The sequence below is a fragment of the Notamacropus eugenii genome, chromosome 6 (assembly GCF_028372415.1).
Source record: "Notamacropus eugenii isolate mMacEug1 chromosome 6, mMacEug1.pri_v2, whole genome shotgun sequence".
Lineage (NCBI taxonomy): Eukaryota > Metazoa > Chordata > Mammalia > Diprotodontia > Macropodidae > Notamacropus > Notamacropus eugenii.
The window spans coordinates 167,215,987-167,288,075 of record NC_092877.1 but is presented as its reverse complement, the minus strand read 5'-3'; the positions used below and the strand labels follow the sequence as shown (position 1 = coordinate 167,288,075).

Sequence of the window (72,089 nt, the reverse complement as noted above, 5' to 3'; positions counted from 1 at the left end):
TGCCTAAGTGTCTGTTGCAGAATGTGGACTCATGAAGATGAGTCTTCCTAATTCTATGACCAGTGCTCGATCCACTGTGCCACCTAGCTGCAATTATCATATCGAAAGTGCTCATTCAATGCTTATTGATTGATTTAGTGAGCTATAAAAGTAAATCTTTTGCTGAAAGGTTCTACTCAGACTTTATTCCTTTAATAAAGAGAATCCTGACCAATTTTAATTTCAACAAGTAGATAATAGGATCATAGAGTTAGAGTTGGATCGTATCTTTTAAATCTTCCATTTCAATCTCCAGAGGGAGAAAAATGATGAAACTCTATCCTAGAAAGGTTTTGATCTTCCTTGAATGCACGGGTGACATGTTATAAGACTATTTCTCCTCTCAATCTAATATAAATGATATTTCTACTGAAACAAAAGTTTTCATCATTCTCTGGTGTCTTGCCATAATTTGCCTGAGCCTTTCTTTTGTTGTTATATCTTTTTTCTTTAATATTTATTTGAGAAATTTTCCATTTTTTAAATTCCTAGCACAAAGTCTACGGTCATGCAGATAGCTACTTCTTAATAACGTTCTGGAAAAAGCAATAAACTCAATAACTTATGAGCAAATATTTCAAGAGTAAATCAAGTTAAGGCAGAAAAACCAGTACTCTTCTCAATTTGAATTTATGCCGGCAGCATCTTGTTTTTAATCAAATCCTCAAATTTACTCATCCCTCCCCCACTTCATTCTTTCTTTCTTTTTTATTCTAGGATATTCCAGTGTGTGACTCCACTGATACTTGGAATAAATGTCTGGGGAAAACCATACTACAGTGACTGAATTCATCTAACTAGGGTTAACAGACTCAACTGAACTTCAAATTATGCTTTTTGTATTATTTTTTCATGCATGGATGGTTACATTAATCATGACAGATTCTCAACTGCACACATTTATGTATTTTTTCCTGACCTACTTGTCCTCGACTGATATTTTATATTCTTCAACTATCACTCCAAAGATGTTATTTGACTTACTACCTGAATGGAAAGTCATGTATTTTACTGGTTGCTTTTTACAGATATATGTCCTCATTGTACAGATAACCACTGAATGTATCCTCTTTGAATTGATGGCCTATGACCGTTATGTAGCAATATGTCATCCCCTCCTTTACACAGTTACCATATCAAGGACAGTGTGCCTGAGGATGACCACAGGGACCTTAACAGCAGGATTCCTTAACTCAGTTATTCATACGAGATATGCAAGTAGTTTATCTTACTGTGGCTCCAGTGTCATCCATCACTTTTTTCTGTGACAGTCCCTCAATCCTCAAACTCTCTTGTTCTGATACTCAAATTAATAAACTATCATTTTTCTTTGTGCAGGGATAAACACGTTAGGAACACTTCTTATCATCCTTACCTCTAATATCCATATCCTCTTCTCTATTCTATGCTTGCATTCAGTTGTAGGGAGGCGCAAAAAATTCTGGACCTGTGCTTTTCATCTTACAGCTGTTGCTATGTTTTATGGAAGTGAGATCGTTACTTATTTGTGTTCAAGTTCAAGCTTCTCCCCAACTCAAGGGAAAGTGTTATCTGTATTCTACACGGTGGTTATCCCAGTGTTGAAACCTGTAATCTACAGCCTGAGAAATGAAGAAGTGAACAGGGCTTCAAAGAATGCTATCACTAGAAGGATCACAACATTTTTATAATAAGTTTTTTGGTTAATAAAATAAATAAAGAAAACAATATATAGATAGCTTTCTATCTCTATTTCCTGATAGTAGCTAAGGTGGGCTAAATTGGCTTTTATTCATTTTTCTTTATTTCATAGTGGAAGGTCTAATTTTAGTGATTCTAGATAACATTGTGACATTGAAAGCCATAGCAGTGGCTTACTCCAAAAAATTAATACACAAAAAATAATTCAAATTTAAGTGAAAGCAAAAATTCAAAGGGATGATGGAATTTATGTTTATCACATCAGGTGAAATTCCAGGTAATATTCCTGAAAAGTGTGCAAGGTTATGGGGAGTTCCTATCATGATATATTTGTTATAGACAGAAACTCCAGACAAGAGGAGGATGCTTTAAATATGAATCAATATTCTCGTTGTTGTTCTTTGGGGGGTGAGAGAGAGAAGGGGAAGGGCTGTTGCAACAGGTTAGTAATTGGATCTTTCACAACATGTATCACCCAATGCTTTATAAGTTTCTAATACAGAACAAAATGATAAATTTTGGGATTTTAGTAGTTTGTTCTGTCAGCAGTTAAATCTGTCTTAAAATGATTCAACCATTTCTGATTTTTTTCTGTCCATATCTAGGGTTAGGTTTGATAGATCAATGTGAAAAAGGATGATTTGCAACCTGCTCTTCTCCATTTTTAGACATAATTGTTCTACAACTTTCGTATCAGTTACAGAGCCTTCTGAATATTCATTGAATAATTAACACTCATATTAAAATATTAATCACTAATCTGCAAATTATATGTGGTAAAAATTAGAGAACATTTGCCATAGTAGACAAGGTGTGATAAAGTTACATTTAGCGATACTCCATAGGTCACTTGAATAAAAAAATACTAAATAGTGTTTGCTGACACAAACTATGAATCTACAGAATTACAATTAGTACGAAAAATTCCTCCAATAATAGACAGATAAAGAAATGTTTAAATGTTTAAAATTATAATTATACTAGAGTATGCAAAAGCAGCAAAAGAAACATATCAATGAGACAGATATATTCAAAGATCTTTAAAAAAATATTTAGTGGGGTCATCTGCAGTCATTCTGATCTATATCTTGCCACTGGACCCAGATGACTCCAGAGGAGAAAGTAAGGCTTTGTACAGCTCTCCTTCACTTAAATGCAAATTCGCTTGAAAGTCGTGGCATCACCTTCCTGATGCTATAGTCCTCTTCCAGAATTAATTACAAACAACAACCTGTGAATAGCCCAGTGTGGCCCACTGGGAACTCAATTGGTCAGTTTCATTTGGGCAAAACAGTTCCTTCTTTCCTTCATTTTTGTTTTTTCGTTCTTTTGCTCATTCCTTTCCTTTCCAGTCCTTCCTTTGTCTCCTTCTATCCACATAGGTTATATTACTTTTACCTGCAGCTGCTCTGCCAAAAGAATGCAAATTTTAATGTCAGAACCCTAACCCTAACCCTATCTTGGGGAGGGAGGGATAGATTTTTTTTTATTAAGGACTGTGACATAAACACAATTCACTCTGGTTCTCATTGAATGGCCAACAATAGGTCACAACCCACAGCCCACTTAGTGATCATTGTTTGGGTCTTGATGACTCAGAGTTGAAGTAAAAACTAATGTCCAAGGAAAGGAACCATATCAAAAATTCCTTGTTGGATATTTCAAATCAGATGCCCCCAAGCATCTTGCATGAAACATATCCAAAACTGAACTCATTTACTTCCCCAAAGCTACCCCTCTTCCAAAATTTCCTTTTATTGTCAGTGACAGCTCCATCCTTCCTGTACACCAGGTTCATATCTTCACATTATCTTAAATCTCACTCATTCCACATAAACTATCAGTTTTTAGATCTTGCCATTTTTTACTTTTGCAAGATAATATCTACCATAGCCTTTCGTAATTTTCACCTTTATAACATCTCTCAGATTTGAACCATTCCCGCTTTATTCAAATAGTTACTACCCTAGTTCAAGCTCAAACCACATCCTGTATAAACTATTGGAAAAGATTTCCCAGTGATTTCCAGTATTGTCTCCTCCCAATCTAGTCCATTTTATGCATTTCCTCTAATTGTTATTTAATGCAGACCGGCCATTTCACTCCTCTACTTATCCAACTCCAGTGATGTTTCATTGACTCTAAGAGAAAACATAAAACTTTCCTATTTAACTTTTAAAACCTTTCACAACTTAAACTCTGTCTTTCTGGCCTAGCTGTATATTATTTGCTCTTCCAGGGTCAAGGCATTTCTTTTTCTATCACCTTGATTTTCACTGTTTATCCTCTAGGAATATAACGAACTCTCTCTTTGTAACAACTTCAGAGTTGCTCTTTCCCTGTAATTTACAGCTCTGGTCCCATGCATTACATGAAGGCTTTCTGGATCCCACGAGTGACTAGTACTGTGCCCACACTATTGCATATTTAACATTTTTCTCTGTATTAGTATTTGTCAGCTTCATGTATGTGGAATTTGTGCACGCATGTATGTATACATGCATACACACCACACATATGCACTCACTATATTTACACGTGTGTACATATACTAATATATGAAATACTTTATACACATATATATGTATATATCACTTGTCTTTGCCATTAGAATTTAAGTACATTCTGACCTTTAATAGACTTCGTGATAATTCTTTTTTACTTATATCCACAGTATCTATAAGAGAGCTTGGTACATCGAAGTATTTTATAAATAAAGGAGGATTTTTAAATTGAAAGTATAATTAGTAGACTGGTTATTCACTCGACCATTTAGTGCTTTTATGAGAAGAATTTTGGTTTTGGGAAACTGAATGGAACAGGAGCAGCATTTGGAAATGCAGATTGTATCCGGGATAGAAAGCAAGTCTCAAAAAACCCTGAGCCTGACAATATCACCTAACATTCATATACTATTTATACTGGGAAGCATTGGAACTTGTATAGCACTAAACATGATGATTAACTTTATGAAGTGCACTGACGACATTGGTTGGTGAGTTCTAAAGGATAGTTTGAGTTTTACCCTCTGCATTTGCCAAACTTGGTACTTCAAACTGTGTGGTGGCCAGGTGTCTGTTGATTGAATCAAATGGATTATTCATAATCTCTATTCATCCACTTCAGTTAAAATTGAATTTAAGAAGTTTAGAGAATCACCAATAAGTTGCAAACTTGGTAAAAGGTGAAGAACCAATGCCATATCATTGTTAATTGAAGCCAAATCCAACATAAACAAAATAAACAATATCCTATGATCAGGAAACTGAGGCTCAGCACATAGACACCCTGATGATGTTCACTAAATGCTTTTTACATGACAGGTACTGGGCAATGTCCTTTGTACCTCATGAAGGGCGGAATCATGAAAACTAACCCTGATCTCAAGGATTTCACATTGTCTCAGAGGAGTCAACATGTAAATAGATACTTCAAGTAAACAGGAATAAATAGATGATAGGTAAATGTATAATTCATAATTTCACAGGAGAAGTTGGAAGTAAGGGTCAGAGCAGGAGAAGTCTGCTGTAGAAAGTATGATTTTGCCTGAATCTCAATTCAAAGCAGGGAAACTAAGAGGAAAAAAATGAACACTCTAGGTATGTCGCATGGCCAGTCAAAGATATGGAGGTGGGAAATGGAGTGTAATTTCCGAGGAATGATAGGTAGTCAAGTGTAGTCAAATTGTAGAGGTGAAAGAGGGAAACAAGGTATAAGAAGAGTATCATACTACAGTGACAAAATTCATCTTGCTGGGGTTAACAGATTTACCCAAACTTCAAGTTATAATTTTTATATTCTTTTTGATGATTATAACTCTCACAATGATGGGAAATGCAGGAATGATTATATTAATCAAGATAGATTCTCAACTCCACACATCTATATATTTTTTATGACTAACTTGTCCTTGCTGATATTTTTTATTCTTCATCTATCACTCCAAAGATGTTAGCTGACTGCTTTGTGCAGATGTAGGTCTTTATTGCTTTAGCAACTACTGAGTGTATCCTCTTTGGATTGAAGGCATATAACCGTTATGTGGCCATTTATAATACCCTGCTTTACCCAGTTATCATGTCAAGGACAGTGTGCCTGAAGATGGTCACAGGGGTCTTCACAGCAGGATTACTTAACCCAATTATTCATACCAGTTACATAAGTAGCCTTTCATTCTGTGGCTTCAATGTCATCCATAACTTTTTCTGTGACAGTCCCTCAATCCTCAAACTCTCTTGCTCTGAAGCTCAAATGAATGAAACCATTATTTTTATTTGCACTGGGATAAACATGTTAGAAACCCTTCTTATCATCCTTACTTCTTATATCTATATGTTCTTCTCTGTTCCATGCTTCCATTCAGTTGAAGGGAGGCACAAAGCATTCTCAATCTGTACTTCTCATATTACAGTCATTGTTGTATTTTATAGAGCTGAGATTATTATTTATCTGTGTCCAAATTCAAACTACTCTCCAACTCAAAGCAAAGTGTTATCTGTATTCTACACAATGGTTATCCCAGCGTTGAACCCTTTAATCTACAGCCTAAGAAATGAAGAAGTGAAGAGGGCTTTAAAGAATACTGTCACTAGAAAACGAATCCTGACACTTATATGATTTTTAGAATAATAAAGATAATTAAGAACGCAGATGTACAGATAACCCTTTTAACTATTTACTGATATTTGCTGAGTTGTGCTAAGTGGTTTTTATTTTTCGCTTTTCTCTGCTTAACAGTTGAAAACTTAATTGTAGTAATTCTAGGGAACCTCATGGCAATTGAAGTCACAGTAGTGAAACCAATAAATACACAAATTTAGAAATGAAAGAAAAATATTTGAAATTGAATTAATAGAATTCATTGTGGGCATTGGAACTTATACTTTTAACATTAGATGAGATCCCAGATAATATATCTGAAAAGTGCGCAAGCTTTGAAGGGGGGAGGGGTTGTTTCCAACAACATGTGTCTCATATAGCTAGAAACTCTAGATAACAGGAGGATTTTTAAACATGGAGTCAATGATTTTGGGGAAGAGAAACAAGGGAAAGGACTGTTGTAAGAGTTTAGCAACTGGATCTTTCACAGAAGATATCACCCAATGCTATGTAACTCATTTAATGCAGAAGAAAATGACAAACATGGGCAATCTTGTAGCTGATTCAGAGGATGCTATATACCTTGGGCAGCTAGGTGGTGCAGTGGACAAAGCACCAGTGCAGGAGTCAGGAAGACCTGAGTTCAAATCTCACCTCAGACACTTGACACTCACCAGCTGTGTGATCTTGGGCAAGTCACTAAACCCCAATTGCCTCATCCTGCGTCACCTCCAGTCATCATGGTGAATATATGATCACTGGATTCTGATGATTCTGGAGGAGAAGTGAGGTTGGTGACCTTCACAGCCCTCCCTCACTCAAAAACAAAGTCAAGTGCAAGCTATATCATTATTTCTCTGACGGCATGGTCTTCTTCGGCAATGAAGGATGAACACACATATCTTAATATAATTGACATATTTCTGAAATCTATCTGTCCATATGTACAGTCTGGTTTGTTAGATCAATGCTAAATTAAAAAGGGTGATTTGTCAATTATTCATTTCCACTTTCAGTCATGAACTGATCTACAAACTTTTCCTATCAGTCACACTGTCATCTGAACATTCTTAGAATAATTAACACTGATATTCAAGATGTTAGCAATCATTAATCGGCAAATTATAAACTGGAAAAAAAATATAGAGATTATTTGCCATAGTACACAAGATCTGATAACAGTTGTAGTTAGAGAGACTCCATAGGGCTGTTGAATTAAACACACTCACACACACACACACACACACACGTGTGTGTGTGTGTATATATATATATGTATATATATATATACATACACACTAAATAGGTTTTTTGATACAAACTATGACTGCAGAATCATAATAAGGGAAAAAATCCTTCAAGTCATAAAGAAAATTTTAAAATTAAAATAGAATTAATCAATGCAAGAGCAACAAAAGAAGATTATCAAAGTCAGACAGACATATTCAAAGTTCTTAAAAAATATTTACAAGCCAAAAAAGTGATAAACAGAGAAAATATAAGTATTTTATTTCTAAGCTAAAAATATACTCTAAAGAAATTCATGATGTAAAAGATTTTATTAGTAAAAAAAACCCTAAGTACAAATTCAGTAGAAACAGCAGAGGAAGACTTTCAAAATGGCTAAATGCAAGTTATTCAAGAAAAAATAGTATATGCTTTTCTTTTTTTACTATTTCTAATTAATATCCAAATGAATTATCAATAGGGAAAGAAAATGAAAAAACTTTCAGTCTTATTAAGAAATGATCTTTAGCAGAGTAGACAAAGAATAACATTAAAGCAAATATGGAAATGAACCTAGCAACACCATTGGCAAACTTCCTTACCCGTCATTATCATATCCTTCATCATCAAAATTTGCAAAACTGATAATGCCTTTTAACCCAGTAAAGTCAATAAGGATTGCATACTTGAAAGTGATATCAAAAACAAAGTTATATCTGTTCAGTATTTTATGTAGGTACAAAAATAAAGTAAAAACAGTAGAAATAGCAGTTCATATAAAACGTATGAAAATAGAAGAATTAAAAAAGAAACTTGCACACTAATTATGTAATAATTACAAATGTTATTATAAATCAACTAAGACTAATAAGTCTAAGGGATCAAAAGGAATATGGTTTGTCCTTTAGAAACTGACAAAAACAAGAACACAAGAAGAATGGTGTATGTATTAATTACTACCATGAAACATAAAAAAAGTTAGAATATATGAATAAAGATCCTATTCCATTTTTAAAAAGTGAGTTAGTGGGGGGGCGGAGCCAAGATGGCAGAGTAGAAAGACGCACATACACATAGCTCCGAACCCACAACCCACAGAACGGCTAGAGGGGACCAACTCACGGTGAATTCTGCACCCAGAGGCCACGGAATATTGGAGCGAGGGAGATTTCTGTTCCGGGGAGACCTGCAAACCTCTCGTGGGGGGTCCTTCGCGCTGCGGACTGGGTGCCGGGACTGGGAGCAGAGGGCAGCCCTGCAGCGGCCGCGACACCAAGAGGAAAAGATCTGAGCGGGCTTCAGGGATGGGATCTCCAGCGGCCACGCGGGTCCCTCCACCCACAGAGGGACCTGCAAACCTCTCACAAGAGGTCCGTTGCGCTGCAGACGCGGAGCCCAGCCCAGACCTGCAGCGGCCTCGGCTCCGAGAGGTACAGATCCGAGCAGGCTTCAGGGACGGGATCTCCAGCGGCGGCACAAGCCCCTCCACCCACAGGTGACGGGGGTCAGTGAGAGAGTCTCTTTGGCAGGTCGAGAGGGGAGTGGGGTGCCTCCATGGCTCGGGCCCCCCCGGGAGATAGAAGCTGAGAGGCGGCTGCAGACAGGGGCTCCCCAAGCGGGCGGGAGCCTGGATCCATTGTGGAAGGTCTGTACATAAACCCCCTGAGGGAACTGAGCCTGAGAGGTGGCCCTGCCCCGACCTGACCACCTGAACTTAATTCTCACACTGAATAGCACCCTGCCCCCGCCAAAAGCCCTAAGGCGGGAAGCAGCATTTGAATCTCAGTACCCAAACGCTGGCTGGGAGGACCAGGAGGCGAGGTGGGTGTGAGGAGAATATTCAGAGGTCAAGTCACTGGCTGGGGAGAATGCCCAGAAAAGGGAAAAGAAATAAAACTATTGAAGGCTACTTTCTTGGAGAACAGACATTTCCTCCCTTCCTTTCTGATGAGGAAGAACAATGCTTACCATCAGGCAAAGACACAGAAATCAAGGAATCTGTGTCCCAGTCCACCCAATGGGCTCAGGCCATAGAAGAGCTCAAAAAGAATTTTGAAAATCAAGTTAGAGAGGTGGAGGAAAAATTGGGAAGAGAAATGAGAGGGATGAAAGAGAAGCATGAAAAGCAGATCAGCTCCCTGCTGAAGGAGAACCAAAAAAATGTTGAAGAAATTAACACCTTGAAAACTAGTCTAAGTCAATTGGCAAAAGAGGTTCAAAAAGCCAATGAGGAGAAGAATGCTTTCAAAAGCAGAATTAGCCAAATGGAAAAGGAGATTCAAAAGCTCACTGAAGAAAATAGTTCTTTCAAAACTAGAATGGCACAGATGGAGGCTAAGGACTTTGTGAGAAAGACAGATATCACAGAACATAGCGAGAAGATTGGAAAAATGGAAGATAATGTGAAATATCTTATTGGAAAAACAACTGACCTGGAAAATAGATTCGGGAGAGACAATGTAAAAATTTTGGGACTACCTGAAAACCATGATCAAAAGAAGAGCCTAGACATCATCTTCCATGAAATTATTAAGGAAAACTGCCCTGAGATTCTAGAACCAGAGGGCAAAATAAATATTCAAGGAATCCACAGAACACCGCATGAAAGAGATCCAAACAGAGAAACTCCTAGGAACATTGTGGCCAAATTCCAGAATTCCCAGGTGAAAGAGAAAATATTGCAAGCAGCTAGAAAGAAACAATTCAAGTATTGTGGAAATACAATCAGGATAACACAAGATCTAGCACCCTCTACATTAAGGGATCAAAGGGCATGGAATAGGATATTCCAGAAGTCAAAGGAACTAGGACTAAAACCAAGAATCACCTACCCAGCAAAACTGAGTATAATACTTCAGGAGAAAAAAATGGTCTCTCAATGAAATGGAGGATTTTCAAATTTTCTTGATGAAAAGACCAGAGCTGAAAAGAAAATTTGACTTTCAAACACAAGAATAAAGAGAACCATGAAAAGGTGAACAGCAAAGAGAAGTCATAAGGGACTTACTAAAGTTGAACTGTTTACATTCCTACATGGAAAGACAATATTTGTAACTCTTGAAACATTTCAGTATCTGGGTACTGGGTGGGAGTACACACACACACATGCACACACGCACACATACATAGAGACAGAGTGCACAGAGTGAATTGAAGAGGATGGGATCATATCTTAAAAAAAATGAAATCAAGCAGTGAGAGAGAAATATTGGGAGGAGAAAGGGAGAAATTGAATGGGGCAAATTATCTCTCATAAAAGAGGCAAGCAAAAGACTTATTAGTGAAGGGATAAAGAGGGGAGGCGAGAGAAAAACATGAAGTCTACTCTCATCACATTCCACTAAAGGAAAGAATAAAATGCACACTCATTTTGGTATGAAAACCTATCTTACAATACAGGAAAGTGGAGGTTAAGGGGATAAGCAGAGTGGGGGGGGGGATGATAGAAGGGAGGGCATGGGGAGGAGAGTGCAATTTGAGGTCAACACTCATGGGGAGGGATAGGATCAAAAGAGAATAGAAGTAATGGGGGACAGGATAGGATGGAGGGAAATATAGTTAGTCCTATACAACACAACTATTATGGAAGTCATTTGCAAAACTACACAGATTTGGCCTATATTGAATTGCTTACCTTCCAAAGGGAAGGGGTGGAGAGGGAGGGAGCTAAAGAAGTTGGAACTCAAAGTGTTAGGATCAACTGTAATGTTCTTACCACTAGGAAATAAGAAATACAGGTTAAGGGGTAAAGAAAGCTATCTGGCCCTACAGGACAAAAGAGAAGATGGAGACAACGGCAGAGAGGGAGGATAGAAGAGAGAGCAGATTGGTCACAGGGGCAATTAGAATGCTTGGGTTTGGGGGGGGGGGATAAAAGGGGAGAAAATTTGTAACCCAAAATTTTGTGAAAATAAATGTTAAAAGTTAAATAAAAAAAAAAAGTGAGTTAGTGATATGATGTGTGGTCATGCTTGTCTCTGTGTAATGAAGCAAATAAATTTAAATATACTAAATCACTAAGAAAGTTTATTTGTTTACATGAAATTTCAAGGTCTCTACTAAATATTTTTTGAAAAATATTTATTTCAAGGTGTGGAGCCAAGATGGTGGAGTACAAAGACGCATATACCCAAGCTCTTCCCCCACAGCCCATAAAATACCAGTAAAGAAAGGCTCACAACAAATTTTAGAGCAGCAGAAGCCACATAACGATGGAGTGGAGGAGATATCCAGGACAGAGTGATCTGGAAGGACTGCAGGAAAGTTCTGTTGCATCAGACATGGAGTGGAGCACAGCCCAGCCTTGGCCGCATGGTGACAGGAGGAACAGGGACAGAGCAGGCTTCGCAGGTGGAATCCCCAGCAGCAGTGGAGGTTTGCAGATCCTTTAACCCACAGGCATCAAAGGCAGCTTCAAATGTCGGTGAGAGGGTTTTCCAACTTGGCTAGAAGGGAGCAGGGTCCTCCTCTAGCCACAGCCCTAGGCTGTGGCAGCAGCAGCAGCAGCACTGGCAGCTGTGGTGGTGGTGGCCACAGGCAGTAGCCTGCCTCTTTTGTTCGAGTGCTCAACTTAAAGCACCTGGAGGAACTGTGCAGCTGATCTGAATCTCAGCCAAACTGGGTAAACTCCTCCCTTGATTGTGCGACCTTGGAGGAACTCGGAACTTACAGTTCCTCAGAGTATACCCTCCTATTGAGAAAAGGGGCAAAAGTCAAGTAACTAGTTGGGGAAATGCCCAACAAAGGGTTGCTTTTTGGTGAACAGGTATTCTCACCCATTCTTTCAGATGAGGAAGAACAATATTTACCATCAGAGAAAGACATAAAAGTCAAGATTTCTGCATCCAAAATCTCCAAAATAAATATCCAGTGATCCCAGTATATGGAAGAGCTCAGAAAGGATTTTGAAAATCAAGTAAGAGAAGAGGAGTAAAAATTGGCAAGAGAAATGAGAGCAATGCAAGAAAATCTTTAAAAGAGAGTCAACAGTTTGCCAAAGGAGAACGAAAAATAGGCTAAATAAATTGCCGAAAGAGGTCCAAGAATCAATGAAGAGAAGAATGCTTTAAAAAGGAGAATTAGTCAACTGGAAAAGGAGGTTCAAAAGCTCACTGAAGAAAATAGATCTTTAAAAATTCAAATGGAACAGATGGAAGCTGTTGACTTTATGACAAACCAAGAAATTACAAAACAAACCAAAACAATGAAAAAACGTAAGATAATGTGAAATATCTCATTGGAAAAACAACTGACCTTGAACATAAATCTAGGAGAGACAATTTTAAAAATTATGAGACCATCTATAATAGATGATCATAAAAAGAGTCTAGACATCATCTTTCTTTAAATTATCATGGAAAACTTCCTGATATTCTAGAATCAGGAGGCAAAAATAAATATTAAAAGAATCCACCAATCATTTCCTGAAAGAGACCCGAAAAGAGAATCTCCTAGAAATATTGTAGCCAAATTCCAGAGTTCCCAAGTCACAGAGAAAATATTGCAAGCAGCTAGAAAAAAACAATTTGAGTAATGTGGAAATACAACCAGGATAACCCAAGATCTAGCAGCTTCTACATGATGGGATGGAAGAGCTAGGAATATGATATTCCAGAAGTCAAGGATTAAAAACCAATAACCACCTATCAAGCAAAACTGAGTATAATACTACATGGGAAAAAATCGTCTTCAATGAAACAGAGGACTTTCCAGCATCCTTGATGAAAAGACAAGAGCTGAAAAGAAAATTTGACTTTCAAAAGCAAGAAAGAAGAGAAGCATGAAAAGGTAAACAGGAAACAGAAATCACAAGGGACTTACTAAAGGTGAAGCGTTTATATTCCTACATGAAAAGATAATATTTGTAACTCTTGAAACTTTTCTCAGTATCTGGGTAGGTGGAGGGATTATACATGCACACTCACATATGTGTACATATATACATAGAGAGAGAGAGAGAAACAGACACAGACAGAGAGAGAGACAGAGGTACAGAGAGCACAGCGTGACTTGAACAGGAAGGGATCATATCAAAAAAATAAAATTAAGGGGTGAGAGAGGAATATATTGGGAGGAGAAAAGGAGAGATGGAATGGGGCAAATTATCTCTCATAGAAGAGGCAAGAAAAAGGTTTTCCAAAGGAGGGGAAAAAGGGGTAGATGAGACAGAAAAAGTGAAGCTTACTCTCATCACGTTTAGCTCAAGGAACAAATAACATGCACACTCAATTTGGTATGAAAATCTTTCTTACACTACAGGAAAGGAGGCGAGAAGGGGAGAAGCAGGGGGGGGGTTCATGGAAGGGAGGGCCAATGGGAGGAGGGAAAAATTAGAAGTAAACACTGTTGGGGAGGGACAAAGTATAAAGAGAGACTAGAAGAAATGAGGGACAGGATAGAATGGAGGGGAATAGAGTTAGTCTTAAACAACATGACTATTATGGAAAACATTTGCAAAGTTACAATTATGTAACCTATATTGAATGGCCTGCCTTCTCAGTGGGAATGCATGGAGAGGGAGGAAGGAAAAGAAGTTGAAACTAAAAGTTCTAGGAACAAAAGTTGAGAATTGTTTTTGCATGCAACTTAGTAGTTAGAAATACACATGGTGGGGTATAGAAATTTATCGTGGCCTACAGGACAAGAGAGAAGATGGGGATAAAGGAAGGGAGCGATGTTAGAAGTGAGGGCACATTAGTGGAAGAGGCAATCAGAATGCAAGGTGTTTTGGGGTGGGGGTAGGGGAGAGATGAGGAGAAAATTTGGAACTCAAAATTTTGTGGAAATGAATGTTGAAAACTATAAATAAATAAATGAATAAATAAATAAACAAATAAAATATTTATTACATATCCCAGGAGAAAAATATTTTGAAGCCACAATTTACCTCCATTTCTCATTTAAGTGTTATGAAAGAAGTTAATTAATTTTTATATTACTCCTAATATTTTAAATTTATTACTATTAATGTGAAATGCACCATCAATCATTAAGATTTCGATATACAAAGAACAGCAATATTAACCACCACACAAAACCCTCCCATAAAACTAAAATCTCTTCTACATAGACAGAGCTTGCTTTTGATTTGTATACAATAAATTTTAAATTTGACGTGGTATTTTAAATTCTGCCATGTTAATGTCCCTTTCTGCACTTTCTCCTTCTCTGTTTAAGTTTATTAATCACTTGATACTTGTACTTCTAAACGAAATAATCCTTTGTCCTGTTCTTATCCCTACCCCTATCTTATGTGCCACTCATTTCTCTTCATTATCACTGCCCAAAAAGTGCCCTCAAAAAAATAAGATTATGAATGTAGTAAATGTATGTTTTCACTTTGCCTGAAAATTAATTTATGAATTTTAACTCCTCACCATCAGTTCATCACTTTGACTTGTTATTTTTTTAGTTTCTTTTTCATTATTTTATTTGTTTTCAAGTGTTCCACAATCATTTCCATATAATCTAGATTTTTTTTACCCTCCCTCCCCTCCTTCAGACGGCATAAAATTTTACATAGTTTCTACACATACATTCCTATTAAATACATTTGTACCTTATTATGTCGCACAGAAGAAATAAAATGAATGGGAGATATCATAAAAGAAACCAAAACATAATAAAAAAGAAAATTATCTGCTAGGTTCTATGATCGAATTCCATAGTTCTCTCTCTGGATGTGGAAGGCATTTTGCTTTAAGAAACCATTGGAAATTTTGCAAGTCTTTACACTGCAATGAAGTACTAAGTCTACCAGAAAAATTTCTTACACCCTCTGATTGTTGCTGTGCACAAAGTTCTCCTGGTTCTGGTCCTTTCGCTCAGCATCAGTTCATATAATTTTCCAGACCTCTCTGAGGACTTCCTGTTCATCATTTCTTATAGCACAGTTGTATTCCATTACATTCATATATCACAATTTATTCAGCCATTCCCGAATTGATGGGCATCCCCTAGATTTCCAGTTTTTGACCACCACAAAGAGAGATACTATAAATATTTTTGTACATGTGGGACCCTTTCACATTTTTATGATTTTTTGGTGATGCAGTCTTAGAAGTGGTATTGTTGGGTCAAAGGGTATGCACATTATAGCCTTTTGGGCATAGGTCCAAATTGCTCTCCAAAATGATTGGATCAGCTCACACCTTCACCAACAATGAATTAGTGTTCCAACTTTCCCACATCTTCTCCAATATTTATTATCATCCTCTTTTGTCATGTTAGTTAATGTGATAGGTGTGATATAGTATCTGAGAGGTATGATTGTCATTTGCATTATATTGGCTCGACCTCCCACAACCAACTGATGTTTTTCCAACTTCTTCTCTGATTTTATTTGTGTGAAAAATGCTTTGCCAATTTGTTCATATAGACCCTGAGTTTGTTTTGGCAGGTAGAGTCCCAAATATTTTACAGTGTCTACTGTAGCTTTAAATGGGATTTCTCTTTGTATCTCTTGCTGTTGGGCTTTGTTTGTAATATGTAGAAATGCTGAAGGTTTTTGTAGGTTTATTTTGTAAGGTGCAACTTTGCCAAAGTTGTTTAATATTTGAAGTAGTTTTTTACTTGATTCTCTGGGATTCTCTAAGTATATCATCATATCATCTGCAAAGAGTGATAACTTAGTTTCTTCGTTGCCTGTTCTAATACTTTCAATTTCTTTTTCTTCGCTTATTGCTACAACTAACATTTCTAGTATCATATTGAATAGTAGTGATGATACTGGACACCTTTTTTTCACCCCTGATCTTATTGGAAATGTATCTACCTTATTTCCATTGCCTATAAGGTTTGCAGAAGATTTTAGGTAGATATCACTTATTGCTTTATGAAAAATTCCATTTAATCCTATGTTCTCCAATGTTTTCAATAAAAATGGTGTTGTATTTTGTCAAAAGCTTTTTCTGCATCTTTTGAGATAATCATGTGGTTTCCGTTAGTTTTGTTGTTGATAGGATTAATAATGTTGACAGTTTTCTTGATATTGAAGCAGCCCTGCATTCCTGGTATAAATCCTACCTTACCATAATGTATTGTTGTCGTGATAAGTTGCTGTATTTTAGAAACAATTCGAGTATTGTGAAAATCTAGACAGGATAATGCAGGATCTGACAGCTTCTACATTAAGGGATAGAAGTGTTTGGAATATGAGATTCCAGAAGTCAAAGGAACTAGGATTAAAACCAAGAATCACCTACCCATATATACTTCAAGGAAAAAAATGGTCATTCAGTGAAATACAGGACTTTCAAGCATTCTTGATGAAAAGACCAGAGCTGAATAGAAAATTTGAGTTCCACACACAAGAATCAAGAGAAACATGACAAGGTAAACAGGAAAGAGAAATCGTAAGGGACTTACTACAGCTGAACTGTTTACATTTCTAATGGAAAGATAATTTTTGTAACTCTTGAAACTTTTCTCAGTATTTGGGTAGTTGGAGGGATTACACACACACACACACATACTCACACACACATAGTGAGAGAGAGAGAGAGAGAGACAGACAGACAGAGGGCACAAAATAAGTTGAATAGGAAGGGATGATATCTAAATAAATAAAATTAAAGAGGTAAGAGAGGAATATATATTCGGAGGAGAAATGGCGTGGGGCAAATTATCTATCATAAAAAAAGGCAAGAAAAAGCTTTTTCAATTGAGAGAAAAAGGGGGAGATGAGAGGAAAAATGTGAAGTTCACTCTCATCACATTTGGCTTAAGGGGGAAATAACACACACACTCATGGTATGTAAATCTATCTTACACTACAGGAAAGTAGGGGAGAAGGGAATAAGTGGGGTGTGGGGGTAATGATAGAAGGGAGGTAAAATGGGAGAGGGGGTAATTAGAAGTAAACAATTTTGGTGAGGGATAAGGTCAAAAGACAGAATAGAAGAAATTGGGAAGCATGATAGGATGGAGGGAAATAGAGGTAGTCTTTCACAACTTGACTATTATGGAAGTCTTTAGCAAAATACATATATATATATACCCTATATTGAATTGCTTGCCTTCTCAGTGGGGATGGGGGAGGGAGGAAGGGAGAGAAGTTGGAACTCAAAGTTTTAGGAACAATTGTTGAGAATTGTTTTTGCTTGTAACTGGGAAATAAGAAATACAGGCAATGGGATATAGAAATCTATCTTGCCCTACAAGAAGAGAGAAGATGGGGATGAGGGAAGGGAGGGGTGCGATAGAAGAAACGGTAGATTGGGGGAAGGGATAATCAGAGGCATGGTGTTTTGGGGGAGGGGGAGGGTGGAGATAGGGAGAAAATTTGAAACTCAAAATCTTGTAGAAATGATTCTTGAAAATTAAAAATAAATAAATAAACGGGAAAAAAAAAACAACGCAGGGTCTGATTTCATGGATTCTGGATAACACCATGACAATGAAAGCCACAGGAGTGAAACTAATAAATACACAAACAAATTAATAATGAAAAAATAAAATTAAATGAATGAAAAGATGCATGTTTGAGAAGGCAACTTAAGCTTCTAACATTGGGGGTAATTCAAGAGAGTATCCCTCAGATTTGTGCAAACTTTATGGAGAATTGACACCATCATGTGTTTGATCTGGCTGCATAATATAGCACAGTTGGAATTTTAAATTTTTTAGCTAAAGTGTTATAATAGATGAGCTTTTGGATGTTTTGTAGCAGCTGTCACTCAATATTTATATCTCAAATTTAATACAGAACAAAATGACAGAAAGAAATTCCAGTATTTTTTAAGTACCCGCAACTATATGGCTTAAACCCAATGGGATGTTGCTGAATTTCATTTTTTCCATATGTAGGTTGGGAATTGATTGATCAATGCTAAATGAGAAAAAGTGGCTTTTCAATTGCTCTTCTCTATTTTTAGAAATAAATCAATTGTTCTACAGGTTTCCCTATCAGTTATGTGACAATTTTAACTTATTTATTTTGTAACAAATATTCATATCAAAGATGATAGTAATAACCAATCTGCAAATTATATATTGTAAAAATTAGAGAAAACTTGCGAGAGTAGACATCAGACCATTTGTTGCAATTATAGAAATTCTATAGGCCTCTACAATGGAAAAAAATACACTAAATATGTTTTGCTGACACATACTTCCAAATCCCCAGAATTATAAAAAGGAAAAACACTTTCAAGTACTAGGAAAAAAAAAACCTTAATTGTTTCAGATTAGAATAATATTAGACTATGCAAAAGCAACCACAGAAAAATGCATCAGATTGAGATAGATAGAATCAAAAATCTGAAAAACAAGCCAAATATATATGTGTGTGTGTGTATGCATAAGTATTTGTATACATACATATACCTAAATATACATATATAACTTAAAGAAATATATGACATGGAAGATTTTTTTCTGTAAAAATTAATACATACAAAATCAACAGAAATAGTAGAGGAGCATTTCCAAAAAGGTTAAATGAAAATATTCAAGAAAAATATTATATATTTTTCCTTTTTATTCTTTCTAACTAACATTTAATACTAGAAAATAATTTTAATCTTTTTATGCCTGTTTGTATGTAAGAATTATAGGCATTACCTTCATGTTCAAACTCATAAATCACAACAAAAAATTCTTGTTGGATATTTCAAGTTGGATGCTCCCAAGCATCTTGCACTCATTTTCTATTCCCCAAAACTCGACTTTTACAAACTTCCACATTTTATCAAAGTCTCCCCTGTCTTTGAAGTGTGCCAAGTTAAACATTTTGACATTTTCTTACTTCTTCCTCATCCCATGTAACCTGTCAGTTGTGAGATCTTATCATTTTTACCTTCATCATATAACATTACCCGAAGTTCTTTCCATTTTTATGTCCATACAGTCTCTCAGATCTGAAACCTTAGTTTGAGCTTAAAAAATCTTTTGTATAGACTATCAGCAAGAGATTTCCAAATGACTTTGGGCATTTTCTCTTCTCAATATAAACTCACGCAATTTTTTCTTTAGCATAATCTTGCTAATTTCACTCCTCTATTTGACCCTTTGATGTATGGTTTCCTTGAGGATAAAAAGAAATTCTACTATTTATCTGTTTTATAATGTAATGTTTCACATTTTCTCATATTTTTTTTTCCTTCTGTCTACTGCCTTGTTTTGTTTTGTTTGTTTTGGTTACTATTTATTTATTTATTATTATTTTATTTTAATTCAGTGTTCTACAATCACTTCCATATAACTTAGATTTTTTTCTCTCCCTCTCCCTCCTTCTCCCTCCTTCTCCCATCCAGCCCCCTTCCCTCCCCAAGTCAGCATACAATTTTATATAGGTTCTCCCACATATTTCTATTAAATACATTTTCACCTTGGTCATGTTGCATAGAATTAGAATGAATGGGAGAAATCGTGAAACAAACCAAAACATAATAAAAAAGAAAATGATCTGCTACATTCTGTGATGAAATTCCATATTTCTTTCTCTGGACATGGAAGACTTTTTGCCTTAGGAGACCATTGGGAATTTCTTAAGTCCTAGCATTGCAATGAAGTACTAAGTCAACAAGAAAATATCCTCGTACACTCTTCTTTAAAGCCAGAAAAAGGGTTACTATCATGAGTAAAAAGGAAATCAGAAAACAAAAGACCATAGAATCTTTCTATGGGGACAAGGACCAAAGTACAAATACCAAAGAGGTAAGCATTGAAACTGTACTCCCATTTGAAACTTCAGAAGGGAATATGAATTGGTCAGAAGAACGAAGAGCCTATTAAAAACACTGGAGAGCATAGGAATAAAGGGAACTTTCCACAAAATAATAAGCAGTGTCTACTTAAAACTTTCAACAAGCATTATATGCAATGAAGATAAATGTCCATTATGATTACTGTTATTCAATATGGTAGTAGAAATGTTAGCTGTAGCAATTAGACAAGATAAAGAAATTGAAGGAATTAGAATATGTAAAGAGGAAACTAAGTTATCACTCTTTGCAGATGATATGATGATATATTTAGGGAATCCCAGATATTCAAGTAAAAAACCACTTGGTAAAGTTTCAGGTTACCAAATAAACCAGCACAAATCTTCTGCATTTCCATATATTAGTAACAAAGCCCAACAGCAAGAGATAGAAAGAAAAATTCCAGCTAAAGCTAATGTAGATACTATAAAATATTTGGGCATTTATCTGGGAAAACAAATCCAGGGACTCTATGAACACAATTACAAGATACTTTTCAGTCAAATAAAGTCAGATCTATGTAAGTGGAAAAACATCAATTTCTCGTGCATAGGTGAGCCAATATAATAAAAATGGCAATTCTGCTGGATCATTATTACTCTTAAAAAATTTAACAAGGGACGTTGTAAACTGCTTATACGAAGGTACATCTGTATTTTCAACAACAACAAATAACTTTTCTCAAAACCACTTTCCTTATCAGTGGCCAATTATTTAATAATAAACAGAACTGTTATTATAATTTAACTCTTACTGATTTTTGAAATTTCCCGGATTACCTAGGGAAATTTATTCATTTCTAGTAATTTTTATACCTCTAACCTGCTGAGTTCTCTGTATATTAAAATATTTTTCATGGATAATGCTAATCTTACCAAAAACAAAGGAGTTTCCACCATACCTTCATTCTTGGAATTATAGCAACCAAATTTGTCTGCCTCCATTGGAGATTACAAAGATAAGTACTATGACACTATTCCTATCTTCTAATCACGAAGCTTAAATGCCATACAATGGGAAAACTGAATCATCATTCATATTCTTAAGAGATGGGACATTTTCATTAAAAAAAAAATGAGACTGTGAAAAAAGTGTATTAGCTCATTTAGAATCATTTCAGAAGTGATAAACCTGCAAGTGTAACTTTAGTCCCGTCCAGTTTCTTTTATGATGTTCGCAAACTCATTTTATTTCTTTTCTGTTGATGTCATTCTCCTCATTAGGCATTTTTCTCATTGAAGCCCTCCACGTTTCTTATCTCTATGCACCATCATAACTACCAGCAGCCCAGAATGTCTTCTTTCCAAAAATCTTCAGGGAGATGCTGGTTTGAACCTATGATTTCATAAATGGATGGGACACCTGGTGAGGAAGCACTTTTTACCAATAGAAACAAGAAACTACCCATGAGTGCATAGTTTCAGAGAGTAGTCTGTTTCATTGATAGGTTTCACTGATTTTCTCCAACTCATGTAGCAAATAAGTATCTGAGGAAGGACTCTTAATCCACTTCTATATTCATCATAATATGTTTTCTTTAAAGTTAAAATGCTGTTTTACTGTAATTCTCTACCCCATCTACCATAAACATATTTTAGTGACTGCACAAACTAAGAAGCATTCATTAATCACATTGTGATTTCTCTTGTTTCCTTGACTAAAGGTTCACAGAGTAGTTAATTTTGCTGCTTGAGTCTAATGCTCATATAAAGGAACAGATGCCTTATATAAGCATTAGTAAGAGATTCTCAAAACCTGCATGCTGAGAAGCAGGAAACCAAGGCTTTGTGTGGGCTGAAATCTGCAGAGTATATTATGTATATCTTCAAACTGGGCGTTCAATGACCCATTCCATCATTACATTTATTATATGGAGGGGAGGAGCCAAGATGGCGGAGTAGAAAGACACACATATGCTAGCTCCGAAACCCACAGCCCATAAAATACCTGTAAAGAAGAACTCCCAACAAATTCAGGAGCAGCAGAAGCCACAGAACAACAGAGTGGAGGAGATTTCTGCTCCAGGGAGCCCTGAAAAACCAAGGCAAAAGGTCCGCCACGCCCTGGACCCAGAGTAGAGCCCAGCCCTTCCTTGGCCACATGGCACTGAGAGGAGCAGATCCGAGCGGGCTTCAGGGACAGAATCTCCAGCTGCCGTGCAGATCCCTCCACCCACAGGTGCCAAAGGTTGGTGAGAGGGTCTCTTTGGGTGGTCGAGAGGGGAGTGGGGTGGCCCTATAACTCAGGCCCCCTCAGGAGTCAGCAGCGGAGGCAGCAGGGGACAAGTGCTCCCAAAGTAGGCGGGAGCCTGGATCCATTGTTGAAGGTCTCCACATAAACCCCCTGAGGGAACTGAGCCCCAGTGGAGGCCCTGCATCCACCTGAGCACCTGAACTTAATCTCGAACTGAATACCAGCCCCACCCCCCCCGAAAGCCCTGAGGCTGGGAAGCAGCATTTCAATCTCAGACCCCAAGCACTGGCTGGGCAGATCTGGAGGCGAGGTGGGGGTGGACAGGGCACTCAGAAGTCAAGTCACTGGCTGGGAAAATGGTCAGAAAAGGGAAAAAAAATAAGACCATAGAAGGCTACTTTCTTGGTGAACAGATATCTCATCCCTTCCTTTTTGATGAGGAAGAACAATGCTTACCATCAGGGAAAGACACAGAAGTCAAGGTTTCTGTATGCCACACATCCAAAATAAACATTCCATGGGCTCGGGCCTTGGAAGAGCTCAAAAAGGATTTTGAAAATCAAGTTAGAGAGGTGGAGGAAAAACTGGGAAGAGAAATGAGAGATGCAAGAAAAGCATGAAAAGCAAGTCAACACCATGCTAAAGGAGACCCAAAAAAAAGCTGAAGAAAATAACACCTTGAAAAAATAGGCTAACTCAATTGGCAAAAGAGGTTCAAAAAGCCAAAGAGGAGAAGAATGCTTTCAAAAGCAGAATTAGCCAAATGGAAAAGGAGGTTCAAAAGCTCACTGAAGAAAATAGTTCTTTCAAAATTAGAATGGAACAGATGGAGGCTAATGACTTTGTGAGAAACCAAGAAATCACAAAACAAAACCAAAAGAATGAAAAAATGGAAAATAATGTGAAATATCTCATTGGAAAAACAACTGACCTGGAAAATAGATCCAGGAGAGACAATTTAAAAATCATGGGACTACCTGAAAGTCATGATCAAAAAAAAGAGCCTAGACATCATCTTTCATGAAATTATCAAGGAAAACTGCCCTGAGATTCTAGAACCAGAGGGCAAAATAAGTATTCAAGGAATCCACAGATCACCGCCTGAAAGAGATCCAAAAAGAGAAACTCCTAGGAACATTGTGGCCAAATTCCAGAGTTCCCTGGTCAAGGAGAAAATATTGCAAGCAGCTAGAAAGAAACAATTCAAGTACTGTGGAAATACAATCAGGATAACACAAGATCTAGCAGCTTCTACATTAAGGGATCAAAGGGCATGGAATGTGATATTCCAGAAGTCAAAGGAACTAGGACTAAAAGCAAGAATCACCCACCCAACAAAACTGAGTATAATACTTCAGGGGGGAAAATGGTCTTTCAACGAAATTGGGAACTTTCAAGCATTCTTGATGAAAAGACCAGAGCTGAAAAGAAAATTTGACTTTCAAACACAAGAATGAAGAGAAGCATGAAAAGGTAAACAGCAAAGAGAAGTCATAAGGGACTTTACTAAAGTTGAACTGTTTACATTTCTACATGGAAAGACAATATTTGTAACTCTTGAAACTTTTCAGTATCTGGGTACTGGGTGGGATTATACACACACACATGCACATGCACACGCACACACACATAGAGACAGAGAGCACAGAGTGAACGGAATAGGATGGGATCATATCTTAAAAAATGAAATTAAGCAGTGAGAGAGAAATATATTGGGAGGACAAAGGGAGAAATGGAATGGGGCAAATTATCTCTCATAAAAGAGGCAGGCAAAAGACTTTTTAATGGAGGGAAAAAGAGGGGAGGTGAGAGAAAAACATGAAGTTTACTCTCATCACACTTGACTCAAGGAAGGAATAAAATACACACTCATTTTGGTATGAAAACCTATCTTACAATACAGGAAAGTGGGGGAAAAGGGGATAAGCACGGTGGGGGGGATGATGGAAGGGAGGGCAATGGGAGGAGGGAGCAATCTGAAATCAACACTCTTGGGGAGGGACAGGATCAAAAGAGAGAATAGAAGCAATGAGGGGCAGGATAAGATGGAGGGAAATATAGTTAGTCTTACACAACATGACTATTATGGAAATCATTTGCAAAACTACACAAATATGGCCTATATTGAATTGCTTGCCTTCCCAAAGGGAATGGGTGGGGAGGGAGGGATGAAAAGAAGTTGGAATTCAAAGTTATAGGAACAAATGTCGAGTACTGTTCTTGCTACTAGGAAATAAGAAATATAGGTAATGGGGTATAGAAAGTTATCTTGCCCCACAGGACAAAAGAGAAGATGGGGACAAGGGAAGGGAGGAATGATAGAAGAGAGGGCAGATTGGTGATAGGGGCAATCAGAATGCTCGGTGTTTGGGGGTGGGGGGAGGGGACAAATGTGGAGAATATTTGGAACCCAAAATTTTGTGAAAATGAATGTTAAAAGTTAAATAAATGTATTAAAATAAAAATAGTAAAATTAAATTAAAAAAACATTTAATATATGAAAAGAAGTCCTTCCCCTCAACATTTCAACTGAATTCAACTGAATTCAGCTGAAGACTCAAACATGGGTATTCTTTTGTCTAATCCATTACTTTTTTCCCCACAACACAGCAACATCCTAACTCACTGGTTTTTAATAATATTGGAGCTCCTTCCTATGCATGAGGGAGGAAAATCATGCTTGATGGTGTTTTTCACCACAGAGATTAAAGGTACTGTTAGACTACAGTGAAGATAATAGTCCCAAGGAATTGAGTATAATTACTCAGTGGTTCCATTATTTTAACAATAATTTAATGAAAAACAGGAATTACCCTTCTTAAAGTATTTTTCTCACAACCCTCAGGCAGACAAGTAATCACTTTATAATTTTCAAATCGGAAAGTCCTCATAAGAACATGAAAAATGGTCTAAATCACTAATAGTAGGAGAAACAAATCAAAACTATCCTGAGGTTTCACCTCACATCCTGCAATTAGGGAAAACATATCTCAAAATGCAAAAATGTTGCCGGAGTTGTGGAAAGCCAACCATACAGGTGTATTGTTAGTGGAACTGTGAAATTGTACAGTAATTTGGAATTATCCAAATAAAGTCACTAAACTGTCCACACTTTTTGAAACAGAGACTGCATTACTGTGCTTATAAGGAATCCAACAATAGGAAAAGAAGGTTATCTTATATATAAACATATTTTAGTATCACTTTATTGTGATAGCTAAGGATTGGAAACAAAAGAGGTGATCATCAATTGGGAAAAGACTAAACAATCTATCATGAATGTAAATGAATATTATTGTGCTTTAATCAATGATGTGTGTTACGAATACAGAGAAACTGGGAAAGATATCCTTGAACTGATGCAGAATAAATTGTACGGAGTCAAAAAAGCAATAAAAATTATTTTCTGGGGCAGTTAGATAGTGTGATGAGTACAGCACTGGCCCTGGAGTCAAGAGAATCTGAGTTCAAATCTGAACTCAGACACTTTACACACTTACTAACTGTGTGATTTTAGGCAAGCCACTTAACCCCAATTGCCTTGCCTTCCTCCCTCCCAAAAATAATTGCAACAATGAAGAGGGAAAGAACAATGATACAACAAAAAAATCACACTTAAATGTAACAAAAGTATAAAGGACTCAAATGAAGAGATGTGATAAGACATTCTCCAATTTACACTTTCATGGTGGTGAGATGTCCAAGGTATTGCACATTGTGCACTTTTTTAAAAATATTTTTTCCACATTTCATTTCATTCTGTTTACTTTTCACCTCTCTAAAAATGCGAATTGCCATGTAGGATGCTTTTTTGGCACAGAGAGGAGAAGGGTTACATGTGATAGTATACTGATATAAAATAGCAAACATCAATAAACAAATTTTTATAAAGAATTACAACTCCCCAATTGATAAATAGTCAAAGGATATGAATAGGCAGTTTTCAAAAGAAGAAATTAAAACTATCTATAGTCATATGAAAAAATGCTCTAAAACACTATTGATTAGAGAGATGTAAACTGAAGCAGTTCTGAGCTACCACATCATACCTATCAGACTGGCTATTATAACAAAACAGAAAAATGATAAACGGTGGAGAAAATGTGTGAAAACTGGAACACTATTGCATGGTCAGTGGAGATATGAACTGATCCAACCATTTGTAAAGGTAATTTAAATGGGGAAATCTTTAATATTCATTAAGAGGCCCATGTGCCCTGGCTGAGTCACGTGGAAGTCTGAGTCACTTGAATCCAAGTCATATGGAGCCTGTGGTTGGAGGAGTTTGCTGAATGGGTGGAAGAGGAAGAGGCGGAGCTAGAACAGAGCTGAGAAGAATTTGGTCAGAGTCTACTCAGATCTAGGAAAGATGCAGGCAGCTGGCTAGGGTGAATGAAAGAGTTTGTTTGTGATTTTGATTAAGGGAGTCTGCTTGTGATTTGTTTAACGAAACTGGTTTGTGGGAAGCCTAACAGGGAGAAGGCTTGGGGATGGTGTTGTTCTCTGCATTGTTACAGCGCATAGTTTTTTTTACTAGGATGGATTTGGCTTTCTGGTGTCTGAACAAATGTTTTGGTTCTGTCTTCCATGTGGAGAGTCTGTGGTATATCACGATTCAGAATTGCACTTGGATATTCATGATCACTGCAGGTGCTATGAATATTGCATTGGTGCTGTCCCATTCTGGAGATCAGTTTAGAAAAATTCCTGAAGGGATATAAAACTGTGCATGCCCTTTGACCCAGAAATATGATTTCTATGTCTGTATCCCTAAGAGATTGTAAGAATGGGAAAAGGACCCACATGTACAAAAATATTTATAGCAGCTGCTTTTGTGGTGTCAAGGAACTACAAGTTCAGGGGATGTTCATGAATTGGGAAATGGCTGAATAAGTTGTGGCACAGGAACGCAATGGAATCTTATTGTGCTACAAGAAATGATGAGCAGGTAGACTTCAGAAAAAGCTAAAAAAAACTTATATAAACTGATGCTGAGTGAAGTGAGCAGAACGAGAACACTATGCACAGTAACAGCCACATCATGGGATGACTGACTTTGATAAACTTAGCTCTTCTCAGCAATATAAAAATCTGAGACAGTTCCAAAGGACTCATGATGGAAAATGCTATCCACATCCAGAGAGAAAACTTGGGAGTCTGAATGCAGATAGAAGCACACTATTTGTTCTCTTTTGTTGTTGTTGTTGTTTTGTTTTGTTTCTTCTCTCTTATGGTTTCTCCCTTTGGTTCTAATTCTTTTTTTTACAACATAACTAATGTGAAAAAATGTTTAAAAAAAGAAGAGTGAAGGAGGCCAAGTCTGCCTAAGGTGAAATTAAGTGCCACCAAAAAAAAGAGTATTACCATGGATTCCTAACTCTAGTCACATAGTTTTGTTTTAAATTTTTTCCACTCTTCCATATTTCCTCATTAATGTTCAAGATCTTAGACTGAGTATCACACTATTTGTCCTTTCATTAAAAGGTTAAAAGTGATCTAGAAGTGTAAGGGTCCCTAAAGAGAACATCAAGGCAAGAAGTTTTCTACTTAAAAGGTCCCTGAATACTTTGAGTTCCATTATTTCTTTTTTGTTGTTTTAATGGGAAGATTTGTCTGTCCGCCATAATTTCTGGTGTTGTCATGAACTGTTCATATCTAAAGGAGAACGAGCATATTACAGTAAGAAAACTATTGTTCTGGAGTATTTTTGAATGTGTTTGTACACAATTCAATTTATTTGAATTTCAAACACAACACATAGAAGTGTTATGACACAGTTAACTTGATTTCAGATTTCTCATTTCTAAAATGGAGACAATAATGCCAGTATGACTGACGTCACAAAAATTTGTGAGAATGAAATGGAATAATAGATACACTTCACTATATGTATGCACGTGTAAATGTGTATGTACATTTTGCAAACATTAAGCATTTTATATTTGTACCTATTAGGCATAATTACATGTATGTAAATGTAATTTCTACAGTAACAATCAACAAAGAAGTGGACATTATTTGTCCTGTATGATAAAGGTAAGAATTATTTTACTGTCAAGTACAGTTTCTCTGATTAGATGGGTGATTGCTTGTTATAAGATGCCACTGAATATGCTACACAATTCTACATTCTAACATCCTATTTAAGGGTTGAGACAGTAAAAAGAGTGTAAATTTTAACATAAAATCCTAAAAGAAAATTCCTTAATACAAAAAGGAAAGCATTATTTTCTGCTAACACATTCAGTTTTAATATTGGGTACACTATCAATTAAAATGGGATCATTCAAAGAGAAACATGTGGAGCAGTCCCCTGGACAGTGCTAATAATATTCATATTGCTAAAAAAAGGACATTTTAATAATCTTCTACAATTATTTTAAAACATAAATAATGGATTAATATATAAGGAATCAAGAGTATTTACCATCATGTTTTGATGAGAATGAAGGCTTAGGACCTTTCATTTATTGACTCATCTTTCTGTCTCTATGACTCCTCCTATGGAGTTATGATCAATCCTAAACTCACCTCCCAACAATGACCATGCCCTGAGCAATGACCATAGTCCAACCTTACATAGTAATCTCTGTGACAACATGCTGGGTGACCATGACCTCACCCCAGAAATGACCACATTGCCATCACTGAATATCTCCCTACCCTAACCTCACCCCAAATCTAAGTACATTCCTATCACTGACCCACCTGCACAACTCTAGCCTCACCATAACTTTGTCTCATAGTATCCCTAGCCTCAACCTCCATAGCAGCTGTATCTCTCAGCCTTGACAAAAGTAGCCCCTGACCGTGGCATCTCGGCCCTGACCTTGTCCCCAACTTTGACCACACTGTGACCCTTACCAAATAACCAAACTTGAACTCACTGCAACCCTGACCACAATCCAGCTCTAACATGAATTCATTCACAATCATGTCCTCTGACCTTGACCAAATCCCCAAGCTTGACCACATCCCACCTTTGCACACATCCCCATCTTGACGCAACCTGACCCAAATCTGACTCCAACTCTGACTTCATATGTAGCCCTATGCACACCCTTCCCCCACCATACCTAATACTAACTATATCCCCAAACTTAGCCCCTCATTGACTATGCCCAACCTTAACAATGACTCTATTTCAGACTCTGAAGTAGAAACACATCCCCCTAGAGTTGTCTTTTAGGAAAGAGCAGCCATTGACAATCATCTCTCTTCATCAGGTTTGGCAGCTCCTCATCTTTTCAAAAATGTGGGGCGACGTGGAGAAGTCCCAGATGAAGAGTTAGATCCAATGTCTATGCCGGAGGTCGTCTTCCACCCCATCTCCTACCTTATTCAGGTCAAAGCTCTCAAGGGACTTGCAGGGGGAAGTGGGAGGGGTTGGCTTGTACCTTCTGGGAGACTCCCATCTCTTCTAGGTCAGCTAGAAGCCTTATCTCTCAGTCCTTAATGAAGAAAGAAGGGTGAAGGGTAACATGGAAAGAATATTGGATTTAAAATCAGAAGTGATTGTTGTTATTCAGTCATGTCAGTTGTGTGCAATTCTTCATAACCCCATTTGGGGTTTTCTTGGCAAACATACTGGAGTGGTTTACTATTTCCTTCTCCAGCTCATTTTACAGATGAGGAAACTGAGGCAAACAGGGTGAAGTGACTTGCTTAGGGCAGCACAGTATCTAAGTATCTAAGGCCACGCCTGAACTCAGGAAAATGAGTCATCCTGACAGGATTTGGAATCAAATCCCATTTCACTCTCATCACTTACTACCTACATGACCTTAGAGAAATCATTTAATTTCCCTGGGCTTTATTTTCCTCATCTGTAAAATGCTGTTAATTCTTGGATGGGCACAGATATACTGTGGTTTATAAAAAGCAGTCATTTTCTAAAGTAAGCCAAAAGTCATGGTCTTTGGTGACAATTTTGAGCCTGATAAAAGAGTAGAATTCTCTAGACATACAGTATGGCATGCCTGGATTTCAGCAAAGCATTTGGCAATCATATTATCCTTGAGAATATAAATAAAGATGTAGGTTGGATGGTTGACAGCTAGGAAGGCTTTCAAACTGTTTATACCCAAACCCAAAAAGTAGTCATTAATGGAGAGATGACAGCTTTGGCAGGAGGTTTGAGTGGAGAGCTTGAGATCTGTTCTATTTCAGTTTTTCTCAATGATTTGGATTAAGCAATAAGGTACTTGGGCAGCTAGGTGGCACAGTGGACAGAGTGCCAGGCCTGGAGTTAAGAAGATTTATCATCTTGATATCAAGTATGGCCACAGACACTTACTAGCTGTTGTTAGCTTCAGTATCCTCATCTGTAAAATGAACTAGAGAAGGAAATGGAAATCCACTCCACTATCACTACCAAGAAAACCCCAAAAGGGGTCAGAAAGAATCAGACATGACTGAAAGGACTGGACAAAATCTTAATAAGATACATTATTATCCAATTTGCAGACAACACAAAATTGGGAAGGGAAGACTAGTTCAGTGGATCACAGTGTCATCGATTTAGAGCAGGAAGTTGGAGGGGGCACTTCAAAACAATCAAGTCCAATGATCTCCTTTTACGAATTAAGAAACTGAAACCCAAAAAGGGGCAACAAAGTGCCCCAGGTCACCCAGGTCAAAAGTCATACAACTGGAATTGGAATCCAGGCCCTCTAACTCCAGCACCAGCATATGTTTTTTACAATAACACATTCAATGCCAGAGTCAGAATGCAGAAAGATCTCACAAAATTGAATGATGAATCAAGCCCAGTGAAGTCCATGTTCATTAGGGATCTCTGTAAAGTCCCACACTTGAGTTAAGAGAAACCAAAAAGGTCCAGTAGCTTGATAGATCTATTAGCAGGTAGGGAAAAAGCTTGGGTAGATTGGCTTCAGTTTCAATTGGAGGTCTGTCTCCTTTACTGCTTAGAGTTGTTTTAATAGTAATACTATCATTATTATTATTTTATGTCTTATAGTGGAAATAGCACTGAATTTTTGGAGAGAAGGGAACTGACTTCAGATCCCAATTCTGCTATCTACCTGTGTGACCTTGGGTAAGGGGTTCTATCCCTCCAGGCCCCCAAACTTCTAAATATGTCCAAGTGAAGAGGCAATGTGATACCTGAGGTCCCTTACAGTTCTAAATCTATATCCCTATGAACAGTTCTAGGAAATAAGGGAAGGGGAAATGGAACCAGCATTTATTACTATGTGCAAGAAATGGCAAACCACTCCAGCATCTTCGTCAAGAAACTGCCAAATGGAGTCATACAGAGTCAGATAGGACTGAAAAGTGACACCACCAAAATGTGCCAGGCATATCTCATTTGATCCTCACAATAACCCTGAGAGGAAGGTGTTGTTATCATTCCCATTTTACAGCTGGAGAAAGCGAAAAGAAAGGAATTAAGGGACTCATCAAGGGTTACAGAGGGTTGAAGATAGGCCTACCCTTAAGGGAAGCTTGATTAGGGGAGGCCCACACCTTTTGTTACTTTCTAATGGACTGTTTCTCAAGGGTTGTGATGCCTTCTGGCTCTGGAAAGTGCATAAATACTCTGAGTTAAGGTTTTACTTTGGGTCTCACTCATCTGAAGTGTTTGTATGGCCAGATGAGACTCTGGGCAGCCACTTGGGAGCCCCCCAGCTTTGAAAACCCAGATGTTGGTGCCTCTCTCTCTGGTAACTATGTATGTATGAAATGGTCAGACAGTTGGATCTGTCTGTTAATATGTGATGTCCATGTGACTTATGGTCAGACAATTTGAAGCCTTGTCCGTTGATCTTTGTTTCTCTGTTTGTATTTTCTCTAAAGGTCAGGGTGCTGACTTTTCACCCTGAACTAAGTGAATGATAGATAATTGTCATTTGATTAAAGTGATTGTTGACCCGTCAAAAGTTGTTTTCCTTTTAGGAAAGCAGATCCAAGAACCTGTACAGCAGGCCCACCTCTGTATGTCGGTGTCCTTGCTGATACTGTTACCCAACTAGTAAGTGTCTGAAGCCAGATTTGAACTCAAGTCTTCCTGACTCCAGGTCCAGCACTCTATCCATGGTGTTGCCTGGCTTTGGGACAAACAGTTGTTGTGTCTAATCAGTGAGGGTCCAGATATTAAGCATCTTACCATCCAACCATCCAGACAGACCCCTAACATTAGCTGGTCATGACATAGTTCCCTAAAATATTCCCTGCACTGAGTCAAGGGAGCTGCTTTCTTACTCCAGCCCTGACACCAAATTTTTATGTGACCTTCAATTCTATTTACCAAAAGCTTCTTAGGATAGGAGCACCTACGAGGTTGTCAGGCACTGGACTGGTCACTGGAGATTCAAGGGCAAAGATTCAATAGTCCCTGGCCTTTCAAGAACTTACATTCTACTGGGGGGAAATAAAATCTATCTAGATAGGTAAAGACAAAATCTATTCAAAGCAAAGTCTCAATAATACGTTGGGGAGAAATAACCAACAACTGGGAGGATTATGAATGGCTTCTTGGAAGAGGTTGCCCTTGAGGTAAGCCTTGAAGCATTATGGGGATTCCATGGCATGCTGGTGAAAAAAGGGAGGAATCCAAGCACTAGGAAAGGTCTGTCCAAAGAAGAAAAACAGGAAATGAATGCTATGCACAGAAAGCAACAAGCAACCCTATTTGGCTAGAAGACAGATTTTTGTGAGATCAGCTTGAAAATATGTCAGAGCCAAATTAGGAAGCCCTTTCAATTCCGTATAGAAGAGCTCGTATTTTCTCTCCTAAGCAATAGGAAGCCCATGAAACCTGTTAAGGAGGGGAGTGATGTGGTCAGATGCACACTTTAAAAATATCTATTTGGTAGTTGTATGGAGAGTAGATTTGAAAGGAGAGGCTAGGCTTTAGTTATTCGTTACAAGGAGACCAATTAAGATTCTCTTCAAGGATTCCATTTTAATAGTCCAGCTAAGAAATGATGAGAGAGAATAAACCATGGCAGTTACTGTATATGTGGAAAGAAGGGGACCGATAGAAAAGATGCTATGAAGTTGGAATCAACAAGACTTTGACAACTGGTTGAATATGGAGAGGGAGTGAAGGCTCATGTATGACTCCAAGGTTTCCTATCTAGATGATTGGAAGGATGATGAAATTGAAATTTGGAAAGCTTGAAAGAAATAAGGATGTTCAAGAAAAAGTTGAGTTTGAGGGGAAAGATAATGAAATTTGAAATTTCACTGAGACCTACCCAGTGGAGATGTCAAGGAGGCATTTGGTGATGGTGGACTTGAGTTCAGGAGTAAAATAAGGGCTGAATGTGTTGATTTGGAAGTTGCCTGCAGAGAAATGATATTTGAACCCATGGGTACTGATAAGATCACCTATAGAAGGTGTGTAGAAAAAAATGACAATACTGCAAGATAATGTTAATTCAGTAAGAAGAGTGAGAAGAAAGAGTCAGAAAGACAGGAAAATCAAAAGAGGGCACTGTCCATGAAAATCCAGGGAAAGAAGAGTACCTAGGGAGTGGTCATGGGTGTCAAAGACTATACAAAAATCAAGAAGGATCAGGACTAAGAAGAGGTCATCAGAATTAGTCATTGAGAAGTCTTTGGTGAACATTGAGAAAGCATTTCCAATTGAGCAGTGGAATAAGAAACAGGATACACAAGGGACTGAAAAGTGAGTAGGAGATGAGGAATTGGAAACATCAAATACAAATGTACACAAAGGGCAGCTACATGGTGCTGTGAATATGGTGCTGTACTAGTTTGAACTAGCCTCAGATACTGACCCTAGGCAAATCACTGAACCTCCCTAAGCTTCGGTTTCCTCATCTATAAAATGGGGACAGGAATAGTATCTACCTTCCAGAGTTGTTGAGAGGATAAACTGAGCTAATATTTCTAAATCACTTCAGAAATCCTAAAGCACAATATCAATGTATTATCCCTTTTATTATTAGACAGCATCTTCTAGGATTTTGACCTTTGCTTGGTCATTCATTTCTCTAGGCCTCCATTTCCTTTACCTATAAGACAAGAATAATCTTTCTCTATTCTGCCTTCCTTGCAAATCAAATGAGACAAAACTATGTGGCTAGGAATACTCTTCTAGATTTTAAAATGCCCTGCAAATATAAAATATGATCATTTCAAGAAACCATACTGAAAAAGGTGGAATTTCAAGAGTCGTTTACAGGAGCCAGGTGAATAAGAGAGTTAGTAAAAAGAGGCAGAGTTCAACACAAAGGGAAAGAGATTAGATTGTAGAGGGACTAAGCATCATCACCCTTAGGGCCAGACGGGTTGTTGACTGCAGTGTGGCTCTTCTCGTTGTCTTTAGGAGTTTGTGAAGCATTTCTCTTCACCCCAGATACAAGATCTCATCTGGACAGTGATAGAGGGTCTAGAGAGTACCCTGGATCACGAAACGGAAAGTGCAGGAGAAATGCTTATTACTGTCCTAGAAGATTTTGGAGCTCAGTTGGAGGAGGTATGAATCTTTGAAAGAGCAAGAATTGAATGAGAGAGGGCAGAGCTGAGACGTAGAGCCAAGAGTTTCCTCCTCCAGGATTGGGGGCACAGTCTATATCCTAGATAATAAAGGACTCAAATGAATTGGGGGGTGTGGATTGGAGGAGGTGATACCATAAAGAGCCCTGGATTTGGATTTAGAGTCAAGAGGACCTGGGTTCAAATCCAAGCTCTGCTACTTGTTACTGGTTGGACCTTGAGCAAGTCACTTTCCACCTTTGGGCTTCCTCTGAAAAATGAGAAAGTGGTGTCTTGAAGATGCCATTCGATTATAAATCCTGTCATCCTTTGGATGGATCTACAAGGGTGAACGACCTACATCAAAATAAGTCCCAGGACATTAGACTGGCTTTTCCAAGAGGCTCAAGTCAAGTGTTGTTGCCTCAGTGGAAAGTAGAATTTACCAACCAATGACGCATTGACTTTGGACCTGGTATCAACCAATAAGTAAGCATTTCATGAGTGCCTACTATGTGTTAGCCATTGGAGAATCCAAAGACCAGAATTAAACAGTTTCTGCCCTCAAAGAGCTCACATGGACTCAGTTCCACACTCAGCTACAAGTGAAAGCGAGACAGGAGGGGCAGAAGAGTGTCCTGCCTGGGAGAGTTTGGGGGTTCCAGTCCAACTGGGAAGAAAAACACTCAAATATCAAAAACTATAAGAGAACAGGTGGTCAACTAGCATTTATTATGCATCTGCTTTGTTCCAGGCACAGGGCTAAATGTTGAAAAATGTAAGAAAATAGATGCTCAAGGAACAGAGAAATCAGAGAAAATGTGGGAAAACCAGACCCCTGGCAGGAAGGACATAAGCCCAGATGATAATAATAGCTAACACTTTCAGATACAAAGTTCTTTATGTGTGTTCATTCATTTCATCTCACAACAACCTTACGAAGTAGGTGTTACTGTTTGACTGTTAGACTTTCTTTTACAGTTGAGGAAACTTGAGTCATGGAAAGGTTCAGTGATTTGCCTAGGATCGTAAAGCTTGTATGGATGTCTGAAGCTAGATTGGAACTCAGTTCTTCTGAACTCTAGGTCCTGAGGGTTATTCACTATGCCACCTGGCTGCCTACATTCAATCCTCCTCCCCCTCCCCCTTGCACCAATTGTGCCCAGGTTTTCTTCATTTTCTTTAAATTAAAATTACTTTATAAGAAAATACCTGTCCTCTGAAATTCAATGTAATAGTCTGTACTTATTAGTTCTGGTGAGCATAATTACTTCTCTGATTACATATGGGAGGAAAGCAAACCAATAAGCAGGAAGGACACCAGGCAGATAATAATAATAACTTTTATATAGTACTTTAAGGTTTGCAAACACCTGTGTTCTGAAATTCAATTTCCAACTCTCTTTCTTAGCTCTGAGGAGTAAAGGAGCACTCGATTTGAATCCAGAGGGAACTCAGCTAGACTGCAAGCTTAGTTCTTAATCACTTCTGTGACCCTGAATAGGTCATTTTCATTCTCTGGTTCTCAGTTTCCAATCTCGCTTCTAACTCCTAATCGATGAGTCAGGATCCCTTTAGGTCCTTACAAAAAAAAGCTCTTATAAATTCAGTTCAACTTAAGCGAAAAAAACATTTGCCTAAGGTCCTACTAAGTTGAGTTCACTCACTGCATGCTAAGGATATGCAATCCGTGTCAAGATATAGACACGCATAGGGGATTAACAGTAGAGGAATCATGGAGAGGAATCTCCAACCTAGAAGGTACTTTCCAAGAGAGATTAAGTCCCCTTTTTAGTGTGGAACATCCCTGACATGTGGTCGCTTAGCTTCTGCCAAGGACCCCATCACTCTTCCAGGACTCGGTCTTTTGGACAACGATGATCATTAAGAAGTACTTCCATCATAAAGCCAAAATCTACCTCTCTGCCAGTTGTCGCTGAGGCCCAATAGAATGAATGGAATCACTTGTCCATATGACAATCCCTCAAATGCCTGAAAACAGTGAGCAGGCCACTTTTAGTAGTCTTCTCCAAACGAAACATTCCCATTTCCTTTTGCCTGAGCTCATCAAGCCGGTTCAAGGTCCCTCAATTCAATTCATCCAATTCGTATTAAGTAAGAAAGCAGTGAGATTTAGTGGACACAGGGCTGGTCTGGAAGACAGGAAGGACGTGGGTTTTAGTCCCACTGGGTAGGTCTCTTAAATCTCTCTCTCCTCTGGTCACCTCTCTAAGTTTTGGTAGAGGGAGTTTCCTCACCCAAGAATTTCCATTATCCCTAAGATCAAAGGTCCGGTACCCGCGATTCTTATCTAATTAGAGGAATAAGCCCTTATCAATAATGCCTTGTCAGCAACTGAATGTTTAAAAAAATCCCTAACCTCAAGGAGCTCATCCTGGTGACTGCCAGTGTTCTGTCCTGAGATGGTACAATTGCCAGCCTGTTTGCACACTTCTCATTACATTCGATTTTGTCCCCAGCTTCTCAATGTGAATGGAAAGATCAAAGCTGAGCATAATAGTCCAGTGTGTGAGCAGTATTCAAGATGGGTTCCAATCTGGGGACAAAGGACACAGGAACCCTATGCCTCTTAATATGACTCTTTTCTCCTTGTTTTCTGTCCGACTGGGCTCCTTTGCAGAATGACATTCCCCAAGGCCAAGAGCCCCTGGATATCTGGAGAGCTCTTAAATAAAACAGGATGAACCTGCACATAAACATTCCCACTCTACCAAGTTTCCATGATGATGCCCTTGAGAAGCAGGGTTACATTTACATCAAACCTAAATTCTTGTCTTTGTCACTTCTACCTTTGCTTCTAATTCTGCCCTCTAAGTCCACGAAGCACCATCCCTCTTACACCTGATAGAATCTTTTAGGTTCCCTTCCTACTCTAAGGTCCCATGAAATATTGAAAGTCTGCTATCATGTCTCCCCTAAGTCATCTCCTCTCCTCATCCCTCAGTTCTTTTCATCAGTCCCTTAGAACATCATGAACTTCAGTATCCATCACTGCCTTGTTTCTTCCTCCATGTTTTCTCAATCAGTAGATGAGGAAAACTTCAAAGACAGCGATGGAGGGGGAGAGGGAGGGAGAGCAAGAGACCTATCTCTGAATTTTTTATGTTAAAAAGGGAACCTCATAGAGCTGAAAAAGTTGAGTATCCAGTGTTGTAGCCTGTATTACTGCTGGTCCTATAATGCCTTCAAGTGGGTTTTTCCCCTTTCCTGAAATCTTTTCCCTTCTCACCTCCATAGTTTTGGAATCTTGAGTTTCTTTCAATGCTTTTTGGAGTCCTACCTCCTGTAAGAGGTTTTTCCTCTTTCGTACCTCCATCTCACACTGTCAGAACCTGGAAATTACTTCATATTTACTTTGTAGGTACTTTCTACTAGCTAACAGCTGCATGTGAATAGTTCCCACATTTCATTCCTAATGCCACACAGAATGAAAGTTTTCTGAGGGCACAGACTGTTTCCATGTTTGTGTTTCTCCCTGCAGAGCCTAGCTAGCACAGTCTCACACACACCAAGCTCTGGATAATGCAGCATGATGAAGGCCTTTCAGTTCATGTCACGAAAAGTTGTCCGAAAGAAGTAGGGGTGTTTATTTTAGAAATGGAAGATTTAGAGAGGATGTTAGTTACCTTGAAATATCTAAAGGGTCACCATAGGAAATGGGGGTTCTGTTTGATCCCAAAGGGCAGAACCAGGAATGACAATGGAGGTTAGTTACAAAGGAGGCAAATTTAGGTTTTGAGGTCAGAAAACATTTCCTAATCATTATTAGAGCTGCCCAAAAGTGGAATGAGTTGCCCCAGGGGTTGGTAGGTTCTTCCTTTTAGGAGGTCTTCAAGCAAGGCTGGATGCACACTCAACTGGTATATTAAAGTCCAAATTTCTTTAATATTTTGATTGCACAGATGGTAACTGAGATGGTAGATGGTAACTTAGATGGTAACTAAGGTCCCTTCAAACTCTTAACTTCTGTAATTTGATGAAATACTTCTTGAATTGAACTCTCTACTTTTGCTCATAGTGGTACCACAGAGGCAGCCAGGGAAGATAGTGAAATAATAATTATTAGCTGTGTGACCCTAGACAAGTCACTTGAGCTGTGCCTCCTTTAGTTTCTTCACCTGTAAAATGAAGATAAGAAGAGTACCCACCATCACCATTGTACATAACAGATTTGCAGTTTCGTGTGTCATTGTCTTTTTTTATTATATTACATTATAAAAATGCTTGTTGTCTTCCCAAATTTAAAAATAAAAGAGGTTAAAAGGAAAAAGAATAGCACCCACCTCCCATACTTGTTCTGAGGACCAAATGAGATAATATTTGTAAAACACTGAGCATAGTTAGTGTCTGACACACAGTAATCACTTATGAAATGCAAGTAGGTGGTACAGTGGACAGAGCACTGGGTCTGGAGTCAGGAAGACCTGAGTTCCAAACCAGCCTCAGACACTTACTAGCTATGGGACCCTGGGCAAATCACTTACCCTGGCATTCCTCAGTTTCCTCCTCTGTAAAAATCAGCTGGAGCAGCCGATGGCAAAGTACTCCAATATCTTTGCCAAGAAAACCCCAAATGGGGTCACAGTGTCAGATACAACTGGAAATGAGGGAACAACCATAAATGCTGGCCAAGCATTTCATTATCCACCAATGTTTCAAACCTCCTGATGTCTTTGACTTCTTCAACCCCTTCCATCCTGCCAAGCCTTTTAAATCCTGTCTCTGCCATGTCTCGACTTCTCATTTCATCTGTATTTTTTTTCCTCCCCCCGGGGTTCAGACATCTACCAGAGCCTCTATGGCCTGCTGACCTCCATTAACTCAATGCTTGTCAAGAAGAAAGTTTTGAAGTCCATCACCATGCTGGTTAGATATCACACCTTGGAATTAGTGAACTGCTATCTGGAGCATTCTCTCCCGGTACAAAGGGCCATCTCAGGGATCCCAGCCCCCAAACTTCAGCAAGGCTGTGGAGTTAGCTAAGTTTGCATGGTAGTAGTATTCAGAAATCTGTAGTGGAATCCCATCAGGATGCCTTGCTATCCAGCAGGATATTTGTCTGACCTGGCAAGGTACTTTCTTTTCCCTCAGCTTACCCATCTGCAAAATGGGGGCAATCATCCTTGTGCCACCTCCGCCTCGGTTTTTGTTGCCAGGAAAGTGCTTTGAAAACCTTCAAAACTCTGGAAAGAGGAGATTTTTAGTGAATTAATTATTAATGAATCAATTTTAATTTAATTTCATAATCAAATTGAATTAATTATTAATAAATGGAAAAGCAGTTGTAAGGTATCATTTTCTTTAGTGCTCCCAGCCCCCACTTTCCCAATTCTATGATGTCCCTTCCCACCCCACTTTCCAGAGTCCTCTGCTAGAAGCTAAGGGCAATTCACAGAGAGTTAGAACGCACAGTCCGTACTCTCAAGGATCTTTCAGCTTAGTGAGGAAGATAAGACAAGATGAAAAAGACAGGATTAAAGCAGAATAGTCTAAGGTAACGTAACATGGGGCCGTTTCAATTGCACTATGAGAATAATATTATTTTAAGTGCCATAATATTAATAATCACTTCCAGTTTTTTAGAGCATAGTTTTCAGTTGCTCTCTGAGGTAAGGAGTATAGGCATAAGTGCCCCCATTTGAAAGCTAGGGAAAACTGATACTACAGATCTAGGGCTCATCTTTCTAGATATGGAAGGAATCTTCAAGTTCAGCTAAGCCATCACCCTTATTTACAGATGAGGAAGCCTATTCCCAAAGAGGAAGAATGACTTGCTACCCAAAGTCACACTGCCAGCATTAGACCCAGGATCTAAAGCCAGGTGGTTTGTACAGACCAGATCATGAGAGGACAAGAATGAAAGGGAGAAGGGGAAGATAAGGGACTCAGTGGTCAGGGAAAGTTGACTGGAGGAAGTTGCTCTTGATTTGGATCTGGAATTATGGGGAAGGGTCTGTCTAGGTCCAAAGGATGCCCTCACTTGAACTGTATATGTTCAATGGATAATAAGGACACAAGGTCTAGCTGGAACCATGGGTTAGAGGTGGGAAGTAGCAGCCACTAAAACTGGAAGAGCAGGTATTAGCCAGTTCTGGAAAACATAGAATGCCAAGCTAACAAGTTCGGACATTCCCCTGGAAGAAAGAGTTCCCCCCACCCTTATTGGGGAAGGGTAATAAAAACACATTTATGACTATACAAATGTGAGGAGGTGCCATTTATATCTCAGAGCCTTGATGTCACTGAACAATGGGGAATAGTGGGAAGAAGGGATAACGGAGGGAATAGCCCCCAAATTCCCATGTTGAGCTTTTTGCATTTCAGCAGCAGACTTCAACCCATTGTTTGGGGTGTGGGGGAGAAGAGCCCTGCCCTAGGCATTGGGAAATCTTTGAAAGTGATTGTATCTCTTAGGCAAAATAGGGTTGGTTAGTCCCAAAGTCATAGACCTATTACAGGCCCAGAATTTAACAGAACAGGGTTATAAGGCTTGTGCTCTCATCCTTCGTTACTGAGGAAGACCATGCCATCACAGAAATAATGACATGACTGGCACTTGACTTTGTTTGGAGTGAGGGAGGGCTGTGCAGGTCACCAGCCTCACTTCTCCTCTGGAGCCATCTGAATCCAGTGACCAGATATTCATCAGGATGACTGGAGATGACCCAGGATGAGGCAGTTGGGGTTAAGTGACTTGCCCAGGGTCACACAGCTAGTGAGTGTCAAGTGTCTGAGGTGAGATTTGAACTCAGGTCCTCCTGACTCCTGCACTGGCGCTCTATCCACTTCACTACCTAGCTGCTCCAACAAGGCTAAAGTCAAATACTTTGAAGGCAACGTAGTGCAGTGAAAAAGAATATGTTGGATTTAAAATCAAAGAAATGGAGCTCAAAATATCATTTCTAAACTGTGTGATCTTAGGCAAGTCACATGACCTCTCTGAGCCTCAGTTCTATTAATTTACAAAATGAGAGGGTTGGGCCAAATGGACCTGTGTGGTCACTTATGATTTTCTGTATTTCATCTATGAGTAATAAAAAACAACAACAACAACAACAACAACAAAACAGAGTCATGGCCACACTGACCAAGTTTAGGAAATGTTCTGGTCCCATTCCAGTGCTCTGGGATCTCTCAAAGGAAAGAATTAGATTAGATGCCCTCAGTGTCTCTTCTGCTCTGAAATACTGTGGTCCATTAATTTAGTGGCAGTGTATAGAGGATTAGACTTGGAATAAGAAAGATCTGAGTTCAAAGCTTTAGATTAGATATAGGAAAAAGCTCTCCACTTAAAAGACTTTTCCTTGGCCCAGAGGAAAGGATAGAGAGTTTAGAATAAATTTAGAGGTAGAACAAGTCCCTGCCTGAAAGTCCCAGTGAGAAGGGAGCTAGGGTTAGGAATGTGAGTGGAGGGCCAAGTCAACTCCAATAATTTATTGCCAACCCCTGATTCTTGGCGTTTTTTGCCAGTGAAATCATCAACATTTGGAGGACCATGGGAGCAGAGAGGATGATATCCCCCAAGGTGGTACAGGGACTGCTGATTAAGCTTCATGAGCTGCCGGCTGTAAATGAATTCACCTGTACCAACAACGCTAACATCTATGTGGATTCGCTACCTGTAAGCTGTAAACTAGCAATTCTCATGGGACCCTTAGCCTCCTTCCAGGCCCCGATGGGCACCAATCCAATCTATTAATCAACATTCATTAAACACCTCCTATGTGCCCGGCATTGTGCTGCGGATACATCAAGAAGCAGAAGACAGTCCCTTCCCTCAGAAAGGTTACAATTTAATGGCAGAGATACATGCAATCAAGCATATACAAAGCAAGGGACCATTTGGTGTCTCTTTATCTTCTTCACAAAGCAAAGACAAGGCCTTTCACCACCCTGCTGGCAACCCAGGATTAATTGGCTTTGGTGGAGAAGGGATGGTATACGTACAAAATGCCAGAACCAAAGGGCCTGCAGTCAGCTCCCACTTCTGACACTATCTATATGGCTTTGGCAACTGTCTTGGACCTCAATTTCCTCACTTGTAAAATGAGGAGATTGACCAAGATGGCCTCCTGAATCAGGGAGAAGATCACCAGATTAGGAGTTAGTGACCCAGCACCCTGTGTTTCCAATACAGTCGTTTCAGACTTAAAAGTTGGAAAATACCTGATACATTGGAAAGCACTGCCCTTGGAGTCAGAGGTTCTTCCATTCATTAGCTCTGGGTGAATTATTGAGCAAATGTCTTTACTTGTGGTAGCTTCAGTTTTTCCATCTGTAAGAAGGGAATAATAATACATGTGCTATCTACCTGAGAAGAATTTTGTGAGAGAAGAGTTTCAGAAAATTTACAAGCACTGTAGAAATACTCATTGTTCAATCAGAGCCCTAGAGCAAGAGTTAAACCTTTTGGTGTCATGGACCCCGTATTTAATGAAGCCTGTGAGCTCTTCCTCAGAATAATGCTGCCAAATGCATAAAATACAAAGGAAATTAGATTGAAATATAGTTATCAAAATATTAGAAAAACAAGTTGATGGACTCCATTGTAATCAATGAAATCTGAGATCTGGAAGAGAACAGGATATTCTAGGTGACTTTATAAAGGAGGGAAGTGATCCATTGTGGCCCATTGTGAGATATCAGCTCAAAGCCTGGGACAAGGGAACAAGACTGGGACTAGGGAGGGACAAACCTGAAAGAACTGAAGAAGAGATCCGCCCTGTCTTTCTGAGAAATCTTCACCCTAAGATATACTCTCCCTTGTCTTCTTCCTGGCAGGCCATGAATGTGCTCTATGAGATCCAATTTTGGAGCGAATACACCGAGGCCATGTAGTTCCTGTATCCGCAGCTCCTCCTGGGCCTCCTTACTCAGGTGCACTACATGTTTGAACTTGGCCTAAGTGATCCATCCAAGACAAATGAGGCATCACAGGAGGCAGAGCCAATATCCAGCCCTCTGAGTAAGAGCCACACTTTGTGGTTTGGTAGAAAGCTGTGACTTCTGGGTCCCACTAATTCTCGAGGTAACTTTGGGAAACTCTTTTCCTCTGAGACTTAGTTGCCTCCTTTATAAAGTCATAAGTGGGTTATATGACTTCTATTCCGACCTTTTATTTTCCAGGTTTCAATCCCCTTCCAGGTTTAAGACTTTATGTTCTAAATTTCCATAGACTTCTGACATTTCCTGATCTGTAGATTGACTTCTATCACCTAGAATATACTGTTCTCTTCCAGATCTCGGATTTCATTGATCCCCTAGAATTAGATTTGAGTCACTGGTGGGGAGGGAAGAGAAAGCAAGAGCATAAGGGATAAGCAGGGAAAGAGAAATGGGAGTTTAGAAATGGCTAAGGACTTGGAGTCAGAGGATCCAAGTTCAAAATTTATTTTTGTTACTCATCACTTGTGTGAATTTGGTCCAATCACGTCTTCATATGGGTCTCAGTTTCCTAATCAGTTAAATGATCTCTACAGTACTGTCTACCTGTCCCTTTGCTAACTCCACAACTAAGAACCTACCTAAGAAAATTACTGTGTCTGGGCCTCCACTGAAGATGACAGCAAAACTAAATAATTTCCAAAGTCCCTACCTGCTCTAACCCTTGGTGACTCTAATACTCATTCCAGTTCCAAAATCTTAGGATTACTTCACTGACTCTGGTTCCTCTTGGCCACAGAACATCTCTGGACGCTCTGAAGGGTCTTCTACAAACCAGTGGCCACTGAAAAGACTATAGACAGCTAGAGCTACAAGGAGATTGAGATCTCTTCTCTGAGGGGATGACCCTCGTTGCCAGGTACCGGATTGGGAAAAGCCATGCAAGTTGGACAAGGGAAGGGGGAGGAGAACAGAATTATTCAGTTCAGCAATGTAGAATGAAAGGTCTAAATCAGATCATGTCTACAGCCTTTTCCAGCTCTGACATATCCTATATTCTATGTTCCATAGCTGTGACGTTCCAGGTTCAGTGTTCCAAGATCCTTTCCTGTAACGGGACGAGTTAGAGCCAACCCCTGCCCATCTCTGGACGCCACACTGAGAACCTGCCTAGCTAAACTAGGGGCTTCTCGGTAGGGGTGGAACAAGATGGAGTTAGGAGGAAGGGTCTCGTCCTGGTTGACAACGTGGCAGTTTATGGTATAGAATGAAGAAGCTATCCACATAAGGAAATCAGTTAGGCGATAGGCTTGCAATGTAGGCTTGTGTAACTAAGGATATAAAAGTGTGTGAGTTGATCACCATCCTGCCTCCAGTCTCATTCATAACTCACTAGATCGAGACTCTTGAGGGACAAAAGTCTTGAGTCAGGGGTCTCGGGACCCCGACAATTGGCACCCAGCGTGGGGCCGGAAGAGAGTTAGAGATCCTGATCTCTGATCGTATACAGTGTAGGGTCAAAGGCGTAGTCTCCTAGAGGAGAAAAGACGTACCTGCGTGCCCTGTGGAGCCTCAGGACAGGACCAGTCCCAGACGAATTCTGGTGCACTCAACCTCAGGAGGGCAAGAGAAGGAAGACAACGATCTGAGTAACCTGTTTATAAAACAGTGAAGTAAGAGGGATAAGAAATCTTACTATGGGGCTAGCAGAATCAGCAGAGACTGCTGACAGAGAAACCTTTGTGAAGATAATTTATAAATCAGCTAAGACACAAGGGGTTGCCATTCAATTGAAAGTGATCAGGGAGTTTTTAAAGGAAATAGAAAAAATTCGTCCTTGGACAAAAGAGAGACCTCCGGTCTCTACAAGCTCGTGGAAAGTTGTAGGAGAACAATTAACTAGCTATGAATGAGAAAATCCTGGGGATCTGGAGCCAACAAGTTTCTCTTTGTATAACGTAGTGAAAGCAGCTCTTCAGGCTGCGGATGGGTGCTGTGATCGGCAGCCCAGACAGTTCATAGCTGCCACACAAACAACGGCCTCCACTTCACCAGATTCCTCCCCCCGACGAAAAAACTTATTTATCCTGATTTAGGTCAGCTTCAGGATCAGAATAGGAGGGAGGAGGAGGGAGAAAGAATGCAATGGGAGATAGATGAGTTGAAGAGTAAATTACGGGGCTTAGAAGTTAAAAAGAAAAAAATCAGTCAGGTTTAAAGAGGAGGTAAAAGCTCCCGTAAAAAAGGAGGAAGTTAAGACAAAGAGAAGAACAGAAAGTGGCGCGAAAAAACGAGAACTTGAAAGATCTCCAGGGGGAGATGGTGCACTGGAGACATCTAGTGGACAATTAAGGACATTGCAAAGGAAAAAAAATTTTGATAACGCAACAGTGACATCTGGTGGTGGTCTTTCGCCATTACATCGTATGATACAGAAATTGCAAGTTGAGGGTAAAGAGGAGCTTTTAGAGAGTCTTGGGTTCAGCAATGTTTTTCCAGTATCGCCAGTTTCCAGAAACGCCTGGAGATGGTAATAACCCATCACGAAGATCACACTCTACGGTGTCTGGAAATTTAATGAAAGAATTAAAAAGGGCAATAACAGAGTATGGACTTAAATATCCATATGTGAAAATAAGACTCAAGGACTTAGCCTCACATGTACTTAACCCCAATGACTGGAAACTTGTTATGAGAGCCATCTTCACTCCGGGAGAAATGGTGGTATGGGTGGGGATGTTTTCTGAGGAATGTAGACTTCTGGCCATAAATCTTAATCCTGATAATCCTCAGAATGCTCAGAGATACTATGAAATGCTTTTTGGATCAGGAGCTTTTATAACTGAACAAGCTCAAATACAACACCCTGTAGAGTTATATGAAAGAGTAGCGCACTGTGTACAGAAGGCATATGACAAGTTACCCTTAAAAGGGGAAAGTAAGACACCATTAACAGGTTTAAAACAGAAACCAAATGAGTCTTTTCCAGACTTTTGTGCCAGAGTGCAGGATGCAGTTGCAAAAATTATGGGGGAGGAAGAAGGAACTGAAATTGTGATAAAAGATATATTAAGAAACAGCTGTAATGTAGATTGTAAAAAGGAAATGACAGGATTAAAGAAAGAGGCAGGTATAGAAGAAATGTTACAGAGACGTGAGATTGTGGGGAGTGAAATTTACGCTGCTCAAGTCCGAGCACAAGCGTATAGTAACCTAAAAAAAGGAATTAGCCCAGAGAAATCAGGCAAGAGATGTTTTCAATGTGGAAAAGTAGGACACTTCAAAAAAGATTGCAGAGTAGTGCCTAGAAAGAATGGAGGAGCAAGACCCAAGATGCCATGTCCAAAATGCAAAAACCCAGGGCATTGGGCGTCAGAATGTCGTAGTGGTCCACCTCAACAGTATTTAAACATCCTGACGAGCCCCTCTCCAGCCCTGGGCCAATGGGGAGCAATGAGTTTTCCTCAGCCCACTGCCGATCAGTGGCAAGACAATCCCAATACAGGCACGATGGCATTACATCAGAGATATCAGGAACTGGCAGGAATACGTCCTTCAAGAGTGCCGGATATTTTTCCATCAATCCAATGACTACCGTCATGGTTCCCATGCAAGAAACAATTAAGCTTAAGCCAAATAGCATAGGAATATTGCTAGCACCCTCAGCTCATGAATATACAGGCATGATACCTATTACACATATGTTCCTACTTAACATGGAGTTACAATATATACCAATGATGAATACAACTAATACAGAGAGTCTATTAGATGCAGGACAAAAAATAGCAGTGTTGTTGTTATTCCCTAAAATAGCAGATTCACAAATATTTTTAACACAGCCAATCACTATGGAGAGGCCACACCTTACGGTCAGAATAGAAGGAAGAAATTACACAGGCTTTATGGACACTGGTGCTGACTGTACAGTTTTTCCTTCAGAACAGTGGAATCCCACATGGCCTTTAGGACAAGCACAAAATTTATATGGTATAGGAGGTATTCAGTTGGCTATTGAAGCAAAAATACCACTGAGATGGGAGTTTGAAGGGAAAACAGGAAAGATTTGGCCACATGTCTTAGCAGGACTTCCAATTATCTTATGGGGTCGAGATCTATTGTCACAAATAGGTCTTACAATATCCACAATAAAAAATTTTTAGTGGGACCCCCTGGAATGACTGCACAACCCATATCTGTTCCACAGTTACAATGGATCAATGATGAACCGATTTGGGTTGACCAGTGGGCCTTGACTGATGAAAAAATAGCAGCCTTAAAGGAGATTGTTAAAGAACAACTTAGCTTAGGATAAATAGAGGAATCTTTCAGTACTTGGAATTCACCTGTGTTTGTTATTAAAAAGAGGTCAGAAAAATGGAGAATGTTAACAGACCTAAGAAAGGTTAATGCATCCATGCTCACTATGGGTTTTTCATACAGAGTCACCTCCAATATTAGCCCATTCCAAATTTCATTTGTCTACATGATCTCTTAAATATCTATTTGGTATACAAAAAGAGGGAATTACACAAGGCCCTCATACATCTCTCAATTTAGCCTTATACATATTAAATTATTTGAAATTCGATGATAAGAATCTTTCAAAAGCTATGGAATATGTTACTGCTATAAAAACATCAAAAGGAACATCACTTGTAGAAAAAACGTGTAGAGAATGAAGGAAAACAGGCAATGTGGCGTGATGCAGAGGGACAGTGGCATGGTCCGGGAAAAATAATCATATGGGGAAAGGGTTATGCTTGTGTTTCCACAGGAGAAAAGAAAGAATAGTAGGTCTTGCTGGATAGGCTTCGGCTGATAGAAGAGATAACGGAAAGAAAATCACAGGGCAAGAGACAGAGCAGTAAAGCAGAGAAAGAAGTTGGAAGAACAAATAAGGAGTCTCCTGCACAAAAATGACGAGGTTGATTGTGTTTTTCCTACTAGCTCTTGGGCTCGGAGGACACCCAACTCTGACCCAGGAGACAAGTGGGAATGCATATCACTGGGCGTTCATCCTGAATCCTCCGTGGGTGAGGGCTATAAGATCGGGTGAAAAGATACCAACACCAGTATTACATGGCAGTTTAACACACATGTTTGGGGATGGGGGTTCTGAGTTTACAGGTAACTCCAGTGGTTCACATCCAAGAATGAACTTTACTGGACTGATCGCAGGACTGCCACTATGTCTCCAGAAAGGAGAAGGAAAATGGGACAGCACCAAATGGACAGTTAACAAGACAGGGGTGAATACGACGTGGTGTGCCAATATCACTCTAGGGGAGGAGACTTTGAATTATCAAGGGGATCCTCAATTCTTTAATCTTTGGACTTGGGTAATTGAAGGAAAAGATATAAGGCCAATACAAGGAATGGGTTTAAGATATAGACCATATTGTACAAAAATGAATGAGGGACAAGATATGGAACCAAAACAAGAAATGGGTTTAAGATATAGACCTCATCATAGAGAAAAGAATGATCCTAATGTCTCCATTTATCGTAATTATCCAGGTTTCATACCATTTGTAAATTGTCAGTCACATCAATGCCAACAGACTGTGTTATTTTTAGAGCATTATAATGAGAACCTTATTTCGCGTCACAATCTATCGTATTTTGTGTCAGATCGCTATTTCTCAGGATATCTTAGTCCAATGTATGTTGCTAGCAAGGATTCTTATACAGCAGGGATTGAATGGGTGGTTGCTGCTATCGGGGGACAGACAGTGCAAGGTTGTGTAGGACCATCTACTTTTGTTGGACAGAGGCATACTATATTTACAAATAATATTAGTCTTACAGTGCGAGTGTGTTTAGGATCATCTCATGCCTTTTTATGGGATTGTACAGACCAGTCTACACTTGCGCAACATACAAATATGACAGGGATATTTAATTTAAATTGTCTGAATTGTTCGGTACATGAATACATGGGGCCAAAATTTGATAAAGGGAGGCTTTACTTTATTACTAGACCAAAGTATGCACTCATGGTTGTGAAAACACAAGGATGGTATCGCACTCCAGCTGACAACATTCTGTCAGTATTAGATCAAAAGATAACAAGTTTGACGCGGTTCAAAAGATGTATCTCATGTGTTGTGTTAGGTATAACCTTATTAATTGAGTTAATTGTTAGCTCTACTGCCCTTGCAATGTCTGTTTCCAACACACAGAATAGCATCTAAGAAGCAAATGCTCTCCATGAACTCATGCACAATGTCTCAGAAGGATTTCAACATCAGGCCCAAACAGATAGAGAGTTCTACAATGCTATTCATACAATGCAGAAAGCCATACAGGTCTTGGGAAATGAGGTTGAATTTCTAGAATTACAAGCAAAATTACAATGTGATTATAGGTATAATACTTTTGTCTTACTTCAAAACAATATAACGTAACTGAAATAACATGGGAAAAGATTCGAGCTCAATTACAAGGTGTGGTCAGTGATAACATGACCTCAGAGCTCTGAAAATTGATTCAATTGGCAGAAGATATCAACCGTGCTTCCCATGAAGACCTACTTCCACAAAAAACTTCTCAACACATCTTAGATTTTTTTTCAACATGCTGATCCTTGGCAGTCGCTAAAAACTTGGTTAGTGACATTTGGAATTGGATTATTCATCGTGCTTTTGATAGTAGTGATGTTTCCTGTAATGTTACAATGGATACTTTTGATGATTCATGATTCACTTTTGACTACTAAACATTATGTGTTGCTTCTGAAGGAAAAGTCATGTCAAACCAAAAAGGGGGACTTGTAAGGGGACGAGTTAGAGCCGACCCCTGCCCATGTCTGGACGCCACACTGAGAGCCTGCCTAGATAAACTAGGGGCTTGTCGGTAGGGGTGGAACAAGATGGAGTTAGGAGGAAGGGTCTCTTCCTGGTTGACAACGTGGCAGTTTATGGTATAGAGTGAAGAAGCTATCCATATAAGGAAATCAGTTAGGTGATAGGCTTGCAATGTATGCTTGTGTAACTAAGGATATAAAAGTGTGCGAGCTAGCTGGAATAAACGGAGTTGATCACCATCCTGCCTCCAGCCTCATTCATAACTCACTAGATCGAGACTCTTGAGGGACAAAAGTCTTGAGTCAGGGGTCTCGGGGACCCCAGCAATCATCTGGGGTCTCGAGGACCGTGACACTTTGAGGTTCTGAAATCCTATATTCTACCAAGATTCCACCCAGTGCTGACATTCTATAATCTATCTCCCAAGGTCGCATCCATTCTATATTCTATTTCCCAAGGTTCCACTCAGTTTTGACATAATATGTTCTATCTCCCAAGGTCTCACTCAGTTCTGACATTCTGTGTTCTATCTCTTGGAAGTTCCACCTATTTCTAATATTCTATGTTCCATCCACCCAGTTCAGTGGAAAGGTTACCCGTCCTGGAAAGTCTAATCTTTCTTCTGCCAATGACTCAATTTTGTGACTTTTGGAAAGTCCATGCCCTTCTCTGAGTTTCATTCAGAAAATGAAGTCACATGTGTACAGGGCTTGGCACACAGTAACTACTTACACTAAATAGTTTTTTTGACTAACTGCAATGCTAAATCATGAGAGTTAGAGTTGGAAGGGACCCCCAGGGAAATAGAAGCCGAGGTTTTGTAGTACAGGTCCAGGTTAGACTAACATGACCTTTTCAAAAATAACAACAATATTTTATTTTTCCCCAATTACATATTAAAACAGTTTCTAACTTTTTTTAAGTTATGAATTTCAATTTCTATCCCTCTTTCCTTTCCCTCTCTCCTTTTCCTCCTCCCACCTCTCCCCCTCCCTGAAACGATGGCAAGCAATCTGATATAGGTTAAACATGTGCAATCATGTGAAACATTTCCATATTATTCATTTAGTACAAGAAGATGCAAACCAAAAATTGCAAAGTGATAATAGTGTGCTTCAGTACATATTCAGGCAACATCAGTTCTTTCTTTGGAGGCACATGGCATGTTTCATCATGAGTCCTTTGGGATTGTCTTGGATCATTGCATTGCTGAGAGTAGCTGAATCATTAGCAGTTCTTTATCACACAAGGTTATTGTCTATGATGTCCTGCTTCTGCTCACTTCCCTTTGCATCAGTTCATGTAAATCTTTTGAGGTTTTTCTGAAATCATCCTGCTTGTCATTTCTTATACCATAATAATATTCCATCACAATTAATATACCACAGCTTGTTCAGCCATTCCTCAATTAGTGAACATCCCCTCGATTTCCAATTCTTAGCCACCACCAGAAAAGCTGCTAAAAATATTTAAAATGGCCTTTTTCAAAAATTCCTTTTAACTTGGAGATTCTATGATATGAACTTCAAGGCCTCACTGTTCTACAACCTACATCCATCAAGAAGACTTCTTTCACTGTTCTGACTGTTACCAATCTCTCTCTTTGGTTCTTGATATGACTTGACACCTTACCACTCGAATAGATTAATATCAATATCTAGAATTTAAGTAGTGTTTTAAGGTTTGTAAATATTGTCTCATTTCATCTTTACAACAACATGGAGATAATAGGTACAATTATTAGCCTCATTTTACAGAAGCAGAAACAGAGACTGGGAGAATCGCTTAGCATTGCACAGCTAGCTTGTCTGAGCCCAGATTTGAACTCTGATCTTCCTGACTCCAGAACCAGTGCTTTATTCACTGCACTGCCAAATTGCCTCAGTCCAACACCTGATTTAACCTTGTTTTGTACTTATAACACACATACTACTATAATGCCTTCTCCATCCTCTCAGCCCATTTGAACCCTGCACTTTCCTTCAGGGGCCCCCTCAAACTCTCCTTCCCCCTGAGAAGTCTTCCATGAACACTTCAGCCCCCAGAAATCTCCTCTCCTCAGCTGCTTTTGCCCTTGTAATTATCATCATATAGGTCCTAACTCATAAGCTCTCAACAAGTCTCCTGATATTAGGTCCCAAATGACTCTTTTTTAAAATAATCCATCTCGAAAGTCCTTTACAGACAAATTCTAAAAGTCTTAAGTGGCTTAAGTCTTCCATGGACTCTACTTGTTCAGCCTCATCCTTTGCAAATATTCCCATGGAGGCCTATAACACTGAAACATCTGGGAACTCATGTGAATTTGTACATACACGAAGACATATAGAATACACATGTATAACTCTCACTCATGTAGAAGTCTGACATGTTGCTTTCATAGCAACAACTTTATAAGACAGGCAGTGCACATGCAATGAGCTCCATCCTATGGATAACTCTAACAACTCAAGTGACAGACCCACAGTCACAAAGCTAGTGAGCATCTAAAGTGACATTTGAACCCACGTGTCCTGGCCACAAATCTAGCTCTTTCTAGTAAATCACCCTGCCTCTCCCACTCTGATGGAGCTGTGATCTCAGAATGCAGAAGGACACTGCTTCCAAAGGTATAGATTGCAACTGATCCATACCTCCTCAGCCTGGGCAACCCTTGTCCATGTCCTCTCCAGGGAATTCACACAGCACTCTAGGGAGGACCTTTCTTTCATGTTGCATGAATGCCAACGAAGCACAGAGGTCACTCATCACTTACCCCTTATTTTCCGTGCATGACACACCCACCTTCCTTTACTGTCTAGAATTTTCGGACATTTTTCTTTGGGCCATTTCCTCTGCACATTTTTTTTTAGCAATATATGCTACAGTCTACTCACACCTATCATGTGTCATCCTTACAACATGATGATAATAATGATGATGAAAATAGCTCTGCCAATATCCTCCTCCAATGCCTCACCATACCTAAAGAGTCAACAATCCTGGCTTCTCCAAGGCAGTGCCAGTAGCCCAAGCTGTAGCTGGTCCTACCAAGCTGGGAAAGATTTCAGTGCAGGCCCTTCAATGGACTATGTGCACACAAATGCCTAGCTAAATGCTATGGAACTGATCAACAGAGAACACAGATTTTGTTGTTGGTTTAGGGCCAGAGAAATTAATACATCAATATCATCAACGCATGGAGGGTTATGAAGTATGTTGTTTCATGCAAAAAATTATCTGGAATCATCAACTTGCCTTTCTACCTTTCGTCTACTCCTCACTATCTGGCTTTGAACACCAGCACTCAAGTGATGGCTTATTCCTTCCAAGGGAATCAATAATCTCTTAACTTCTGCATCCAATGGCTTTGTTTCAGTCTTTGTCCTAAAACTAACTTGCAGTTTGATAGTACCTTAAAATTAAACCTAAATGCACTTTCATCACAACAGCCCTATAAGACATAAAGAGCAAATGCTTCTAACCCCATTTTACAGAGGAGAAACCTGAGACCCATGGAATTAAAGTGACTTTCCCAGGTATATAGCTAGAGTTTGAGTGATCTGCTCAAGTATCATGGGGAGGGTCTGAGAGTTTAAATGACTTGCCCAAGATAACACAAGGAGGAAGTTTCATTGTCAGGGAGAGAGATTTTTAAGCAACTTGGACAGGATAGCTAGTACCACAATGACCAGAACTCAAGGCTTTCCTATCTACAATGCACTCACTACTTGTACACATGCCATACACAGAGAAACAAACACTCACTCACAAAACCAAATGTTGGCATAGTATATCTTGGTTGTAAGTATGTCTCATGCCCTCCTGTTCCATCCCAGGAGCATGGTGCAGAATTCATGCAGGCAAATCAGAGGACTTCTTCACCAAATCATCTCCAATATGGAGGCCAAACCACAACGTGACAAGAAGGTGGCCAACATCTTCTTGACAGAGGTACGACACTTGTTGAGGGTAGGGGGAAAATCTTTCGGTCTCTTCTTCAAGGATATTGCTTTTCCTGTCCCATTACTAAACAGGAAAGAGAATCCCAAAATTCCCCGAGTAAAATGAACCTCAAAGACCAGATCTAGTCTAATCCATGTGTAAATAATATGCTTGACAAGTGGTCACCCTAACTCCAGCTGAAGGGGAGACCATTCCACTTAAGGATAATTCTTAATAGACATTTTTGCTTATGTGAGCCAGTCTTCCCCTCTGCAACTTTCACTTATTCTACTTTTGCCCTTTGGTTCCAAGCACAACAAACTAATCCATCCCCCTCATGACAGTCCTTGAAATACTTGAAGACAGCTATCAGTCCCTTCCGATAAAAAAAAACAAAAATCGATAACATTCCCATGGTGCAAACGAAATACTCTAGCTATAAAAGTTTGAGAAAGGATAGACCATCCTTCCAGCACAGAGACAGAGCCCAATCCTCACTGAACATCCCTCATTGTCCCTTGAGACAACTTTTCTCTCAAGTTTTACTTTCCCCACCCCTTCTAGGACCTGTTTCACTGCTCAATCTGGGCCCCAGTCTAGGAGCAAAGCCCCACAGGGCCTTTTGCTACCAGAAAGAAGGCAATCTTAAGACTCAAATTCTCTTCCCTGAGCCAAGAAGCAGAGCTATAACTTAAAGCAGACCACCAAAGCTTCATCTGAGTGGGGCATTTGCCACAGGCTGCAGAAATTTTCCCTGGGGTGGTAGACTTAAGGAGCCATGGACAAATGATTGCGTTCCTCTAAGGAAGAAAACAGGGACAGGAACTCTAGGTTTAATGATGAAACCCCAGTATCTGTATGGGAAGAGTCAGACAATCTGTCAACAAGCATTTATCAAGCACCTGCTATATATATACCAGGCAATCTAATGGGGGAATTAACATGGTAACAAGTAAGCACAAACAGGCTATGTACAGGATCAAAATGGAGAATTAAAAGAGATCAGGAAAGCCTTTTCTGTTGGGTTTTTGTTTTTATTTTTGCAAAATATCATTTCATGTTAAGGAAAAAAAGGTATTAAACCCAGTTGAAATGCCTAAAAAGCTCTAACATTGAACAAATACAGAAAACCAGTCATAATTATTTATATGATGAAAATAGATTTTAATATTAAGAAGTATAGGGAAAGCTTTTAACAAGAGCTCCCTTCTGACAAAAGCATTGTAAAAATAAAAGTACATATACCATAATGACATGAATGAGTCTTAAAGGCACAGGACAATGGAATTCTTTTAGAGACACATGGAATCAACATACAAAATTACATGGATACCCCTGAAAAAGAAGAGGGGATTTTAGCTGAAAACAGAAGGAAGCTGGGGAATTCAAGAGGCAGAAATAAGGAAGGAGAACATTCCAAGCACGTGCAACAGCCAAGTGTGAGGGGAAGGGGTACAGAGTCCTGGGGCTGGGCAGGACTACGCTAAATACATAAAAGTCAAAGGAGGAAAACAGAAACATCCCAGTGAAAGAAAGGATAGTCATTCTGGCTAACTACTCCCTAAAGTCAGATGAGAATAAATTAGTTAATTAACTAGACCTTCCAAAAGAGCTTGGCAATGATGAGAAGACAAATGAGAGTGGGGGGAATGTGGCCTGATGGAAAGAGAACACTTGATTTCGGGTCTGGGTTCCAATCACAGCTCAGCCTCTGGGACTAGGCAAATCACTTCATTTCTCTGGGTCTCAGTTTCTTCATTTTAGAGGTGAATTTCTTCATTTAGAGGTTTCTTCATCCTGAGAAGGGAGGAGAAAGCCCTTTGAGGATCCCAGAGGTAAAACTGAAACATGGTCATGTCAGACCCCTGTCCTAGAAATGTCCATTTCCCATATTGTCCCACATGTCCCAAACGTCCCACATTGCCTATGGGATCAAGTCACTCTGTCTGCTTCTCCATTCTAACCCTAACTTTCCCCCATTAAACCTGCTTGCTCTGGATGTTCTCAGATTCGCAAAACCAGAGCAGTCAATCTTTGTATTCTTCCCCAAAAGGAAAAACAATCATTCTTCCCCCGAATCTCTATGTGACAAGTGACAAGTCCCTTTTTCATCACTGGACCCTCAGCTTCCTTCCCTGGAAAACGAGAAGATTGAATTAGATGTTCTCTTCCACCTTCCTTCCACCTCTGAAACTCTGCAAATTTAATTTCTGACTCTGCACCTGTCTATCCCCTTGAGCCCCAGAAGAAGAAACCAAACTATTCCCTGCCACCTCACTATCCCTATTCCTTGTCTACCTAAGACTAGATGGGCAAGGAAAGAGAATAAGCCTTCAGAGAACACCTGTGATGTGCTAAGTGCTGTGCTAATTGCTTTACTCACTTGATCCTCACAACAACCTTATAAGGTAGGGGCTATTATTAGCCCCAGTTGACAGTTGAGGAAACTGAGGCAAATAGAGGTTAAGCAATTTGCCCAGGGTCACACAGCAAGTAAATGTCTGAGGTCCAATTTGAACTCAGGTCTTCCTGATTCCAGGGCTCTATCCATTGCTCTACCATCTGCCTCTAAGTTTCCTTCCACTTCTGACATTCCATAGTTTTCTCTCTCTGTGACGCTGTCTAGCCCCTTAAGCCCTAGAAGTACAAGTGTTCTCCTTCCATTCCCTGAGATAAGAGCTCTAGAAAGATCATCCCTGATTATTCCTGTGCCATCTTTATTCAAAGTGGGCAGCACCACATCTACACATACCTCATTATCAGGGAAATACGCCCATGGGAGGAGAGGGGGGAATGACATTGCCCCCTTCCCCACTTCAGTTTCTCAGCAGCCCTGTGATGCTGCAGGAGCTGCCTCAACAGGCCACATCTTCATACTTCCGTCAACGTCTGAAGGACCCCGATCCTTTAATCCGAGTGATCAGCACACAAGGCGTCAAAAATGTCATCTTTGACCCAGATAAGGTAAAAAGGGCCAAAGCAGCCAATTTATTCATTCTTTGACTTTCTCCCTCTCCCTCTCCTTCCTTTCACCTGAGACTGCTCGTCCCACAAGAAGATTCATTTTGTTGGGGGAAGGCTATCTCATTAACTTGAGGTTTACTTGCTAGATTTTTTTCTCAAAGACCAAGCCTTAAACCCAATTCACTCTGGAGCTCAAAGACTGGGCAAGAATAGGTCCCTGCCCTCCTAGCACAGAGTGAATGTAAATAGTAACTCTCTAGGCCAGCAACCCTGAGGGTCTTCCCCTACCAGTTTCATTTTCTTTTATTAAAGGGGCCATCTCTTGACTCACTTCTTAAAAAGGCATATTTACTGTGTTGCCTCACTCTAAGTGAGAACCTGGAAAGACCTTAGCCCAAAAGGACCAGGGTCTCCCATTGCATCCTGGGCCATCTCCAGTTGTTCTGGAGGAGAAAGTGAACTGGTGATTTTGCACAACCCTCCCTCACTCAAATCCAAGTCAACAGCAAATCATGTTATCATTCCCTGATGTCATGGTCCTCTTCAAGAACAAAGGACAAACACAACAACAACATTGACTCAGTTAGCTGTATACAGTTCTCACTCTTTTATCCATGAATGGGCACAAAGTTGGGTAAGACGAACCTGACCAGAGAAGAGGGAATGTGATGAGGATTGACAGATGTGGTAGGGAGTAAGGAGTGGTCGAAGTGAGCCGGGTCGGGGTGAGTGGAGGGGGGGAGGGTTGGAGAGGGCATGGAGAGAAATAGTATCCTCATGGTTTTGAATGCTAGGCAGACTTGAGACTTGTTGAAGAACACAAATGGGAAACCATCTTCCGTTCTGAGCATAAGATCATAGCATTCAAGGTTCAAAAAGGAGAAAATTCAGATCCAGAGAAACTAAGAAAACCAGAGAAAACCAGTGACAGAACCAGAATTCTAACCTAGTTGTCCTGACCAAGTCTGGAAGAGCATTTCAAATCCAGAGCCTTCCCCACTAATTCCCACTGGGGAACGACATGAAGCAAGTGCTGTTTGGTGAGATTTGTCTACACAAAATTTCCAAAAAGAACAGCCAACCTCATAAGTGGGTTCCACATTCCTGAAGAGGGTCTCGAGAAAACTGGATAATTATTTGTCAGAAGGAATTCCAGTTCACTTATAGGTTGGCCTAGCTGCGGTCCAAGGTCCCTTCCAGCCTGGAGAGTGACTAATTCCAGGTAGAAAGGGGCTAAAGTGCTGGAGACTACAGAGGTTTCAAATTCAAATAGGAAGGGATCCCATATTGACTTAGAAAATCACCAAGTAACATGAGCTATGTTGTACTGTATTTTTATTTCTTTTCTTCCACATTTCCCAATTACATTTTAATCTGGTTCTGGTGACCTTTAGTAGTATTGTGTCGTTGGGCAGGCCTCAAATTTGACCCACTTGCTTAGACTGTTTTTCTTTCCCTCAGGATAACATTATCCAGAAGCAGCTGCCCTGCTTGCTGGATGACTTCCACTATGAGAAGGAGGTAGAAACCATCGTTTCAATGAACGTGGTGTCTAATGCCCTACACAGCCTGAGCCAGCAAAGTATTAGTGATTTGTGTGAGGATGTTGCCTTCAAATTGCATATCTTTTTGGATGATGTGAGTATGGCTGTGAATACGGGGGCCCTGCATATATCCATGTGTGCATCTCCTTGTACAAGATTCCTAGGGGTCTCAAGCTGAGATCTTAGAGGTTGGGGAACTCTAAGTCTGTGGATATGCTTGGAGTATACTCTTCTCATTCAGACCTTCTCATTTTATAGAAGAGAAAACTGAGGCCCGGAGAGGGGAAAAAGAAACTTACCAATGGTCACAGTTTAGCCAATGGCAGTCAGGAGTTCCTGACCCTAAATCTAGAGTTGATTCCATCCTAACACTCATGTTGGTATGGAGAAATGGAAGGAGCACTGGATATGTCGGTTTGAATTTTGAGTCTATGACAACTCCCTGTGCCACCTTGAGCAAGGCAATTCTCTCTGGTCCTCAGTTGCCCCACCTGTAAAAGAGGAAGTTTGGATTATAGGCTTCTAAGGTCCCTTCTAGGTCTAGGCCTTAGGGATCTATAAGTACATACATGTTTCTATCATGAAGAACACATCATTCGAATGCAGCATTTGGTTCTGAGCTCTCAAACTGATGTCCTATACATTGGCTGCAGAGCTGAGTATATGGACAGGAAGGGTAAGCAAGAGAGCCCTTAATGGAAGAGCAGGGCAGTTCTCCCAGGTTGTATGTTGTGCTTGGGAAAGTGTTGCATGCCTGACTATACTGTAACTTGGCATCATTTGGGAACCCGAGTCTTGAGAGCTATAGGATGATTACCCGGTCACGAAGTCAGGGAGAGCTGTATCCTCACAGCACCCTCTGAGCCCTTCCTCCTACTCAGAAAACACATGATCCAGACAAGAGGATTACATATGGAAGGTAATTTGTTGAGAGACAATGTGGGCACAAGTAGACATCGTTATGTGTTAGGAAGACTGTGGGTATGTGTGAGTATTCACATGCATAAGACTTTCTATGGGTCCACTTATATGCATGTATACACATGTATGTGTGCATAGCAGCATACATGTTTGAGAAAGAAATCCTCTCTTTCCAAAATGGTTGCCTAAAAGAAGAGTAATTAGACCCTGACCTTGCGGGGGGCCTAAGGTCTGAGGTAAAGATATAGATGGGGCCAACTGTTGCCAAGAATTCCCAGAGCCATACATCAGGGCTTATAAGCCTTGTAAAATGTGGTCAAAAGCTGCTGGAGGACTTCATTTTTGTCTTTGGAGCCCTAGGATATAGCATAACCCCTAGGATACAGCAGGTGCTTAATAAATGTTTTTAGATTTGTTCATTGATGATGGTTGGGGAGGGGCCCTCCTCTGCCCATATTATCCTCAGTATCGAAAGAATGTCAGAGCATCAGCCATCGCCAGGCTTGGAGAACTCGTGCTGTGCATGCAAGGAAAGGAGGATCATCGTGTTATGAGGCAGCAGGTGCACCTGAGCCTGGTTCCCCTTCTCATGAACCTGAAGGACCTTGTAAAGGTCAGTCAACTCAATAGTCAAGCAGAGAAGTTTATTGTCAAATAATCAGGCAACCATTCTGGCAGTCATCATAACAAGCAGTCACGGAGACAGGCAGTCATTCAGGTTGTTGCACAAGTCCACTGGTAAACCCACACACATTCAGACAGACAGAGGGGTTAGGTGATCTGTCGATTAAGGGTCAGTCAACATACTGAAGTCAGCCAAGCCATCCTTCAAGTTGTTAGTAAGTATAAATGAGCGGGTCCTGTTCTTTTCTTCACTCCATGGATTGAATTATCAACTCTATGCTGACAAAAGACAGCCCTAATTTCTCTCCATCAGCCCCATATCATCATCATTTAACCTTTTCAAAATTCATGTCCTAGAGACATCTTATACTGAACATGTTCAAAAGAAAACTCATTATCTTTTCCTTCAACCTCAACACCACCCCTTCCTAACTTTTCTCTTTCTGTTGAAGGTACCACTATTTTTCTAGTGTCTCAGGTTAATAACATCAAAGTCAACCTCAACTTCTCAGTTCTGCTCACCCCATGGATCCAATCAGTTGCCAGATCTTGCCATTTCTACCTCTTTATCATTCCTCCACTCACAGACCTTCCTTACTTCCTGATCTCAACAATTCTGGTCCAAGTGATCGGAACAACTTTGTCATTGGTCTCTCAGCCTTGGTTCTCTCTTTACTCCAATCTATCCTCCAAAACAGTTGCCAAAGTCATTTTCCTGAAGAGGAGATCTATGCATTTCACTCCCTTGTTCCTACTACCTCCATGATCCAAGAAAAACTCCTTTCAGCTTTTAAAGCCCTTCACAACTTGGCCTCAACCTATCTTTCCAGCTTCATTGTAAACAGCTCATCCTTCTGTAGTTCTGGAATCTGTGGAGTGTTCAAGAAAGACTAGTGCCTCTGCTGTAAGGATTTGCCAAGCCCTTTGCAGGGATGCTCATCCACCTTTGGTATCTACCTGGCACTCTTTCTTGTGGTTTCAAGTGAACTATCTTGGAAGATGGGCTAAACAAAGTTGACCAAGAGTGACCAAGAGGCTTCAAGCCCCTCATCGAGTTTGGAGAGGGGAGTAGTATCTACCCCAAGCATGTGAAGACTTATCCTGGCAGAATAGGCAATGAGAACATTGTGTTCCAACAGCCATGAAGGCAGCTGAAGCAGGTGCTATGGAGTCTGAGCGGTTGGTCAGATACCAAAGGCACCAAGGTCACTCACTGCATTCCAGGCTATCACCAGCTATCTTGACTTGTGTCTTTTCCACTGGACTTTTGGTGACTCTGGAGCAGAAAGTGAGACTGACAACTTTGGACAACTCTGCACCACTTCCACCCAATTTACGCAAGAGTCAAGACATCCCCCTGGGATGTCACTGGTCTTCGAAAACAAAGGACAAACGACAGTTCTGCCAACCTGGCCTTCTCTGTGTTCTTCACTCCAGCCACTCCATTTCTGTCTCTCTGGTTGCATTGGCCATCCCTCCAGCTTAAAATACACTCTGTCTTCACCTCCAGAAGCCCTCTCTTCCTCCAAGATCCAACTCAAGCACCACCTTCTCTAAATAGTCTTCTCAGATCCTCTCAATTGCTAATTCCTTTCCTTTCCAACTACCTTGCATTTCTCCGGATTATTTCGGTGTGTATTCTGTATATACTTCTATATGTATTTCTTGTTTCTCTAGTCTTACATAAGCTTTTTATGAGAGGGGATTGGTTCATTCTTTATCTTTGTGCACCCAGTACTTAGCTTAGTTCCTGGTCACAGTAGGCACTTAATAAATGCTTATTGATTGACAGAATCCTTAATTTCTTTCCAAACTTAGCTCAAGTGCCATCTTCTCTACCTGAGGCCATTCCTGAACCTTCCTCCCACACCCACTCCACTGCCTGCCAAAATGTTAGTACCACCTTTCAAACAAAAATTCACTCATTAATTTGTATATATTTTCTGTCAAGATCTACACATTGCTTCCCCCAATAGAATATAAGCACTTTGAGTACTGTTTCATTTTTGTCTTTATATGCTCAGCTGTTCTATAATGGATTGGACTCAAAAGTCTCTTAAGAAATGTTTGTTGATTGACTCAGACCCCTGCCTGAGGCAGAGCAGTATAGGAAAATGAGACCTGTCTTTAAACCCTGGCTTCAATACTTAACAGTTGTACTGCCCTGAGCAAATTGTTTCATCTTTCAGAGCTTCACTTTCCACCTGTGTCAAAAGGACACAGCAATACAGGACTGACAATCACTCATGCTAGTACTTCCTGCCTTTGAGGCTGTTTTAAGGAGAGTACTTCATAAATCTGTAGCAGTGGGAGATGTGGTGATTATGATAATTTCACCAGATGGGCCCCGGGTCAATGACTTTCCGAAGGTGCTTCCAGCTCTTGAAGGTCAGCTTTCTTCAGGCAGTGGAGAAGCCAGGGACATCTGGAGCACCCTGAGAGACTAAGGAGGACGACCCACCAGCTCTAACTCCTCTACCCCTGCCTTGCAGGAAAGCAAATTAGCTTTCTATCGTTGTGCTGTGTTCCTGAAGTGGAAATTCCTCCACACACTCTTCAGTACACTGGCCTGGGAAGAAAGCCTCAGTGCCAGCCATTTTCTCTGGTCCTATCTGGTGAATGAGTCAGGGATGAGGCAAAAGGGAAAGAAAAACATTTTTTAATGATTTAGTTTCTATTTGGTATTGACTAAGAGAAGTCAGTCAATGAAAGAGATTTGCTATATAACAGACAAAATCAAACACAGTAACATCATGTTTGATAAACCCAAAGACCCCAACTATTGGGGCAAAGAAGAAGCATCTGACCAAAACACCTGGGAAAATTGGAAAGCAATCTGGCAGAAATTAGATTTAGATTCAGAAACCATTATTCATTTCACATATATAATATACACATACATAGATACATATATATTTTGTATATAGATAGATTATTCTATCATGTATGTGCATATATATTTATGTGTATATATAGATACATGTGTATATACAGGTATGTGTGTATGTAAATATCTAATAATGTGTATATGTGTGTGTATATATATATAGTATGTAAATAACTAGTAATGTGTATATGTGTGTGTGTATATATACATATACATACATACATATATATATATGCATATATATATATGGTTCCAAATGGATACATGACAGAAATAAAAGATCGTATCATAAACCAAGTAGAGGGACAAGGAAGGAAATATTTAATACATCTTTGGATAGGGGAAGAACATATAACTAAACAAGGGAAGGAGGAGACCACAGAAAATAAAATAGATAATTTTGATTGTGCAAAACTAAAAAAGTTTTTGCCCAAAGTTAATGTAGTTAAAAATTCCTTGGAAGGGGAGAGAGAAGGGCAATAGAAAATAAGAGGTTTTTAAAGGCTTAGAATGTCAAATGAAAGGGTTTGAACTTCATGGGGATACTGATCAAGAAACTCCTATTTGAGCAAAGGAGGCATATGACCAGGCCTAGGCAGAAAGGAAGAGCTTTCTGTGTTACCACATTGAAGAAATCCCATTAATTCCACAAAGACTGATTGCCAAACTCTGTCTTTGGTTCTGGGAGAGACACAAAAGAGACTCAAGCAAGCATCTCTACCCTGCTGGACCTTACAGCCTAGCAAGGGGTGTCAAACAGACAAGGACCCAAATATCAAGACAAAGAAATAGGAGAGAATAATAAAACAGGAAGAAGATGCTGGGGAGAAAGGGGTGGGGAAACAGGGGAAAGGCAACAGTTCAGAAAGGAGAGAGAATTTTTGAGCTGGAGATCTAGGAAGGCTTCAGGGAGGAATAGCTTTGCTTGAGCTACTCTAGAGTGGGCAGAACATAAACAGATAGAGATATACTAAGGAAAGTGTGGGTATCAGCATGAGCAATGTGGAAGCCAGGACACATGGAACAGATGAGTTTAACAACACAGCTTGGCCAAAGTGTAAGATATGTAGAGGAGAATAATAGGAAAATTGTGTAGGAGAAAGAGTGGTATATAGCAGGCAGTCAGGAGTCCTGGGTTTGTCCTATCTCTGCCACTAACTTTCCACTGGTCTGCCTTCTCTCTGGGCCTCAGTTTTTTCCATTTCAAAACAAATCTTCGTGATGTGTTTTGCTTTTACATCCCATTTCTAGATCACCTCCATTCCTCAAGAGGTATCTTAGTAAAAGTAATAATATAATGAGTGCATCTGAAAGTGCATGTGACATTCCACAGCTATAGAACTTTGTTTGAATATTTTTATTAATAAATTCTATCTCCTCTCCCACTTGCCCCCCCTTCCCCATTGGGGCAAAAAAAAGAAAAACAAATTCCATAGAATAAGGATGCACAGTTAAATCAAATTCTCAGTGACTACAGGCAAATATCTATATATTGATATCATATTTACACATATGCATGTATGATATGCATGTGAGATATTTGTGTATGTGTGTATTTACATGTATGTATGTGTATATGTGTGTGTATACATTTACAAATATTCATGTGTTTATGTGTATATATACACACAATATTTATATTCTACACTCTCAATCTTTTGCCTATACTCTCTTCCAGGAAGTGGATAGTGTATTTCATCAGCAGTCTTTTGGAATTATGGATGGTCATTGGATTGATCATAGTTCTTACAATTTTTAATTGTTTGTTGTTGTTATCTATATTGTTCTCCCAGTTCTGCTTGTCATGCTTCATCAGTTGAGAAAGTTCTATATCAATTATAAATTTATATGTATATGCATATAAATTTATAAATATAAGTTGTTTATTTTTAATATTGATGTTGTAACAAATTCTTCCAGTTCTAATTTCTTCAGTCTGCACCACTTCATTTAAGTCTTTCCATGTGTCTTTGAAATCATCTATTTCTTCATGCATTCCATCACATTCATATACCATACATCATTTATTCAATCTTTCCTAAATTGATAAACATCCCATCAGTTTCCTTTATTTTTGCCACGACAAAAAGAGTTGCTCAGTTTCTTCCACTGTAAACTGATGGCGCTTGGATCCATGGATGGATGGAATCCATTGCTTCCAACTCTTCTATTCTCTGCCATCATATACTGTCAACATATTTCACGTTCTAAGGTCCTTTCCAACTAGAGTAGTCTAGAATTCTCTGACTCTACACCTAGATCACTATTAGTGCAAATAATGAATCCCCTGAAGTAGTCACATCTATTCAAATTTGCATCATGTGAGGTTACTTAAAATATGGTTGCTGGTTGCAACCTAACGGAAATATGCAATGTGAATTTGAACACTGCCACTTATGGGGAGGGGGTGTCATTATTTGCACCAATAGCAGCTGAGCTGTGTTATTCGGTGGAAAAGATAGGCTGAGACCAGACTTATGAAACTAGAACAGATGACTTCTCGGGTTCCTTCCACCTCTTACTTTCTGTTCTAAGGTTCCTTCATGCCCTGCCACTTGATATTACATGATCTGAGGTCCCTTCCAACAGCAATAGTCTGGACCTGTGGCATGTTTCAAATAGAAATGGTCATTAATCCATACATACATAAGGATCTCTGCCTACATACTGACTATCAAAACTAAACGTTATCATTATCTCTGTTCTATTGTATTTTCTTCATTTTGTTCAACATTTCCCAATTAGCTTTGAATCTTGTTCAGACACACGTGGGAGTGCTGTATCCACAATGAGGCTGCACATGTGACAGCCCTGGTCCAGAATTCTATGAGTATTATTAAGGAGAAAAAGCTGACTGGGGCCAGAGCACAGAAAGAAAGACCATTGATTTCATTTAATTCAACAAAAGTTACTTGCTAAACCCTGGCACATTACTCTATAGAGTAAGAGGCTATTTCCAAGATGACATAGTTTGTGCTGTCTCAATTTAGGTATTAAATACTGAATAAGAAACGGAAAGAGCATTTGACTAGGACTTAGCAACCTCAGTTCAAATTCTGTCGATGCCAGTCCCTGGCTGTATGACCTTCAGTGAGTTTCTTCCCCTCTCCAAATCTCAGTCCCATCCTCTGTTAATTGATCTCCTGGGAGCTCCCTTCCAACTTTGACAGTCTCTGAATCTGCAAATCTATCACCTTCTTTACTTACCCACTCTGTCTTTCACACCCACACCTGCATTCTCAATATCTTTTTGTACAAAATAGTAAGTTGTAGAGCACATGTTTCCATGTTCTCAGTTCACACCCACGTTCCCTCTCCAAATTTTCCACTCAAAAGATGCAGCAATGGGGGTTGCTTTTTTTCCTGAACCAATTGAAAATGAAGGTGACTCGACATGTACTGAATCTTTGTCTCTCTAAGAGTTTCTAATTGCAAACAGGAAGGTTTCCCATCACTCAGGCAATGGTAGCAGTGCACTCTGCCCAGGCTCTAGTGTCTAAAAGACTTGTGCCTGCACAAATGAAAACCTTAGAGCCTCCTGTTCATACCACAGGTTCCACCAACCAAGCCTTTTCATAGTTCACTGAAATTTAAGCTTCAGATCAGATCCTTTGAACAGCAAGTAAACTTAGACACTAGAGGAAAGAATGTCTTGTACTGGATTAGGAAAGGTGGTTAACCTTTTTTATATCATGATCTCTTCTACACACACACACACACACACACACGCACGCACGCACGCACGCACACACACACACACACACACACACACTCCTCCAGCTCTTTGGCAGTCTGGTGAAGGCTATGGACTGTTTCTTGGAATAATGTTTTTAAATAATAAAGTACATAGGGTCACAAAGAAAATTATATTATGCAGAATATATTGAAAAATGCTGAAATACAGTTATCAAAATATTTTTCCAAAAACAGTTCACAGACCCTCTGTTAAGAATCCCTAGACGAGATATTCTCTGATGATATGAGTCTTACTAATAAGAAGGAGTTGCTTTTGCCAAAGTGGAAATTTTGGGAAATTTAGGGAGAAATAACTACACTATAGCACAAAGTGGCAACTGTGGTTAGGTGCAAAGTGGTTAGAAGACTGGACCTGAAGTCAGGAAGACCTAAGTTCAAATCAAACCTGAAAACATAGCCATGACCCTGAGCAAATCATCATTCCTCTCTGCCTCAGTTTCCTCATCTGTAAAATGTGGTTAATAGAAGTATATATCTTCTCCTGGGGTGGTTGTAAGAGTCAAAAGAGACAATATAACTAAAGCATTTTGCTCCTTAAAGTGCTACAGGAATATATGAATGCCAGTTATCATCACTGTCATCATCATCATCATCGCCATTTGAGATTTTATAATACAGTGGAGGAAAGCCAGGCACCTTTTATATTTTGGAAAAGCAGATGTAAAAGGGAAAACAGATTTCAGGGGAAAGATAAATAGAATTTTATGAACCAAGATTCTACAAAGGAGGGATAGATGATGCTCAGAAAGAAAAATGCGAGAAATAGAAAGAATTCCAATGAGAAGGCAAAACACAGAAGCTACAGAGATTGAAATGGACATGCATGTCCAATTTTACAGTTGGAGAAACTGAGCCAAAAAGTGGTTAAGTGGCTTTCCTAAGGTCACAGAGTTAGAACATGTCGGGGACTGAATTTGTACTCGGGTCTTCCTGACTCCAGGCCCAGAGCTCGATCCACTGTGCCAACTGGCTACCTGTAGTTCAAGAAACTGGGAATGGTTATCATGAAGAAGAGAAAAGAGTTAGAAGACACTGAGGGCTGTCTACCGATGAGAGACCAGACTTGCCCCTTGTGGCCCCTGAGGGAACAACCAGGAGCAGGGAGACAAGGTAGAAAAGACTCATTTAGCGTAAATGTCAGGGAAAGATCAGGAACAATTACAGCCATCCAAAAGCGGACTGGGCTTCCTCAAGAGGTGGTGTATTCCCCTTCAAGACGTGGGCAGAAGAATACACAGCAGGTATATTACAGTGAGAGTTCTTTGTCAGGTAGGGAATAACTTAGATGAGGTCCCTTCCAACGCTATAATTTTATGATTCTGTGGCCTGTGGTGAGATATTGTGTATATATGTATGGATGTATGGATGTATATATGTATGGATGTATATAATAGGAATATACATTTATATACCTATACATGTGTGCATATGCATTTATATACATTTACATATATTTATATACATACATGCTTGTGTGTTTGTAAATATATATATATATATATATATATATGTATATTTTTATTCCTGTGTCACCTTGGACCAGTCACTTGACCTCTCTTGGATTCCAAGGGGTGCTCTTTACTGAGCCTTCCAACTTCTAACTTGGACCTGCAAGAAGGAATATCCTGGTAAATGTTTAACAACCAGCTGTCCAGGAGAAAAACATGTACAGACATGCTTCTAAGTTAAATCTACATTAACATTTTCTCCTTTTTTCTTAAAAGTCTAGCCAATCAACAAAACAATAAACCAAGCCCTGATTTGTAGCTGCTTTCCAGGGTTTGAATACTCACACTGAAAAATTCACAGCAGTTCTTAAGAGTCCTTACAAGCTGACTCTAGTGCACCCTTGGTTGTAATTCTAATATCCAATGTTCTCTGTTCAAGCATTCTGTTTTCTTCTAGGTCCAACAGTTCCCATTCTACGTTCGAAGGGTTTATATTCCGACTTTCATATTCTTTCCTTCCTGCCCTTGCTTATTCAGTTTGTTTTCTCACTATTTGTGGTCTTTTTTTAAAAAAAATCAATGTTAAAAACTTGTTGCTCTGTTCATCCTCTGTACCTTTCTTGAAGTATAAATAAGTTAGATTAGTAGAAAAAGAGGCAAAATTTTTGAAGGGGTAGGGTCCCCTCAGTCCCTGTGCTCAGAAAACCCCACATCTCAAGAGATGATCCCTGGCCCTCTCTACCTTGTATTACAGTATTCTAAGTTCCTTGAGGGTCAAGGAATCTGGTCTTACTTCCTCCTTTCCCTCCCCAAAATCCAAGAGTACAGGACTGAGAATGCAGTAGGTGCTCAGTAAATGTCTGATGTCTGATTCCACAGTTAAGAGAGTGGAAAGGAGTACTGAATTTCAGAAGGCAGAGGTGTGAGTCCCCCTTCTGAAACTTCCTCTTTGTGCCATGACCATGTATAAGTTCATTTCACCTCACTTAAGCCCCAGTTGACACATCTGTCAACTGGAGTTCATAATTCTTGTACTATCTCACAGAGTTAATAGAAGGAAAGTGCTTTGCCAACTTTGAAACCCTATAGAGATGAAAGCTATTATTATCAATGTGCATTATAAATAAATGATTGAGAAAATGTGCAGTAAACACAATATACCTGGGGAGGCCAGGTTACGGGCTAAGGGCCCAGGGTCACGGGTCATGGTTGATCCCTCTTCCCGCTGAGGGATCCAAAGAGCAAAGATTACACAGTGGCCCTGGGACAGAAGACCCGTAACCCTTGGGGAAAGGGCAGCCAAGCCTATCAAATGAAGGGCCCCCATCGTCATCTCTCTGACACAGATGCAGGATCGTGAGGAACAATTTCAGGTCTACATCTCGCAGGCCCTCAAATATCTCCGCAGTCCCCAGGATGGCCTCAAAATTTCAACCACCTTGTTTTTAGATAAGGACGGGAATGCTGGAATATGCTGAGCCTTCTCTCTTCCCTTCTATCTTGTCTTCTTCTGTCCTGTTGATCTCCTTTGTCCCTTTCTTTCTCCTTTATTTTCTTCTCCAGCTCTTTTTTCCTCTTTTTCTCTCCTCATTTCTCTCTTCCTCCTCTCTCCTCCCTCTCTTCTGTCTCTCTCTTTCTCTCTCTGTCACACGCTCTCCTCTCCCCTCTTCATTACCCCCACCTTGACTAACATTTCTCCCCTTTTCTACTCTCTCTCCCTTTCAGTTTTCCTCCTCTCCTATTTGTCTGTCTCCTCTCTTCTGCTTTACTCGTCTCTTTCTCCTCTCCTCCTTTCTTTTTCTCCTCCCCTCTTCTTCCCTCAGCTTTCTCGTCCTGTCTCTCCCCCTTTTTGTGTCTCTCCTCTCTTCTATTCTACTCTCTCTTGCTTTCCTTTCCTCCATTCCTCCTTTGCCTTATTTCTCTCCTCCTCTCCTGTCTCTTGCCCTTCTCTTCTTCTCTATTCCTCTCTTGTCCTTTCCTTTACTCCTCTTCTCCCCTCCCCTCTCCCTTTCTTATAGCACAGCACCAGCTTTGGCAGAAAAGGAAATAGGATGTTAGTTTCTGAAACCCCAGCCACCTACCAAGCACCTAACCCCTCCAAATACCCATAAGGCCAACCCCGAAAAAACTTCCAATATCAACCTTTCTGCAACCCTCTCCTCACCCCACTCCTGACCACACCTTAACCTACCCTCATCTTTATCCTGATTTCACCCCTACCCTGAGAGGAGTGCCAAACACTCCCTGTGGCTGTGGTTCATATCTATTTTCACCAGTCTCCTTCCAGGGAAATGAGATCTCAATGAACCCTTTTCTTTCTTCGTCCATTCAGGCTACACCATCTGTTACTATCCTGATACTATCTTTGAGGGTGCAAGTGATTCTGACTTCGCCTTGTCCTATTACAATAAGTTTCAAATTGGGATCAGCCCCTTCCTTTCCTGAATGCCCACTCAATCACCAGCCCATTCCATCTTCCTCTCCCTCCTTCTCTCCTTCTAGCAGCTTAGCTTCCACTAGCCCTGGGGATCTAAAACTGTGGATCATAAAAAGTTAGAGCTGGCAGTGCCTTAGTGACCACTTCGTCTAGCTTCCTTCATTTTACAGAGGAAGAAACTGAGACTCAGAAAAGGAAATCAGGCCAGGATTAGACTCCTGTTCCACACTAGCTCTGAGGTTTCACTTCATTACAAACTGAGCTTTCAGGAGAGGACCTCAGCAGCAAAGGACATAAGGGGAGGAACAGTTGTACACAACCCAAGGCTGATGGGAGGAAGGTGACAGAGAAGATAGGCAGGACCAGAAGAAGCCAGTCCAAAAAATAATTCATACAAAGGATCTCAAGGCCATTCATGGAGACCATTCTCTCCTCCCCATCACTTTATTCTCGCTTCTGCCAGGGCCTAGACCTCTGCAATCAGAAAAGCTTTTTTCTTGTTGTTGTTGCCTACAAATATATCTAAGTCTCCTCAGTTTCTATCCTCTCTAAACCCAAATCCTTCCACTTGACCATGACATTCCCTCAAGTTATTAACATACATCTTTTCCCTTCACAGATAAAATTGTTGAAAAAGTTTGTCCTTCTTTCTCATCTTCTATTCATATGCCAAACCACCTGGCTTTGCCACTCATAGGTTGTGCAACTTTGGATGAGGCACCATGACCCTCTTGAATCTCCCCTACTCATCTATTTATACAGATTATACTCTCTTCCCTAAGTACTTCAGAGGGATGGATGTTCTGCTAAACTAAGAGTGGACACGATCTGAAAGGTATAAAGCAACTCTGCCTGAGTCCTAGGCATGACTCTGGCACTAAATCTCTCGAGGTGACCTTGGGAAAATGTGTTTCTCCTCTCTAAGTCTTAATTTCTTTCTCTGTAAAACGATGCATTGAAA

At 39.7% G+C, this 72,089-nt stretch overlaps 3 pseudogenes; all 3 read left to right on the top strand.

The window, feature by feature from the left end:
- The first annotated feature begins 914 nt into the window (after positions 1–914).
- Positions 915–1,709, top strand: LOC140512178 (olfactory receptor 5F1-like; annotated as a pseudogene).
- Positions 1,710–5,327: 3,618 nt separating this feature from the next.
- On the top strand, positions 5,328–6,336 carry LOC140512177 (olfactory receptor 5F1-like; annotated as a pseudogene).
- Positions 6,337–11,856: 5,520 nt separating this feature from the next.
- Positions 11,857–70,169, top strand: LOC140512176 (maestro heat-like repeat family member 5; annotated as a pseudogene).
- Positions 70,170–72,089: the final 1,920 nt, after the last annotated feature.